The sequence below is a fragment of the Cynocephalus volans genome, chromosome 1 (assembly GCF_027409185.1).
Source record: "Cynocephalus volans isolate mCynVol1 chromosome 1, mCynVol1.pri, whole genome shotgun sequence".
NCBI lineage: Eukaryota > Metazoa > Chordata > Mammalia > Dermoptera > Cynocephalidae > Cynocephalus > Cynocephalus volans.
Genome location: NC_084460.1, coordinates 174,056,763 through 174,128,851, shown reverse-complemented (window position 1 = coordinate 174,128,851; position 72,089 = coordinate 174,056,763). Strand labels below are relative to the sequence as shown.

Here is a 72,089-nt window from a genome sequence, read left to right as displayed (position 1 = left end):
TAGATGAGGAATTTAACTGGCAGAGTTGAAGTTCAAATCAAACATGACTCTTCAACCCAAAGTCATGCTATTCCCAGCACAATAAGCTACCTCATAAGCATGCTGCTTAAAATCCCTAAATAATCAACCCACTCATGTATTTCTTTGGGTGGATTTGATTCAGATGTAGTCCTTCAGGGAAAAACATAATTTTTCTATTATAATCAAACTGTAGATATATATGGGGATTGTCTTTAGTGGATTTAAAGGAGGTAATTAAAGGATAGCATGTGTACTTCAACCAGAGATGCCACTCTTTGGAATTCAGGATGTATTTACGTATTTATTTTTATCCAAGTTATGCAATTGACTATAACATTTACCCTAAATAAAAGCTCACAGCATAGTCATATGCATGTTTTGTAGATTTTTTTTTTCTTTTAAACATGATTTACATTGTTCTTTAAGGATCCAAGATTGACTACATGTACAAAAGTACTTCAAAAAACTCATGAAAAGATTTGTATGTCTTTAAATTCTATTTTTTCCATGATTTTTTTGAAGCACACTAGTATTTATCTCCTCTCCCTTCTCTTCTTAAGAGCACACTGAAATGAGTGACTACCCGATTCACTCTTCTACTTTCCTAGACCACACTTTCTCATGTTCTCCCCTCTCCTCAGACCTCAAAAATCTCCTTCCCTTTCTTTGCTCTCAGCTGACAACCTTGCTTCTACATATTGAGAAAATTGGACTTCCACAAGCTACTGATTTTATCTAAAATTTTGTTTAACTCTATTGGGGGTGTATATAGGGAGAAGATATGGATTTAGGGGTATATGTATAAGAGATTAATCTTTAGCTACTGTGAGAAGTCACTGGGTGATGATAGAAATTGATAAATCAAGAAATAACATTATTAACATACCACCTAGCATTATTGAAGTAAATATCAAAAGAAAGAGCTAAAACACTTGAAAATGCAAGGGTTGCTTCTGAAGAATAGATCTAGTATGTCTGAATGTGCATGGGGATACCATTTTTTAACTCTAAGCCATTTGACATTTTAAAAAATCTAGGTGATACAAAACACAAATGATAAAATTATAAAATTAAAGGCTGAAAGAAAATATATAAAAATTATAATTGCTTTACTACTAAGGTGATATTCTGGGTAATTGCTATGTTTTCCTCAACTTTTGTCAATGTTACATAACTCATACAAATACCAACAAACACTTATGAGGAGCAATTTAATTTGCATTTTATTCTATTTTAGAAAACATTGTAAGTGTTCTCTAAAAGAAATAGCTCAGTAGTGGGGAAATGGAAAAGTACATAAATTTCTGTTTGCATACATTAAATCTTACTATTGTAGCCAGTATAAGAGATTACCCTCTGCTGGTCCCATTATTGGACTCAACACGTGATGAGAGGGGACAGAAATGTTTTCCAGTATTAAGGGAGCTGCCGACTTTATCAGCAAATTTAATATGCCAAAGAAAGTATGTATCAAGGAGGGCTGTCCGTTCTGAAAAGTGGGTGAGCCGAGACAATGAAAGGCCCAGGTTCTTACCTGCAAAGCTAATGACTGGACCTTAGACCATGAAAATTCACCAAGGTGACAAGAATCTCTGAGGTTTTTTGGTAGATAGCAAGCAGACACCAGAAGACGGTCCATTCACACCTCTGAATGATAACCCATGAGAATCGTCAAAAAGAGGTGTCCTTGAGAAGTAAGGACAACTTCAAAGTACAAGAAAATGGCTCGATTTCTGAATCTCTGATTTCGATTTCTGAATCTCTGATTTGAAGTTAATTTCACACTACATACACCTAAGAACCAAAAATAAAGATATTTGCCTTGGGTTGAATGTCCCCCCAAAACTTAGTTTCCACTCTGACAATGTAAAGAGGTTGGGAGATCCTATTATGGTAATTGAAAGGTGGGACCTTGAAGTGGTGATTAGATTGTAAGATTATGCCATATGAATGGATTTATAATGGTGGTCAGGGGAATGGTTCTGAGAGCTTTAGAAGGGGAGCACATGAGAGTCTCCCTCTCTGCTCCACCATTTTCTTCCATGTGAGACCCCTGCATTGCTGTACAGCCACCATCAAAGAAAACCCTCACCAGATGTGTTCCCTGGACTTTGGACTTCCCAGACTCAGAAACTATAAGCAATAAATTTTGTTTTCTTTATAGATCACCCAGTTTCAGATATTTTGTTATAAGCAACAGAAACAGACCAATACAGAAAATTGGTACCAGAGAAGTGGAGTTTTGCTTATAACAAATAAATACTTGAAAATGAGGACGTGGCTTTGGAATGGTGTGTTGAGGAGAGGCTGGAAGAATTTGGTACAGGCTGGGAAAAGCCTAGATGCTGATGAGGAAAGTTTGGAACTTCTTAGAGACTGATTAAATGGTGTCAACCAAAATACTGACAGAAATATGGACTGTAAAGACCATTCTAAAGCAGTGTGAGATGTAAATGGGAAGGAACTTATTGGAAACTGGTGCAAAGGTCATTCTTGCTATGAACAGGCAAGGAATTTGGCTGCATTCTCTTTATGCCCAAAAACATTGTGAAATGTGGAACTTCAAGGTGCTGACCCAGGGTATTTGGCAGACGAAATTTCTAAGCAGCAAAACATTCAGGAAGCCACATGGCTACTTGTACCAGCCTACACTTAGTTATGGCAGCAAAGGCATGACATAAAGCCAGAATTTAAAAGGGAACCAGAGAGTAAAACTTTTGAAAATTTGCAGCTGGCCCTGTGGTAGAGAAGCAGAGAGCATTTTTAGGAGAAAAATTCAATTGGTGCTAAGAAAATTAGTATAAAAGAACAAGATTATAAAGAGAAGGGGAAAAGGGCCCTGAAGGAATTGCAGAAGTCTCTGGGGCCAACCCTTGCATTACAGGCCGATAGACCTAGGGAGACAGAATGGTCTTGGGGAACAGGGCTGAGGCACCCTCCGCAGGCTTGCAGCCGATGGCCACTGCAGGAAGCTGCTTCCAGCACCAACGTCCCAGCTGCTTTGGCTGCTCCAGCTGTGGCTAAATTGGCCCCAGGTATGGGTGGACCTGCAGCTTTGGAATCTACAAGCCAAAAGCCTTGGCAGCGTCCATGGGGTATGAGGTCTGCAGGCTCGCAGGATACCAGAGCTGTGAAGGCTTGGGAGCTTCCACCACAATTTCGAAAGATGTATGAAAAAGCCTGGGGCCCAGGAAGAGATCTGTGGTAGGGGCAGAGTCACCCCAGACAGCCTTTGCTAGAGAAATACTAAGCAGAAAAGTGGGGTCAGAATTGTAACAGAAAAACCCCACCAAGGCCATGCCTAGTGGATCCATGAGAGCAGAACCACCATGGAGACCCCAGAATTGTTGAGCTGCCAGTGTGCAATGACAGCCTGTGAAAGCTGAAGCATGGCCTCAGACCAGGAAAGCCATAGAAGTGGAGCTGCCTTTAGATGTGGGGGCCCAACCCCCACATCAATATGCAGAGGACATTGAACATGTAATAAAGGTACATGAATTGCCAGTTGTAAGATTTGATGCCTGCCCTACTGGATTTCGGAGTCACTTAGGACCTGTTACCCTATTCTTTTGGTCTACTTCCCTTTTGGAGCAGGAATATGTACCCTATGTCCCACCACTGTATCTTAGAAGTAGATAACTTGTTTTGATTTCACAGGTGGGACTTTGAACTTTGGACTTGTGAGTTGAAATAAGTTAAGACTTTGGGACTATAGAGATGAAATGAATTTATATGTATGTGAAAAGGACATGAATTTTGGGGGACCAGGGGCAGAATGCCTTAGGTTAAGTGTCCCACCAAAACTTAGTCCCCATTGTGACAGTATAAAGAGGGTGGGAAATCCTCCTATGGTAATTGAAAGGTGGGGCCTTGAAGAGGTGATTAGATTGTAGGACCATGCTGTAGTGAATGGATAATAATGGTGGTCAGGGGCATGGTTCTGAGGGCTTTAAAAGGACAGCATGTGAGAGTCCCTTTCTCTCTCTGCTCCACCATTTTCTGCCATGTGGGACCCCTGGGTCACTGTCACCACCATCAAGACCCTCACCTGATGTTTACCTGGACTTTGGACTTCCTGGCTTCCAAAACTATAAGCAATAAACCTCATTTTCTTACAAATTACCCAGTTCCATGTATTTTTTATAAGCAACAGAAATGGACTAATACAGTATTTTTCTTTTGAAGACTTTGCCTTCTACTCTATTTTTTTCCTATATCACTAAAAGACAGTTCCTGAATGTACAGCTTATCACTGGGGCTATAAATAAAATAATCCAAGTTGACTTTGGTTTTCCCACAGACATAATGTTGTAATAAGGGATTATTTCCTAATCAATAGCCTTATGCTCAAGTTTTTTTTTTTTCATAAAATTATCACAGCTTCTCAATTAAAATTAATTATTTGCCTTTAAATCATAAACTATACACTGTATAGTAGAAAGGTGTTTACAGTATATGGAAGTTAATATATTTGAGCAATATAATAATTAGACACATAAAGAATACTTAGTCTATTAAAGGTATAACTGATAGAAATACTTTGTGTATAAAAGTGAACAACTAGCAGCTTCCTAAGGAAGGAAGATATTATATAATAAAATGTGAATAGGATTTGGTGTTAGGAAAGTCGGGTTTTAGTTCCAGGTCTGCTACATACCAGTTCTTTAACTTTGCCTAAGAAGTCAGACATCATTTTCAAACTTTATTGTACCTATAAGCAAAGTACTGTTAATAATGTCTTCCTCATAGGTCTCTTGAGGGATTAAATACACTCATCTATCTGAAGTGATTACTATAGTGACTATAACAGTAGGTATTCAATAAATATTTGTTCATTGGTTTTAGTATAAAGTGAATGCACATGTGCAGAGGAGTACACAGCAAAGCTTTATATAATATATCCTGCATTTTTATTATTGATTATTGACAGGGAATGTTTAAGACCATGTCTAAAAGAAACCAGGCAGAGAATGCCATATAGACTATCAGGAAGTCATCTGAAGTCAAGGACCCAGGCCATAGGGTCTTAAGTATCAGTGTATGTCAGAGAGCAGACAGTGCCAATGGTGTAGCTGTGTGTGGCCTCCTGCCTGGGCTCTGAATAATTGGCAGACACTGAGTGTGTGACTCATTATATGTCCAATTGCTGTAAGTGGGGAATGACATGTAGTTAAGACAAGTGCCTCATTGAATGTATTAGAGCATGAGAAAACTCAGGGAAAGAGCGATCTCTTTGATGCAAAGTACAGAGTCCTCAACTCTGGCTTGCAGTACTTTCTAGGAATTTCCTTTTGCCACATATATATCCAGTCACAGCTTCTCTTCTAAACCTCCTCTTTGGAGGAAAGTGGGATCTGGGAACCGGGGCTGTCTATGGCCACTCTATACTAAGGTGCCACCTCCTTTATAAGATTGTGGATTGTGGATTACTCTAAAAAGAAAGAAAGAAGTTTTAGCTTCCTATATAAGTCATAGACTAGAAAGTCCTGTCCTACCTAGACTGTGTTGTGCTGTGAATAAACACTCAAACGTAAATTCAGTTTTCTAAACCAAAACACTATCACTATTCGCAAATCTGTTTCTTTCCCTTCAGCTTGGCCAGGGCAGTTTTCTCTTTTTAACATTAAAGTTAAATCCTGTTTGGATATTGTCACACATTACTTAACAACACTCTGTCACTTTTTTCTTCACTATTAAAGCTTTGCAAGCTCACTAGTTCTCTCTGCTCCTCTAATTGGGCCTGAAACAGCCTTCATTCTTTCTTATGTTGTTTTTCAATTCCAATTTCATTAAAAAGCCTTCTGGGCTCGTTATAACTCCTCTTTCTTTCTTTTCCTTCCTAAACTCCCAGCAATATTAGTCCCCCCCATTTTCTCAATGTGTTTTTCTCATGGTCCAACTGAGATGACAGGTTCTTTGGAAGGAAGATGAAGAGATGGAGTATCATTCTATCAAGGGCACAGGCTATCAACATTATTCATCAGTGACAAGTTGTTAACACTGATTACGTATCAAGGCAGTATCTGTAGGATCTCTCTACTTTAAAGACACTTTTTCCCACTTTCCATACTCTTATCATTGGAAGTGAGCCACGAACTACAAGCCATACTCAAGGAATGGAAGATTAAGTTCCAGCAGAGGAAGTATCAACATATTTATATGGAATTTTGTATGGGAGATTTGCCTTTTTCCTTCTTTTTATCTATTTATTCAACAATGTATTAATCGGTATGGACTCACACATGTTTATGTTATGCTTGTGGTTATAATTCAATATTACTGTATTTACTTTGTCATTCCATCAAAAAAAGAAAATTGTTCAACCTTCAGCCATTGTGAGGTATTGAGAACTCTTTGAGGTTAGCTCCTGTTTAAAAACTCATATTATTATTTTATTATTTTATATATTTTTTTAATTCTTTTTTTTAATCATTATACAATGTGATCGATTTCCATGGCCCTTTCCCCACTCCCCCTCTTCCTTTACACCCCTGGCAACCTCAGTTCTGTTCTCTTCTCTTACAAAGTTCAATGAGTTATTGTGATTGTTGTGTCTTGTTTGTTTGTTTGTTTGTTTATTTATTTATTTATTTATATTCCCTCCCATATATAAGTGAGAACATACAGTATTTCTCTTTCTGTACCTGGCTTATTTCACTTAACATAATTTTCTCTAAGTTCATCCATGTCACTGCAAATGGCAGTATTTCATTCCTTTTTATAGCCGAGTAGTATTCCATTGTGTAGATGTACCACATTTTCCTTATCCACGAGTCCAATGATGGGCATTTCAGCTGGTTCCAACTCTTGGATACTGTAAATAGAACTGCAATAAACATGAAAGTAAAAGTGTCCCTTCAACGTGATGATTTCCATTCCTTTGGGTATATATCCAGCAGCACAATAGCTGGGTCATATGGCAGTTCTATTCGTAGTTGTATGAGGAACCTCCATACCATTTCCCATAATGGCTGCACCATTTTACAGTCCCAGCAACAGCGTAGGAGGGTTCCCCTTTCTCCACGTCCTTGCCAGCATTTGTTGCACTCAGTCATTTTGATAATAGCCAGTCTAACTGGGGTGAAATGACATCTCAGTGTGGTTTTGATTGGTATTTCCTGAATACTGAGTAATGTTGAACATTTTTTCATGTGTCTGTTCGCCATTCTTATATCTTCCTTTGAGAAGAAAAAACACACAAGAGGTGCCATTCTTACTTTTATGTCAAATTTTAAAATATTTATTAATATTTTTTATCATTTTTGCATTCATCATTTTTTCTTATGTTCTATGCTTTCACTCTGTGCAGACCTTCTTTCTTGCTAATTTTCATCCTTTAACAGTTCCAATGTAAGGGCCTGTAGACTGATGGTAAAATTTCTTAGTCTTGGAAGAAAAATTTTTTGACCTTTGTTGTGCCCTCATTCTTGGAAAATAGTATATAGCTAGGTATAAAATTCCAGGATTACAATCATTTTCCTTCAGTACATTAAAGATATTAATCCACTGTTTTTTGTTATGTATTTTGGCTGACAAAAAAATTTGCTAAATATTTATCATTTTGGATTTCCCCCTAAACTAATAATCCGTCTTGTTAGGATGACTCAGTGCAATAAATCTAAATTAACATTATTTTTATTAATTCATTGTGGTACTGAGAGTAAACTTTTGATCCATAAATCCTGAAAAATTATCAAATATTTTGTCTTCATATGTAGATTCTCTAACATTCTCTGCATTTTCTTTGTCTATTATACCCCTCAATTAACCTATACATCTTTTACATGATTTTTTATTTTGTTTCTCTATGAAGAACTCTTGATGAATTCTTCAGTATCTTCTTCCAAATCACAGATTTTCTTCAATTTTATGCAGAGTTTATGAAATCCATTAAAACGGTCTGACATTTGAAAAATATATATATATATTTTATTTCTAACATATCTAATTTGTTCCTTTTCATACTTCCTTTTTAAATTTTACCTTAATGCAGCTTTATAACATATTATTCTATTTAACAAAAGTTTTTTTATTTATCTCTTCAATATCCTCAGAAATTTTATTTAAAATTTTATCAACGTCCTCTGAAATAATATTCATATTTTGACTGTTGATTTTGTTGGCCATATATTTTAGCATTTGACTTCTCTCTGTAATATCATTTGTGTACCTAGATAAGGAATCTTCCTGTATCTTCCCCTATGTTCACCCATCTCTGCTTAGTCATTTGTCACAGCATCTGAAACGCATCATTTCAGTGCTCCTGCCCAAGGAGGCACTGATGATATCACAAACATATTCACTAATCCACTAGGTTTCTTGGTTCAATTTATTGTTTCTGAGCTTGGTCTTATTACTAATGTGGGCCACAGCTTGTTACAAATCATTGTTGCAGATAGCAGTTAGTTGACATTTTCTTAAACCCAGGGATGGGAGTAAGAGGATTTAAGTTCAGGCTTTAAGTAGTAAAGCTGACTCCAGGTCTCTAATTATATATAGTACTTTGTTTTTGCCCTTATTAGCCTGCATAGGCCAAACTCCTAGATGATGCTGCCAGCTTATCACAAAATCCAGAAAGCCCATGACTTTATGCCTTTGAGTTTCTGTTTTTGATCCAAAGAGAGAATGCTTATTTCTCTTTATTTTTCTTTTGTTGTATTTTATCTTATCCATATTCATTTCATATTTGAGCTAGGGAAATAAACATGTGTAACTATAAATTTATAAGTTTATATACTTAGAGGTATAAGTATAAACTTTTTATCTTATAAAAAAATATTTACGGTATATCATAAATGCCTCAGAAAAAGAGTAATTGACGTAGTATTAAGTTCTAGCCTACATTCAGTAGCAGCAGCAATATACAATGGGCATATATACTGGGCTAAGCATTGTAAGAAAGACTCTCCCATTTGCTAGGTTTAAAAATATATAGGAGTAATAACTTATCATAATCTTCTCCCTTTCTGAGCCAACCAAGAAATAGGCCTCAGAACTGGATATGAAGCAAAATATAATTGATAAACCTTAATTGGAGTGGTTTGAACTTGATTCTCAATCCTTCTGACTTCCTTTTTTAGCCCTTTGGAACCTGCTTATAGGAAGAGCAATACATTTAGCAAGCTTGCTACATGAACCTTTAAGCACAAAGGACCAACCGCCTCCTCCAGGCCTCCTTCCCCTCCCGTGCTCAATGATCTTTACCATATTAATTATTCCCAACTGGGAAATGTTGATCAATGTTTGTCTATCTTTCTCTTTCACCAATTAGCTTGATCCACTTATTTTTCCTGAAAGAAGTCAGTAAGAGATGGAAACAAAGCAACAGTGTCCTTCCATTTACTAACATATGTGCAAAATATCTGAAGAGCTTGTGAAAATGCAGATCTGGTAGGTCTGAGGTATGGCCTTAGATTATGCATTTCTAACAATTTTCCAAATCATGCAGATGCTAGTTTTAAGAAACAAGTTCCTAGAGCAGGATTTTTCAAGACCTTTCAGGAGATACCCAAGATCAAAAGCATTTTTATAATACAAAGACATTGTAGTGGAGTTTTCCAAAGGGTACATGACATGTGATGTTAAAACAATTGAATGCAGAAGAAATGAGAATCCAGCTATCTTTGATAAAGAGATTTGCAAAAATATAAAACAATATCACTCATTTCACTAAATTTTTTTGTTTTGAAGAATATAATTATTTTTCATAAAAAACATTACCTACAATAGCATATAATAGGTTTACTATTATTACCAAATGAATTAACAAATACTTATTTTTTTCTGTTCTAATTTCTATTATGTTAAATATCAGTTATATAACTGACACAAAGCAAAGTTTTTTGGCATCTTCAAAAATTTTTAAATGAATAAAAGAGCCTTAAAATATTTAAGATTCACTGCTTTTAGGAGGATAGAAATTTATTTTCACTTGGCAACAAAACACAAAGAAAGAGAAAGCATGCTCTCTTACTCTATGGATAAGTCAAGAAAACATCAAGAATCCACATATTTTAAAATACCATCTTAGCTCAAAGTACTTGTGGACATTTTTGAAGGAAGAAAAAAGAAAAACTTTGGCTATGACTTATGCTCTTTTTAATGGAATGTCAATAAACATTCAGGGAGTTCTTATTCAAGTCCCTTAATGTTGGGAAATGACAGAACAGGAAAACAAGTGAGTCTTAATCCCAAAATATGCTACATTGCCACAAAAGTAGATGAGTCAGTTTCTCCTTGGCTTCCTTAAATCCTCATATTTTCTTATGCATCCCATGGAGGAATATTTAGGAAGGTATTTTCTTCCTATGTAAGCCAATTTTTTCTTCACCTAACATGCTATTTCTTCTCTATGAGTTTCTTAAAGAGAACAAATGTGGGGAAATAACTCACATAATGCATTTGTTGACCTCACATGGGGAAAATATAAAATGTTTCTGGAAGTTTCAAACCAATATTTCTTCTAGGTATGCTTAGTTCAGTTGGCTCCATTTTGCCCTCACCATTTGTAGCTTTGTACAACTGTTTGCACTCCCGACTTTTTCAACCTCATTTTAAAGGAAGCTCACAGAAGTGTTTTTTGAGCATAACAACATGTTTCACATTTTGCAACTTTCTTCAAACATTTATTGATAAGTAAATTCTGCATTGGATGACATACTTGAAGACAGTATCTCATCTACCACCTTTTCTTTCTTGTGGGCAGCATAAGTAAAATTCTTCAACATGGTAAATTTGATCCATTACTGAGTTCTCTCTTTAAAGTACCTATGTTATTTTTTGTCTTGAAAGATAACTATCTTGCACTTATTTATGTTCTCTTCACTTCCACCATCACCAATAATAGTTAACCTCCTTAGGAAGAACATCTCTTTTAAAGAAAAAGAGAGTTGTGGTTTTAGTTTTTGCTTTAATCCCTTTACCATAGTTGCTTGTTATATGATAATGAGTATTAAAATGAAAAAAAACAGACAAACAAAACCCAGATCTAGAAATGCCATGCAAGTGCATAGGTTGACCATAGTTCAAATCACGAATTGCTATGTATCCTGTATCTAAGTTCTTCAGTGGACCACTCAGTGATTGAAAATGTGAATACCATATACGCTAATGTTGAGTCAAATATATTCCATCATGTGGTAGGAAAGATTAGAGTCATTAATTCTTCCCTCAAGCAAAACCAAGCAATACCATATTGTCACCACCTGAGTTCTCTTCTGGACTTGGGTCTCTAGGACACAAAAGCTTCTATTAAACTGAGTTATACATAGTCTTAATGACTTTAAGCTATAATTCTTGCTCATTTTCTTCAACTTAGAACAAGATTAACAAATACAGAACTTTTTTCTTTTGCTTTATCTCTCCACATCTAATCTCTGAAATTATATGACATTGATTTAATTGAAATCAATTAAGCAAATGTTTGTTAAGAGACTATAAATTTTAAAGTTGTGCTAGGTGCTGAAGGAGGCTTGTGTAGATGGGGATGAGGGAGGTAATAGTCCTCATACTCTGCATGAATGATGGCGGTCTAGTATGTGGCATGAGTGACAAAAAGATAAGGATTTAAATGGCTTTAATATTATCAGGGACTATAAACACAAGAGGATATGAGTGGGACAGATATTCTTAAAATTTTAAAATTCTTCTTTAAAGTTCACATAAAAGTTAGAGGTTATGACCATCAGCATACACATCTTTCTATGTATGCTTTTGGGTTTTCTACTTTGTTGTATCAGGCTTTCCTCCAACCTTAGTAACCAGAGTGTCTTAAATAACTTTACTGTCCACAGACTTAGGGATTCTCTTCCAAAAGCTGCTATCAAGACAAAGTCAGAGATAAACTCTGAGCCAAAATTTAAATGAATATGAAAGAGTGAAAACAAAACCCTCAACTGCTGTAGAGAGTAATTAACAATAATGATAATAATGCATTTATTATTCATTTGCTATGTACCAGGTACTTCACACATATTCAACCTCTTAATCTTCACACACACACACACACACACACCCCCAAAAAAAAACAAAGTATGTGTTGCAATTGTCACTCTTTTGCAGATGAGAAACAGGTACACAAAGGGTCTAAGTAACTTTCCCAGGATCACAGTAGTTTCTACAATGGGATATAAACTTCAGCATCTTGGCTTTTTGTTTGGGGGAGGGTGTACTCAACTGTACAGAAAGTTAGCACATAGTAAATTTTCTACTCCCATGCCTCACAGTTTGGTAGAAATATTTTGTTATAATGTCCAGCCTGGCAGTTTGCATTAACTACTAAGAGCCCCAGTGATCAGTATTTTTCCACGCTATTGGGTCAGGCACAGAGATAAGGCAGGGGAGCTAAACACCTCTTCATAGTACAACTTAGATGTCCTTAAGTTCCAATATTTCACAGGTATTTGAAAAAACTCATAAGATTAAACAGGCTTAGAATAAGAGAAGTACAATTGAAGTCTCAGTTTTGATTAATCATAAATATGAAAATTCTGCAATTAGTATATCAACCCAGCTAAAAGGTGTTGACAATTTTGACACAGACCAACATGAGACATGCACAGGTGAATGACAAAGAACAGAATAATAGAAAATACAAAAATAGAATAAGTGTCACACACTTAGTTACTTCAGACTACAATTTTCGAGAATAATTTAAGAGAGAAGCTTGTTAGTTACCATCAGACTAATAACTATACACTATTTTAGCTCAATATATTAATAGTGAGTATTCATTTTAATGCTCTTTGATTCAAAAATATTTAGATTGTCTACCATATGCAAGGCACTGGGCTGGGAGACATAGCATGTCAAGAATAAAAGGGATGTGTTCATCCAGATTCTTTCTGTTTTAGGTCACAGAACCCCTAATTAAACTAGCTTACTCAAAAGTAAGGATTTCACTGACATTGCTGGAATCGAGGGTTTTAATGATATTACCATCTCATCTTTTCTCTATATTATTTTTTCCCTTTTGCTGCCTTACTTACCTCTGCTTGGCTTCATTCTTTGTCTTTTTCCATTTGGTGGCATCTCTAAGATAAAATGGCAATCAGCAGGGACTGGCTGCTCTGTATTCCCAGCTTCTCACTCCCACCCTTACATACAGGAGGAGTCATATGGCTATATCTGCCATATGGACGATATTCCTGCCGATGGACTACAAGTATTCCACTTCTAGAAAGAGGCAAGTGAGGAAGAGCGTGCCTTCTCTACTCTCTCTCCCTTCTACTCCAGCCTTAGGGGCAGCAGGTTACGGATGGGGCAGGATCCTGAATAACTGCATGGAGCAGCATTCTGCTGGCCATAAACCCACAAAGGACAAAGAATAGATGTTATGTGTAGCCACTGAGAATTTAAGGGTATTTGTTACAGCAGTTAGGCTTTCCTTTTTAATACATGGTCCTTAGATCTTCCGATTCCAGATTTAAAAAGTGCATCTGGCTAGCAGTTTGGGCAAATGTCCCAAGTTGGACTCCAAGGGACAGAGTCTTCCCTGAACCAGCTGCTCTGGCCAAATGTAAGGGGCACTCTAATTTACCAGGTTTGGTATCCAGTGTCCAGATCTGTGGGAAAGGGATCAGCTTTATTCAAACACATATACTGGGTTTCACTGAAAATGTGTGTTTTTATTAGAAAAAGGGTGGTAAAGAAAGGCTATGGGCAAATATCAATAAACATCCAAATACATAATTTTTAAAAAATAGTTAACATACATGTTTTGCATATTAACATGTATCTGTTCATGCCTATTTGCCAGTTACTGAGCTAGAAATTGGAGACACAATAGTGACGGAGACAAACACAGTTGCTGTTTTCATACGCATATATTCTAGTGGGAAAGACAGACACAAAGAGAGAGGGAGAAAGAGGAAGAGCACAGAAAGAAGAAAGAGAAGGAGGCTAAAAGTAATTCTGAGTCACTGAGTTATCTTGATCATGCAAAAAGTTTATTTGTGTAGGAGGGATCAAGCCATTAGACTCCTGTCAACAATCAAAAACAAAAATAAGATTTATTATAGAGAGGAGAAAGGGGAAAAAATCTCATGGTCTCAAGACATTGTTTTGCATTTTTTGAAGGGTAAACTGGCTGGAAGCTAGCAGAGACTGTAGTAGGGTTAGCTTGTCTTTTAATCCTCTTACTACCAGTTATTATTGGATTCTCCGAAAATTCTGTGGAGTTTAGCTGTGGGATATACGTGAGAAACTTTGTTTCATACCAACCGGTTTTCCTTTGTTAATACTTCCACCTTTCTTAGGTTTGATCTGCACCATTTTCCTCATTAGAATTTCCTAAAAGAAAGATATCTAATAAGGTAACAGATGAATGAAATAATTACCTTTGTGATTAATGCTTATCAGACATAAGTGTGGGTCTAAGATGCAGAAAAACAGGCTAGAGATTGTATATTAATTGTAAATATGTGTTTAGTAATTCACAACCAACTATTTGCAATTAATTCTTTAAAGTCATGAGTCAGAAGAACTATTTTATTCAACAGTCACCTAAATCATTTGGACCCACACTGACATGGGCCATCAGAGTCCGATAACCTTTGTGGGCAGATCTGGTGAGGACCTCTTAGAGAAGGATTCTGAACATGGGTTTGAATTTTACAGGGGACAGCACCTCAACCTCATTCTTTTCTACCCACCTTCATTCTCAAAAGACTTTATTGCCCCACACTCATGAAAGATGAGGGAATCTTGCTTCATCACTAACATAAACTGGAAAGGGTGTAGATGAACTGGGAGAGGGTCCTGAAATGAGAAAAAGAGAGCAGCAAAAGTGAGAGTCTAGCTCTTGGGAAGAACCACACAGGAAACCAAGAACAAAGGTTATTTTCCTGAACTGTCAATCAGTCAAAGCCCACTTCCTTCTCCTCTTCCTGCTGCCTCAAAGTTCACCTGTTCATATTTTCAGAAGTCACAGGTGGCAATCTTGTTGGAACCCTCTGATGCTTCAGCTACTGGTGAAAGGGGAGTTTCCAACTGGTTGAGGTCTGGCCAGCTGGGAGGAGAAAAATGAGAGAGTTGATGGTGAAGCCCTGTAGGGGGGTTCCTTCCTGGGACTTAGAATCAATCTTCAGGCAGTAAATCAGGGTGCATTGACACTTCCTGTTTCCAACATGATTGGGGGGTTGAGAAGCAGGAGTGCAAGAAGAGTGGCACCCCCTAAGTACCTGAACCCCCACCTAGGATTGTAACCCAGATAACAGCTCTCCCACCTGTCAGTACCTGACTAGGAAAGGTGTGTGTTAGAGAGGTATGTAATAGTCCATGCACCATCATTAATAAATGATACTGTGTATCTCCCCCATTGACCATCTGAGCAACTTGCAGTGGCCCCAACAGCATGGGTGGGAAGTAAGCAGCTGACTAGGCAGCTGCTGTCTCCATTTCCTTACTGGCCAGGGGTGAGTGAGGCAGTCTCCAATTGATGTTTATCAGCTATGCTTTTACTTTATTGACCGCAGTAAGGAGAGATTGAATAGATTTGAGGAAGACTGTGATATTCTGGCACTTGAGCAAGGTGATGTTAAGATGTAAACTTAACTTCAAAAAAATGTAATTATAGGACTAAGAAACAACTACTCCTGCTACTATTATGACTAGAACTACTACTCATTAAGTAATTTGAAATCTTGCTTGAAATTCGCCACCATGAAAGGAAAAAACAAACCTCAAATGTTTCAAATTACTCTCAGCTGGAAATTCCTGATTATCCATGTGTTTCCAGTAAGGTTTGATTTGAGATGATTTCTGGAAAATATAGAGGAAAAAAAAGGACTCGGGTAACTCATAAAAGCAAGTACTATGTGCATAATGGTGTGAGAAAAGCTAAAACAACATTTCACAGCTGGTCAGCATAAAAAATGGCTTGGTTTTACTTTACAGATAACACCTGTATGTCTTAAATAATACATATGTACGTTATTCATTTGAAGACTTTTATATAAAATTTCTGTGTATAAGAAAAATGAAAATCTAGCTTTTCCAAAAATTTATTTTCTATAATATTAAACCTGATCCTAAAGCATATGTGACCCATCACAACAGATAGATTATCATGTGTGTCCTGTAATATCCTAATCAGACAGCAGAGAAAATGGTTTCAGGTTTTATCAGGCATGCAGTTAACATCCCTGAAAAAGTAAACATGTAGGTCTCAAGAAAGTTTTCTGCGTAAGGGAGGGGGACAGTTGGTCTAATCCCCTCTCCTATTACCCAGCTCTGATCAGGACTTTGTCCTCACCCATCAGCATCAGCGCAGCCTAGAGGCGACTTTGAGTTAGAGTGAGTCTGTGTGTGCGGCACATGTGTGCTGGTGTGTGTTATGCATGACATCGTGTGTGTGCACTGGTAAATCAAGATGCATGCCCCGCCACTGTGTGACATTGGAGGAGATGGAGAGAGAGGGAGAGGGCTGGAAAAGGAGAGGAGAAGGACTTCGCAGGTACAGTTTTACCCTCTAAAAACTCAGAACTCACATCCACATTAGATTAGTAAATATGCTCCTTTCCCGACTCCCAAAGTGTTACCTTGGGTTTTGAAGCAAAGTCTTCTCTAAGAACTGAATTTGCAAAGCTTAGTGGTACAGGAAGAAGCAGCTCACCCAGAGTCTTTAAGGTGGCCCAATGCAGTAGTGGAGTGGTTCCTGCTCATAGCATCTGTGCTCCTGCTACAGAAAGAGAGGACATTAAGAGGGCTCACAATACAGCCATGCCTAGGGGAGGGATCTTGATGTGGGGAAGGAAAACACAGAGCTGAGAGACTTATACATGTAGAGATTCTTCTACATGGGAGGTAAGGAGCAGGTGTTTGGCTAGAGGGGAATATTTTACTGTCAGATATTTCCTCACTCTTACCGTTAAAATCAGAGTTGGGCTGTGGGCAGGGTTGTGGGGAGGAAATGACACTTTAGCAAATGGACATTGGAGAAAATACTAATGGATGCACATATCCTATGGAGGGAAGCTGTGCTGGAAATACAGGGCTCAGAGCACCTGCAGGAGCTATGCTCTTGCTTTGTTTTCCCTATATTTGTATTTTCTAGCTTGCATTCCAAGTATGTGCCGGTGCAATTGGCTCCATCTCGAGTGCCTTTAAAGTTCCATGGTGAGTTCCTTTAAAACATTAATCATGGCTTATTCATCTTCACATGCCTCCAAAGAGTCTCACAAAGCACTTCGCAGTGAGCCCTTGTCAGATATCTGTTAAACTGAATAGATTTTAAAAGGTGTTGTAGATTGCGCACCAAATTAGGAATTGGAAGATTTAGGTTTCCAGAGAGTCAGCGGAGTAGAGAGTCTTCTTCCTTTGGGGAAATGTAAAATGATGTATCAATTGTATTTGTGATCCTATCATCTATAAAAGCAGTGGAAAGTTCTCATTAAATACACACAGATAAAGGTGTTACTTAGAACAATAAAATAAGGAAGTAGCAATTAGTCCACCTAAACATGATTGTTAATATATTTTGCCCTTCTGCTTTAAAAACAAATACTTCAGTTACCTTTTATCCAGGGCAAATTAGTTTCCTTGGACTGACATGTTAATTTCTCTGGAACATAGCACATCCTAATCCACTAGGGTAATATTTTTAAATATTAGCAAATGAACGTCCTAAAGAGTTCAAGTTACTTCACAGAATATACACACACACACACACACACACACACACACATATTCAAGGATAAATTTTCTGAATATGTAAGAATTTACTCATATTTATAAGTTCTATTAGTTCCTTTCCTTGTGAATATGTGGCTCTAATAAATATTTAGTACTTGACATTCACATTTTGAACTTTATCTGTTTCTATCATTTTCTTCAATGTATTTCTAAATATTTGAATAATCTGAGCACAAATGTCATGTAATTAAACTTAAAGGCACAAAATTTAGATTCAGGATTCAGTGAGAAGCTCAGCATTTTTGAAAGAGGAGAAAGCTTCATTAAGAAGAAAATCCAGTTACAATTTTCTGAAATACTAAATAAAAACTCTGTGAATGAAAAGAATTGTAATGAATAAATTTAAACCACTGTCACCTAAAATGCCTGTCTATCAAAAGAAGATCCTCTGAGATTAACAAGATAAAATGGTTATATTTACTGAATGAAGGTTATTTTAGAGTTGGTGTTTAATGCCAAATCTTGGACTCATTTTCACTGGAACTGGTAAAAAGTAAAGTTTGCTATCTGTAGGCACTCAGCAGTGACCACTGGCAACAGAATGGTCAGCATAAGGCTGGATAGAGAAGCCTGCTGGAACCTTGACTCTTCTCCTTTACATGCTGACCCATCCAGCTGGTAGTGTTGGTATTGGGCAAATGACCACTGAGAGACTGAGGGGTTGCAGAATTAAAAGGCAGTAGCCTTCAGCAATAGCAACTTCTTCCCAGGTCCTGATGTACTTTCAAATCCATCAGGGGCTGTTGGGTGTTCCTGGGACGCCAATGATCACTTGTGAGAACTGGATGTCAGGATGTTTCCACCGCCTCCCAGATGACTCCACAGTGTGCTTCAGGCAATGGGCCCCACTGTTGGACAGTTCTGAAATTCCCTGCAGAGGTTTATATCTACACTGAACACTTAAAACCAGTCCTAGACTCTCATGGTCTAGAAGCTCCCTGAGAAAGTGATGAACTTGGGGACCAACCGGGCGTCTCTCCCATCCTTGTCATCACTGAAAACGTGCTAATTATACAGGATTCACTTTTCACTGGTGTATTCGTGAATTAGTTTGAAGAATGATTGGGAAGTGTCGCACTCTTGCCCCTACAGTTAGTAGACTTTGTAACCCTTACCAGGTAGTGGTTAGACCTTCATTGAGGTTTTCCTTCTTTTTTCTTAGATTTGGTAATTAGAGGAAACAAAGAGGACAGAGAAAATGAGTAACAGTGACAATGCCACCCTCATACTAATAAACTCCAATCACCCTCCCCCTCCTCCCCCAAGGGTTCTTTTTCTACTCAAAGGAATTTGTGAGAATGATGGTAAGCCAAGGCCTGTGGCCACAAGCGGTCGTTTTAGGAGGGACAAATACAGATATGGGAATTTACTGTTTAAGTATCATTTAAGCATGAAGAAAGAAAGTATGAGTACAAATTTTTTAAACCTTTTGGAGGAAAAAAAAAAAAGAGCATAATTCCCTTTAAGAGTTAACTCTTTTCGGCCCTGCTTTTTTTTTTAAAGCAAAGGAGGTTCCAGTGGGCCAGGATTAGTGACAGATTGTGGGCACTGAGGAAAGGCGCGCTTGAGAGAAGCGGGAGCCCGCCATCCACACACAAAGCCGCGGAGTGGCCAGGCCGCGGGCTGTCCTGCCTGGGGCCACCGCTGTGCTCCCGGCGCAGCGACGCGCCAGGAAGCGCCCGCGGCTCTCTGGCTGCCTGGCAGCTCTGCTGGTGGCCGGCAGGAGTTAGTCACCCGGAGCCCGAACCAGGAGAGCGTCGGAGCGCGAAGAGACTGGGGAGTGGGGAGGGAGGACACCCGGTACCCGGACGGCTGGCAGCAAGCAAAAGGAGCGCGGGGACGAGGGGACGCACTGGAAGCCGGACGCCCGTGCTGGTGCACAGAGGTGCACCGTCTGCCAGGCCCGAGCGCACGGGCAAAGGGGAGAAACTTGCGGCAGGAACTTCCTACCGAGGGCAAGAAAAGCAGGCGAGGAGGAGGCAGGCAGAGACTTCAAATGTCCCAATAACTTTAAAAACACACCAAAACACCCCTTCAGGAGATGAGGTAAGCCGAGGTTAGCCAAGCCCCATTGGTTGTGAAATATCAGACAGACCCGGAGCCGCTGTGGCTTTAAATGAGGCCAAGGAAATCGTCTGTTTTTCTGGCCCCAAATACTTTTTTTCCCCTCGCCCTCGCTCCCTCCCTCGTCGCTCCTTCCAGCTCACCAGGTCTCGGTCCCTTCCTCCTTCCTCGTCTCCCTTTCCTCGATCACCCTCCCTTCCCCATTTGCCCTCCCCTATCTGATTAGGCGCGGACGGGGAAGGGTGGGAGTGGTGGGGGAAGCTCTCCCTTTAAGAGGCAGCGTGCAGTGACGAATTGTTGAAATTGCCATTGCAGGATGGCATGCCGCTATAAATTCATTGTTCCACCTCCTCGCATCTTCACAGCGCTCGCGCTGCTCTCCGCGCTCGCAGCGGCCGACTGGGGATGACGGCGGGCAGGAGGACACCGCAGCCGAAGGGACACGGACGCGCCGCTTCACCGGCTCGCCGCAGGCCGCCCCCTGCCTTTTTGTTTTAATTTTTATGGCTTTCCCCCTTCTCTCTTTCCTTCCTCCTGGTTCCAGAAGAGCCTAGGAAACCCACAAAATAAGAAAGGAAGTGAGCCCGGGAGCTTGGAAACGCCGCAGCTGACGAGTGCGGAGCAGCACGGGGGTGGGAGGGAGGCGGCGCGCACCAGTTGCCGGCCGGGTGCGCGGTACCTGCCTGACTTTTCTTGGTGCAGCGATCGTGTCTGCATTTCAGTTTTTCTCCTTTTCCCATATTTGCTGAATCTCCACCACCCGGCTTTTTTTTTTTTTTTTTTTTTAATTTTCTTCCCCTTCCCCCCGTCCCTTTTCGGAGCACGAATCCAAACATTTTCCAAATCGACAAAGAAAAGTTCGCACGCCGGTACCGCGGCCCTGACAGGCGGGCGCTGCTGCCGGGTCCCCCTCCCTCCGACACTTGACTCAACCTTGCAAGCAAGTGTGTGTGTGTGTGTGTGTGTGTGTGTGTGCGTGCGTGTGCGCGCCCCGATCCCCCGCCCCGGTAACTTCCCTAGCGAATAACAAGTACTCATAAAGTCCCAGTCGCGCAGCCCCTCCCCGCGGGCAGCGCACTATGCTGCTCGGGTGGGCGTCCCTGCTGCTGTGCGCGTTCCGCCTGCCCCTGGCCACGGCCGGCCCCGCCGCGGCACCTGCCCAGGATAAAGCCGGGCAGCCTCGGGCTGCTGCAGCGTCTGTCCAGCCCAACCGGCGGCAGGGGGAGGAGGCGCAGGAGCGAGCCGAGCCGCCCGGCCATCCGCACCCCCTGGCGCCGCAGCGCAGAAGCAGCGGGCTCGTGCAGAACATCGACCAACTCTACTCGGGCGGCGGCAAGGTGGGCTACTTCGTCTACGCGGGCGGCCGGAGGTTCCTCCTGGACCTAGAGCGGGATGGCTCGGTGGGCGACGCTGGCTTCGTGCCCACAGGGGGCGGGCCGAGCGCGCCCCGGCGCCATCGGGGCCATTGCTTCTACCGGGGCACCGTGGACGGCAGCCCCCGCTCCCTGGCTGTCTTTGACCTTTGCGGGGGTCTCGATGGCTTCTTCGCTGTCAAGCACGCGCGCTACACCCTGAAGCCGCTGCTGCGCGGGCCCTGGGCGGAGGCGGAGACCCGGCGCGTGTACGGGGATGGGTCCGCGTGGATCCTGCACGTCTACACCCGCGAGAGCTTCAGCTTCGAGGCCCTGCCGCCGCGCGCCAGCTGCGAGACCCCCGCGTCCCCGTCGGGGCCCCGAGAGCGTCTCCCTGCACACAGCAGCCCGGCCCACCGCGCAGCACTGGCACCGCAGCTCTCGGACCAGTCCGCTCTCTCGCCGGCTGGGGCCCCAGGACCTCAGACGTGGTGGCGGCGGCGGCGCCGCTCTATCTCCCGGGCCCGCCAGGTGGAGCTACTCCTGGTAGCTGACGCGTCCATGGCGCGGATGTACGGCCGGGGTCTGCAGCATTACCTGCTAACCCTGGCCTCCATCGCCAACCGGCTCTACAGCCACGCCAGCATTGAAAACCACATCCGCCTGGCCGTGGTAAAGCTGGTAGTGCTGGGCGATAAGGACAAGAGCCTGGAAGTGAGCAAGAACGCGGCTACCACGCTCAAGAACTTTTGCAAGTGGCAGCACCAGCACAACCAGCTGGGAGATGACCATGAGGAGCACTATGACGCGGCCATCCTGTTTACTCGGGAGGTAGGTCCAGCCCGGGCGGGTGGTCCCAGCCCTGGGATAAAGAGGTAGGTGGAAGGGACAGTCTTGCTGATGGCTTTCCTTCTCCTACAAATCGCCTGCCAGTGGGGATTTTCATAACTGCTTCTTGCAGGAAACCCAGCCAGCCCTGCTCCTGTATTCAGATTAGTCCCCACAGCAATTCCTGCCTTAAATGACTAGACCTGCTTGGGCAGTCAATCAACAATCATCAGTAATGCTGGGTGCCATCCAGTCTGAGATGTTGTGGTATAGGTGCATAAACATGATAAGAAGTCACTAGAATGCTTGGGGAAAGGAACAAAGTTACATGGGAAAAGAAGAAAACAGGATTGCCTGTGGAATCCTGAGTCTTCTACCTTCCTGTGAAACCGGATATATTACTTTGTCTAACCTAATGGAAAGGGTTGGATGGTTGATTTCTTTTAGTCACTTTTATCTGATGATCTTCCTTTGTAAATGTCCATACCTTCTTGCTTGAACTCCTCCTGCAACACAAGCGGAGGGAAGACTTTCCAAAGGACTCCTTTATGAATCTGGCTTCCTACTGAAGTTCTTACATGTCCACTTTGGAATTTCAGTTCTTGGGACGGGAGGAATGTGGGAAGGCCAGGAGGATATAGAAACCCAATCAGCTGAAGAGACAAACTTGTGAGGTCCTTAACAGCTCCTTTGCCTAGTCCGCCTGTGCACCACGGCATTGCCCAAGCAAACTCAGCTGCCCAAAAGGGGTCACATCCAGTTCACGTGTTTGGGCTTTGGATGAATCTGTTTCTGAAACCCTAGTGTAGAAGATCTGGGCAAAGAGTCAAGATGTGAAGAAGGAATGTTTTCCCAGGATTTCCCTCTTTTAAGGAAGATGGTTACAGAAAAGAAAAGAAGTGGATGTTTATAGGCCTAGAGAGTCTGGGAGGAACACAGTATCCATTTATTTTTATTTTGTTTGTCGTTTTTTCGTGACCGGCACTCAGCCAGTGAGTGCACTGGTCATTCTTATATAGGATCCGAACCCGCGGCGGGAGCGTCCCCGCGCTCCCAGCGCAGCACTCTACCGAGTGCGCCACGGGCTCGGCCCCACAGTATCCATTTATATAGTCATTAGACCACCACGTCAGTGTGACAGTCAGACAGAGTCTAGGTTGGTTTGGGGCCTGGCTTTTGCATGGTTCTGAACCTCAGTTTTCACAACTCTGCTCTGATTGGCAGTTTTAAGTTGTGCCTCTCAGATGCCTGGTAAGAATCGACTTTTAAAGCTCATTCTTGTGTTTGAGACCCATCCAGAGCAGATGGAGGATTGCAAACTCTGAAGTATCATGTAAAATCATGGTATGAAATGGAGCAAACGAAACGGGGGTGGGATATTAAATGATGCATTGCAGGAGACTTGGGAATCACACAGCTTCACTACCTAATTCTTCTATTTTTACTGAGGCACCCCTGGTATGAAGGAAAAGCGTTCATAAATTTGGAGTAGAGAAACGCTTGTGGTTCATGGGGTAGACATGAATGTAAACCACATATAAACAAAGACACTGGAGGGTAGCAGTTTAGGGAGAAGTAGGCAGCACACAGTGCTATGCACAATGGAAAATCTTTCTCTTTGTTAAGTGAACTTCTGGAAGCCATCCTTTAATCCCTCTGCACAACATTCATCTTTGAAATGGTAGAACATTTGTTTTGTAGCCTTTCCTATGAAGTGAAGTTCTCCTGTAAAACTATCCCTTTCTTATTAGGTTTCCAAGTCCTTTTTTTTTTTTTTTTTTTTAAAGCAACTTTCCATGTCTGGGTTTCCTTGCATTGCTGCATCACAAGAGACTGCCAAGGAGGCTTTAGGGAGTTTATGGAAGGAGACTCTCTAAAGAAAGAGGAAAAAATACTTTTGTAGGCATACTGCTCCAGAGAGTAGATCATTTTAATATTTGCTTTCATTTTTAAACACAAATGCACATTCCATAATTTTAAAATAAAAATTCATAGAAGGCCCCTGACTCCCTACCTCCTACAGTGTAATTTTCCTAATTGTTTTCCAGAATAAAAGGGAAGTAGTCAGTGATTTGAAATAATCAGTCTGTTGCTTTTTCTAGATTTGTTTTTTGTTTCAGTAAGGAACAATTCCTATTTTCTAAACTCTGAAACTTATCAGCATGTTTTAAATAGATAAAAGCAAGGGAGAAATAAATTAACAGCCTAATTTTAATTAGTGTTATAAAATTGTACATTTTTCAAACTAGTCTACACATGGAAAATATTTTACATGGACCTTCCCTGCCTCCTTCCCAAGCAGAACCATACTTTTAGTAAAGCAAATCTCATTTAGTTTGTGGTTGACCTTCTAATTTTGTGAGAATCAAATATTTGAAAAGCATGTGTATTAAGAATATATGCACCTAATTTAAAAGAGTGCTACTAACTAGGGGGCTGAGAAAAATATTTCCAGACGATTATGTAGCACTCAATTGAGTGTACTTCAAAATGCAAAGTTAATCTCCACCTAATACTTCAGAAAGTGAAAAACAAAACAGCTGGAGGAGAGATGACCTGAGCTCTGCTATCTCATGGAAATCAGATATCCTAAGGCCTAAGGGAAAACTTCCATGGCTGTTTCTTTTTCAGTGATAAATACCCAGATTTGGCACCAGGATTCAACTTTTACAACTCTGTTTTGAATGGAAGAAGTATGTTGCTTAGCAGCCAGACGCCAAGCCATCAGATCCATGTTTTGATGGGCTCTGACTCCTGTTCAAATTTTGTGTCCAGATGTCATCTCCTAAACTGCTTGTTTTTCAGGCACGAAACAAATGTGTGAGGATATGTTTTCCACCGCTGTTTACTAGACGAGGCCACTTAGACATTTTGTCTGGGAGTCAGCAGAATAGTGCTAGTAATTCATCTATCAAACTAGCACATTCACTGTCAATACTGTACCCCAGCACCGCACTCCAGAGCTGTTCTAATTAGAGAAACTTAGCACCAGTCAATTGTCTGGCATAGAAGTCATTTTCATTCTGGAATGGCACTTATGCTGGAATTCACACCACTTCTGCCATCAAATGATAGAAATCCGACCTCCCCAGGCTTTTTAATTTTCTTGCCAGAATCTCTTCATTGTTCCTGTCTTCCTCTTTATTTTAAAATAATTCTTTGAAATCAAACTCTTAAACCCATTTTGTAGACCATTTACTCATATTTAGAAACAAAAGCTTACCTGCTTGATAACAAAATTGGAAATTGTTTAACATCTCCCACCCCTCTACAACACCAATTAAAGCCCTATCCTTTCATGGATTAAAAGCATTGGATTGAAATTGAACCAGCTAAGAGCCTGCAATGTAAAAAGGTTCACTCACTTTCATTAATTATCAGTGTGCCAGTTAATAGGCTATTGTCTCAGCTAAAAACTTTCTTCTATATTCTTCTGCTTTACCATGCTAGGGCTGCGCCCTTACAGACAGCGAGCGTTTCTCCTCTACCTTCTGGCTCCTTGTTAGGTTCTGACAATAGGGGGCACTAGAGGGAGACCAGCAGCTTCAAAGAGGGGGAGGGATGTACTTTTTCTCATTGGCTTGCTCGCTGGACCGACTAATTCAGTCACATATTTGAGTTCAGACCTCATTCCTTGAACCTTCATCAAGGAGTCATAACCTATAGGTCAATCCTAATTAAGAAAAGGCTAAATAACTCGGAAATGGAGGACTGGTAGCTGATTAAGCAGCTCTAGTTGATACCTTTAAAATAAATTGTGAGGAATATTCTGGAAAATCTAAAGAATATTAAAGACAATATACCACAACATATAGGACCTACTGCATTGTTGTATTTCTTACATTGGCAATGCCTGTGTACACCTCCTATGTGTGAGACAATTATCTGAAGGTAGCAAGATGGAAAATACTTGGTCCCTGCCCACCCACAGAGAGGAAGCAGATACATGCATAGTCACTCTAATATTAGAAAAAATTCTGATAAATGCTTAACTGTGCTATAAACAAAGTCTGTGAAAGGAAAGGGGAGGAAACAATTAATTCTAGCTATTGAATTTGTCCTTGAATTTGTCCTTGAAGGATGGATAGATTTGATTTGGATTGAACCAGCTGTCACTGAGCAGTTTTTATGTATTATCCATGGCCATAAACCATTTTATAATTAATCCTTTCGACATTCTGCAACTACTGTATCATTATTTTAATTTGACAGATAAGGACATTCATGTGAAGAGAAACAGAACTAATCTTCTTAGAGTAACAGCTGACAAATGGCAGAGGGAGAAGATTATCCTGTCTAGTGCTCTCTAAACCAAAAATATTATAACTAATTTATTCCAACACTCAATATGTTCCTTAAAGGCAGAGAGGGATTCAGAGGTTTATAAATTGGCCCCTTTCCTAAGAATCCATTCCTGGAAACAGACAAGGAAATGGATAATTGCCAGAGCATGATGACTTTTAGGATACATGTGATCATAACATATCATGGAAGCACATAAGAATGTTGCAGAACCCAGAGTAGGAGTTAGCCAGACCTATAAGGAAGAGATAGACATTGCAGACACATCAAACCATCATGTGCAAAGGCCCTGTGACAGCATGGTAATTCTGTGAAATGTATGAGGTTAGCTGCGATAAAACAGGTACTATGAGAGTGGAATGATGATAGATTAGTTTGTAGAAGATAATACCCACCAGCTTATAGTAGAAACTGCATACCATGTTTATTAGTCTGCTTGGGCTATCATAACAAAATACCATAGAATGGGTGATTTAAACAGCAGAAATTTATTTTCTCACAGTTCCATAGGCTGGAAGTCCAATATCAAGTTTCCAGTAGATTTGGTTTTGGGCTCTCTTCCTAGCTTGTAGGTGGCCACCTTCTTGCTTTGTGCTCACATGCTCTTTTCTGGTGTCAGTGTAGAGAGAGAGAGAGAGCACTCTCTAGTGTCACTTCTAAGGACATTAACTATTGGATCAGGGCCGCACCCTAATGACCTTGGTTAACCTTATTTATATCCTTTTAGGTCTTATCTTCAAATACAGTCACATTGGGATCAGGGCTTCGACTTACAAATTTTGAGAGGGTACAAGTCAATTCGTAACACCATGCTAAAAAGTCTAAATTATAAATAAAATGAAATGAGAATCAACGGAAAGAACATTAGTGGGAAAACAGCAGTGACCAGAAGTGTGTCCTGGAATGACCCTGTGGCTAAGCCACTGGACTGGATCCTGGGGAAGCCCTTGCAGTCTATTTCAGTAATCTTCAAGAGAAGTCTCGAGGTGGTCTAAACTAAAGTAGTGGCATTAGGAAGTGAGAGGCATGGATCAAGTCAGGAAATGTTAAAAAGAGGCAGATGTGAGTAAATTAATCCTTTCTAGCACAGGAATATCTCGGGCTAAGGTTTGGGGCCAATGTGTTTCTGAGATGTGCAAGAAATAGTGACCAGGACGGAGCACAAGGGTGTGGTGGAGGCAAGCAGGAAGACTGGGCTTGCACTGTGCACATTTTGAATGCGAGGCTAAGGTTAGTGTGGAAGAGTGGAGGAATCTTAGGAGATTTGTGCTCTTAGAAGGTAACTGACCACAGCATGTCATTAGGGAAGTTACAGGAGGCAAAGGGACCAGTTAGAAGTCTCAGGTCCAGGCAGAAAAGAATAATTGAAAGAACAAAAAATAGAGGACAAGTACTGCACCTTAACAGTGACTGATTACATATGCCAAGTAAGAGAGAGGCAAGTTAACGATGTCACCAGGTTTCTTATCCAGCATTTCCATTTTCTTGTTTTCTGGAATATCTTTGGCAGTGCATTTTGTACATTATTATGCCTCCAAATTATCGTTTTACCAAACATACCATAGAGATGAAAACCATGCTGTTCTTTATTTGCTGCAAAAAAGAAATTTGCTTGACCAAGTGCAGACTGTGAATGAAAATGATAATATTAACATCAAGGATAACATATGTGATGATTTAACAATACCATGATGAAGTAAGTTCAGGAATTGGGGTGTTTAGATATAGTTTTGAATTTCAGCTTCACTATGCTCGAGCTTGAGACTTTGGACACTTAATTCCCCTGAGCTTTTATTTCTTCATGTATAAGTTGGAGTGTTTTCAGTTAATACGAACACATGGACAGCTGGAACAAGCCCTGGATATCACCTGGCCCAAACTTTTTAAGTTAATGATGAACTTTGTCTCGAAGCATATCAATGATTTACACAATGTTTCTTAATAGCATTAGGATGCAAAAGTAATCTACCTGACTCTCTCTCTCTCATCAACTTCTGTTCCCATTCTCCAAAATGACTCTTCTGAGCATCTACTCCCCTCAATTTCCAACTTGCTCCAGCCCTTCTTCCCTCACTTCTCACCTTACATTTATTAGACAAATTTCATATCTTGGAACGCTGGGCCACGCTCTCCTTCCAGCGTCCCCTGCTAACCCTCCACCCAACAAATCCTGTACTCCAGCCGCAACAAACTTCTTGCCATTCCCAAAACAGGCCCAGCCTTTTACCATCTCATGACATTTCACAGTCTTTCCTTGTTAGAGTACCCTTCCTCTAGACTATCAGATCCATCACCTCCTATGAAATGCCTTTATTGATTCCCTCAAGAAGAGTTCATCTATTCCTCTTCTGTACTCCCTCAACAATCTGTTCATAATAGAATGGTTTTCTATCCTCTTGATGTATCTGTTTTGCTCCCTAGATCACAATGTTTCTTAAGAGCCAAGGTCAGATCTTATTTCATTTATTTACCACAGTGCACTTAGCACAGTGTCTGGCAGATTGTAGGCACACAAAAACCTGGGTCTTTTGGCCCCTAATTCAGCTGGGATCTGTATGTTTGGTATCACCTAGTTGTGTCTAGAGGCATGGATAGAGATTGTATAACATGGGTCATTGTAATGGTTGGCCTAACAGTCCCAATTAATATAGTCTCTACCGAAGTCCAAAATCAAGACCCATAATATTGGGGATTGCTATATAGGTAGCCAGAAAGGCAAATGCCACCTCAGGAATAAGATTGGCAGAACAAATGTGCGTGGGTGTGTGTAAGTGTGTGTGTGTGTGTGTGTGTATGTGTGTGCGCACACGCGCATAATTCTTATGACTAAAATATGTACCAAATCTGATTAACTTTTCTATTACTAACCTCTCTTGACTAAGAATTGTGTAGACAGGTGGGTAAACATCTCAAGCCTAGTTAAACCCTCTTTTGTGCCCTTCCTTTGAACTCCACACTTGCCCTTACCAGAAGGTAATATCTATAGAAACAGAAGTTGCTGTTATCTAACTCCTGTATAAGGTGTTCTTCCTTAATTTTAGCTGCTTTTGCTGCAGTTGTGATAATATTTACCCTTCTCAGTATCTGTGTTTCTTCTATCTCCTCCCCTCAGCATATTTATGTTGCATGGGAGACGTACCTGTCAGTCAAGGCAAGATATCCTACAGCTCCCATGATTTGATTCACTTTGCACATGCATATCTGCTTGGTTCGTTTTCCCCACCCAGTACTGACCACTGTGATTTTCCAAGTCACGCTATCTTCTGGGCATCTGCTTTTCAAAACAGCATACTTTGATGCCTCCCTGTCTCCCACCCGCTCCCCGAGAATAGTCTCAGTTACTATTAGTAATTTCACATTCCATGATAAATTACGAGCCTTCCCATATCCATAGTCTTTTGAAAGGTTACACCTGGTGAATGGTCATAGTGTCAGTGAGCTTTCTGTCAAAGCTTTGTTGGTCTTGCAAACCATCTTCAATATATTTTTGAGTTAGATATAACATCTCAGTCTTGTATCCTGGCCAACACCACACCACAAGATCAACAGTTAAATCTATGCATGCTCTTCCAATCCTTACATTTCACTAATTCTTCTATTGCATTACTCTTCACACCATGGTGATGGGATATTGATCCTGCATAAAAAGAGCTACCTTTAATATAACAAATACTTAATTGACTTTCAGATCCACACTGAACCAGCAGAAAAGCTCTTGTCAGTACTTTTAATTAATTTACCACTTACATGGATCTTATATGTGATATTTTTTCAGTATCTCCTGCCTCCAGATCTAGGTTTTAGTGTGTGTGTGTGTGTGTGTGTGTGTGTGTGTGTGTGTGTGTGTGTGTGTGTGTGTGCGCGCACTCGCGCGTGCGTGTACATGTGCATGTGCATGCTATTGCCCCAATAGCATCCTTACCCCTACTCTGAATCTTTAAAAATTTTATAAACTTCAAGTAGGTTTGTACCTATAAATGTTGTTAAAAAATCACCACCAGAAAATAGACATGAATGAGATATACTGTATACTTAATAAATGTATATACGAGTTGGTTTTAAAACCCTTAGATGAACGAACGTTGGATCACAAAGAAATTCAGATATTCATTGTCAATTTTCAGGGTGAAACCATAACTGCACTAACAAGGTTTGAAATTGAGTGAGTGATATGGAGAGGTTGCCTGCTTACATGATTATAATTACAGAAATATATAGAAATATATAGTAAGGCTATGTAGTCAAAGAGGTTTAATCAGTACGGTTAAATAAGTGCTTCTGATCATAATTTGTAACATACACACATTTCCATGGCAAAGGGACAAATGCATTTAATGCAATTCAAGGATGATGAGGAGGGTGATGGCTTCTAACGAGCAATTGATTAGCAGTAAACAGAGAAATTAAGAATCTAGTTTAAACTCCATTTAGAACAGGAGGGCCGTTTTCCTTTGCTGTGGCTCCTCATCCAAGCTTATTAATGAAGTAAGAAGAAGGAAAAACCTAATTCTTGGATTATATTATTTGAAGATAATGAACCCCAAATTGTGAAGATAAACATAAATCTTGGTTAAAAAATAAATATATGCAGAAATAACCTAAAGTGACAAGCAACTCACTTAAGTTATGACCTGAGTCTTTGATTCTAGAACTACTAAAATGATTGGGAGGTAATAAGGATTGAAAAATGTATTGTACTATACTATTATCTAGAAGACTGATTATTATGCAAAAGTGTATTCCAATTTCAATTTTAAAAACTACTAATTTTTTCTCAACAGCTGTAATTTGGGATCCCATGGGATGACATTTGAGGATACACAGGAAACTTTGTAAGGTTATTGTTGGTTTGGTGACTTGATTTGCCAAGGCTACTTGGGCAACATTTACAGTATCTGAAGCTACAATAACATGGTAGCCGCTCTGTAATTCATTACAGCTGCGAACACGTAATATACAGAACACAATAAGGACCTGAAAATGTGCCAAAGAGAATAGGGTATATCTTTTAAACACTCTTCACCTTGGTTTGGATTTTTATGTAGCACAACAGAAAAGTCTTAGAAGAGTGTGTAGACATTGAGTATGTAGAATTGGTTATGTATTCATGCTATCTTGCACTGGTTGCCTGAAGGCTGTTGAGGTCCTTATAGCATGTGGTATATTAAAGGTGTATGAGGACTACAGTGCGTCTGAATGTGTGTCACAATTCAAACCAATTAAGCAAATGTTTGTTGAGTTCCTACACATAATTTGGATACTGTGGTAGGTGGGCATGCAAAGATGATTTCTGTAATAGAAACAACACTTATTTCAACTAGCAAACAGTCGTCTTTCATAGTAAATAATGTTTTTTAAAACCATTTTCTTCAGCAGTTATTAACTTATGGCTCACTAGAAATACTACCTTACATTTTGGATATAAGTGGACATACAATTAATTCATTTTCATTGAAAACCATAGTCAAGCTCAAGAAATTCTGATGTTCACTAATACTCAAATAGTATTTAAAGGGAAAGTTTATCATTTCAAATCCATCATGTCAAAAATTGTGGCTTATATTTTCTCTTTATATATTAGATCTTAAAAGCCTTGTTGATGGCCCTTTCATCTAAATCGGTAATATTTAACCTTTTGAGAATCTCTTAAAAGCTATTCAAGTTCTCATCAGAAAAATGCATATGCTCACACACATACACACAATATATTACATATATTTTCTGAGGATTGTTCAGATTGAGAAATACTATGTTAAATGCTATTAGTAAGAGTGCATTTCTGAAGATGCAACCTATAAAATTACCATTCATTTTGGAAATTAAGAGATGATCTTTCAAAGAATTATATTTATGGATTAAAATTTAGTTTCCTATCCAAATTACTGATAAGTATGTATTTTGTCACAAAGGTGTGGCTGTAGTTTGCCCCTGTGATGGAAAAAAAATAGTTAGGCCAGGCTTCTGATAAATTTAGCATGAATTTAAGTCAGAAGATTAGGGCTTTCCTAAGCATGACCATATGTGGAGGTGATCCTTTGACATATATGCATTACAGCTTTGTTATGTAGTCATACTGTCTTGCACTGGTTGCCTGAAGGCTGTTGAGGTCCTGATAGTATGTAGCATATTTGGGGCTGTTATTATTGCAATGGACAAGCTACAATTCTAAGACATCTTTTCAAATGTAATTGAGTTCCTCCATTATCCTTCTGTGCTTCTCCATCTCAGGTCTCAGAATAGCTCAGAAGAGTCCCTGCCTTCAGTTTTCTTTGGAACAGTTCCAGAGCTGAACAGGTGATAGCATAAACATATCCCAGTCTTGCCATTTTGGGTAAGCAAGCAAGCAGCTCTACATGGTGGCTCCTCCTGGATGTAAATTGATTTTAATGATTTCTTTCTTTCTCCTGGACAGGATTTATGTGGGCATCATTCATGTGACACCCTGGGAATGGCAGACGTTGGGACCATATGTTCTCCGGAGCGCAGCTGTGCTGTGATTGAAGATGATGGTCTCCATGCAGCTTTCACTGTGGCTCACGAAATTGGTATGCAACGCCTTTTTTCTTCCCTTGCCAAATCAAACACTTGTAACAGCTGCAACAGGAACCCAAATACTTGGCAATTAATTCCAGATTTCTCCTGGTTCAGATGTACCGTTGGGGATTAAATTTGTTTATATTTGTACTTTGAGGGTTAACTAATACTGGAGAGGGAAGGCAAAGTCAGGAACATAGTAGATGTTTCCTTGTGACAGTGTCATTGACAAGTTTTAAAAGAAATTCACTACTGCTACTGTCTTCTTACTGTCTTTTTAAACATCCCTAAATGACTCCTAGAAAAAATTTGTCACAGTTGGCTATGGAATGCAGAGATGTTCCTCTTACATGTTACTCAAGATGGTAATGACTCATCCAGGGCTAATCAGTTTGCACAGAAATTTAACATGTTTTACTCCATTGTAAGTGACAATTGTAGGCTTGTGTCAAAGGTAATCAATAGCTTGTGGTAAATATTCCCATCTCATTCTTAACCGTAAGGCAAATGAAACCAAGCTTGACACTCAACAGGGCTTGCTTTAAAATGTCACTTACCTGATTTGTTTGTTATTATAAGAAACACATCTAAATTCTACAGCTATGAATATAGGACTGAGTTAATTGTTTAAAATATGTCCCTACAGTAAGGAATATGTGCTTCTTAATTGTTGACCCAGGTTACTAGGTGTATGAAAAATTGGCTTAGCATTTAGGAATAGCTGTTAGGATTAGCCACATCTGGACCCAATTCTTGCTAAAATACTTTCTACCTGTGTCACCTTGGTCTAATTACTTAAACTCTCTATTCTTCAGTTTTCATATCTGAAATATATGCATGATAGTACCTATTTCATGGAGCTGTTTTAGGGACCACATTGGGTAGGGTATACATCGTAGGTGTTATTTATATCCATGTGTACTTCTGTTTTGCTTTTTAGTTAAACAGTTCATTTACTTTTTAAAAATATGTATCACCTCTTAGAATCACCTTTTTGGAAGCAAAATGTGCTTTGATAATTTATACTTGGGTTTTTTTGCTATATTTTTATTAAATAGATTTAGGTGGGTATTTTTTAAGCTATAACCATACTTTTCCAATTGAAATTAAAACTTTTTTGCATTCCTTGTAGGCGGAGAGTATTTTCACAAGGTGTCTATTTCTAACTGCTGTTTTCTTTGGGTAGTTAAAATAACTTCCAATCAAAGGTATGATTGCATAAATCAGAGCATTATAGCAGTAAGATAGAATTCCATAGTTAAAGTTCCATTCACAAGTATTAATCATGATATCAATGTTCCTGACACTCTTCTTACCATCTAAGAAAAATAACATAAACATAAAGTCTCAGCTCTGTCTCTGTGTCCTCTGTTGTATCTCAAGTGAGTGATTCTGACACTTTGAGTCTCCATTTCTTCCCTGTAAGGTGGACCAATACTGAAGCCTGGCTTTCTCGTGTGCTCACTAAAGGAGCTGCTATGCCTGAAAGACTTTTTTAAATACATGCCATTTGAGCTTCAGGATAGGGATTATGTCTGCACTTGTCTCTCACTCATGCCTGTTAAACTAACTGATAAAAATACAGTCTAGTATAGAAACTTTATCAGTATATATGACATATCTATGTATGTGCATGAGTGAGTAAGTAGGAGAAAGAAACATGAGAGCTGCTCAAGACAGCATCCCAACATTAGTCCAAATACTCAAGAGGACTATAATTAAACAGAGGAGATTTTAAAAGTATGCCGGTAATTAATCACCATCACTCAAAGTGAGAGAAGTCTCATAAGGTTCTAAATCCCTGGGAAGGCAGAGAGGCTGGTTCATTTCAGACTGGGTGGAGAAATGATGGGGATAAGCAGCAGGGTTGGATTTGGGCATTGTACATCCACAGGATTAGGAGCTCTAAATCCTGACCTTCAAAAGAAGAAATTATACATTCCTTGAAGGAAGGGAAGTGTCTTTTCTCTCCTGCTTTCCTGTAGTGATCTGTTTTCACACATTGACAACATCTGAGAGGTTTCCATGTAAGAGAAAACCTGTGGCAATAAATGCAGCTTCATCGGGATTGCTTTGATTTTCCAGGCAACTAAGCTGGGATGAAGAGCTTTGCAGTGTCACCTTTCCCAGCTCTCCTGAATCCTAAACTAAGTAAGGGCGTTGGGTTACACAGGCAGGTGCAGCAGTCTGAGAGGTAGGAAGCCAGATGCTGAGAAGAACAAACGTTATATTAAAACTATACACACACACACACACACACACACACACACACACACACACACACACACACACTATATATATAGTGTATAGTGTGTGTATATATATATATATATATACTATAAGTATTAATGTATATACTATATATATACACAATAAGAACTTTTTTTAATAGTATGAGAATACTGGGCATAGTTATACAAGAAAACAATGTAGGAGAGATGTAGGCTTCTATATGCAAAATCAAACCTGAATCTTTGATATATGATTCCGCCCTGTGTCCCCTCTAATTTCCTGGTTGCATCATCTCTGTATACTTCTTTAGAATTCTCTATAATTCATTCTCAAACCAAACACTGCCCACGTAATTTCTTTTATTTTCTTGTACTGCATATGGCCTAATCTGATATATCAACCTGATCAGTATGATTTGAGCATAATGTATTGCAACACAGGTATTGGTATTGATACTAAACTCTGTACCTCACAGATATGTATAATCAACTATGTTTCCATAAATAAATAAATAAAAGGAAAAAAGATCTTGAGGTAGGGAATATAGATTTAATTCCCCTTTCATAATGGAATCTGGCTTTCATTCACTTTTTCTAATTACTTTATTATTTAATTTTGCCTTTTGTCTGAATATCATGAACATGTGTTATAAAGTATGAGCCTTAAACATTTAGAAAAGGTAACCTTACAGAAGGTTTCCTAATCATCTGTGTATTAGTACAGTCTTGCCTCTATAGCCAGTGTAATCTTGGGTAATGAAGCTCATTGATATGTTTCCAGTTCTTTATTTATAATTTGTTTCATGAGGCTATCAGCCAAAGCTAACTATGCTCTAGATTCTAATTCTGCTGTATTTTTTCATGCAATCTCCTTCTTTCCCTTTTAGCAGACATTTGGTACTCTTCAGATTTGGAAGTTACGTATATGGTCTAACTATGGCGATGAAAGTGATATTTTGAAACCTCAGTTTTCCAGAGTGTTTTGAATTTTTTTGAGCCTTATTCCAAAATGTGCAATTTGCTTCATGCAAACAGATGGTGTAAATGTGTTACTGTGCTGCAAACATAAGCTGAGAGAAAATTTCCAGGGTGCTCCCATAATTTTTCTACTTTATTTCTTCTATAAGCAGTAAAAGGATATATTTGATTGAGAATAACACTTTCATTAACTGACTTATAGGTTCCCATAGGAGTGCCCAACTATTTCCTTTTTCTAAACATAGCAGTTTAAAAATACAAAGTCAAATGGCAGAATTTCATTCTTTTTTTACGGCTAAGTAGTGTTCCATTGTGTATATGAACCACAATTTCCTTATCCAGTCATCTGTCAATGGACACTTTGGTTGGTTCCATAGTTTGGCTATTGCAATGAACATGGGAGTACAGGTATGACATAATGATTTCCATTCCTTTGGATATACGCCCAGCAGTGGGATTGCTGGATCATATTGTAGTTCTATCTATAGTTGTTTGAGGAACCTCTATATGTTTTCCATAAAAGCTGTTCTAATTTACAATCTCACCAACAGTGTAGAAGAATTCCCCTTTCCCCACATCCTCTCCAGCTTTTGTTGTTTTCAGTCTTTTTAATAATGGCCAGTCTAACTGGGGTAAGATGACATCTCAATGTGGTTTTGATTTGCATTTCTCTGAACACTAGTGATGCTGAGCATTTTTTCATGTACCTGTTGGCCATTTGTATGTCTTCCTTTGAAAAATGTCTACTCATCTCCTTTGCCCATTTTTTAATTGGATTATTTGTTTTTCATTTGAGTTCTTTGTATATTCTGGATATTAATACTTTGTTGGATGTATAGTTTCTGCCATTGTAGCAACATGGATGAGTCTGGAGAAAATTTTGTTAAGTGGAATAAGCCAGATAAGGGAAGAGAAATACCACATGTTCTCACTCATAAGTGGGTGCTAGGAAGGAAGGAAGGAAGGAAGGGAGGGAGGGAGGGACGGAGGGAGGGAGGGACGGAGGGAGGGAGGGGAGGAATGACCACAACAATACATTGAATTTTCAGTAGAGAACAAACCTTAGGACACTAGAAATGGGGGAAGGGAGGGAGGGGATTTGGGGGGTGATTGGTCAGGTAAAGGGCATAAAGAAAAATCATGATCTGTAATAATGAATATGCTAATAATAAATAATAAAAGTTTTAAAAATAATAAAAATACAAAGTCAAGTACATTTTATGTACAAACAAATTGAATCAAAATTTCCTCTTTTCTTTGACCTGCTCCACCTGAAAAATTTTCTTCATTGAAATTAACACGTAAGATAGATGCAAAGCTGAAGTCCCTTTCTTGTCATATTTCTATCCATGGTGTTAAATTACTTAAAATTAAAATGACATGGGTTAAATGAACAATTCTGAAAAGTTACTTATTTCTTGTATCCCATAATAACTGGAATGCTTCCCTTTTTCTGCTAATTTTTTTGGAAAAAGAGCTGTGTTTTGTAGGCACATAGTAAAGTGATGCCAATCCAGGCTTCTGGAAGAGAGATGTTGATTAGTATATGTAGACTCTGCATAGGCAGTAATAAACTGCCTTCCCCCTTGCTATGTTATGAGCGTGTAAATATTGACTAAATTGTTAGGACATTTCAGAAAGTTGCTTCAAGCTGTCAAAAACATAGTCCCCATCCATGTGCCTTGAGTGGAGGCAAGAGTGTGTTTACAAGCCATTTTAAAATCCAAATGTGAACTGCAGAAAGTTTTCAAGTGACTGTACATTTACATTTTGAGTTTATATTTTTAACTTGTTGAACTTTTATTATCGACTTGTAATAATAAAGGTTTCACCTGCTGCACACATGGTTCTTAAAAACAATAATTTTTATTGATGTTGGGCCAGCTTCTAATATGCTGGGGGGAACAATCTGATTTTATTTAGACTAATGAAATCCATAATTTGCAAACATGCCGAAGCTTTGCTTGATGGTAGTTAATTATAAAATGTGCTAAGTGAATCTCTACATTATGAAAGATTCCAATGTGCTTCCTAAGCTAAAATCAGGCAACTTAAAAAGTCAAGATCAAATATTGAGCCGAGACATAGGAAGTAGTGGAGACACAACAGCATGGCTGCATGTGTTTTGCTGTGGTTAGAAGGTGTTCTCTGGTTGTGCTGCTCTGCATGTGACTGCACCCACAGATGATTAGATTAAATGAGGTCATGTTTTGAAAACCTGCAAAGACCCTTGAAACATCATAGACCAAAGTCAAGTGCACAGAATCAGATGTCCAGACTGGTTGTGAGAAGCAAAGTGAGAAGGAAGGTTAGGATTAAACTTCATATTTACACCCAAATCCATCACTTTAATCAACACAAACTGAGCAATTATTCTGTCCACTTTGGAGCAATGCATCTTTCATGGCCCCAAAATGAAAGTTGGGAATAGATCTTTGCTAATGTCTAGCAGCATTGAGAGATTTAGTGTTTGTCGGTTCAGTTTATTTGGTTTTTAAATCTAATCCCAATTTGTGTTTCTCTAGGGGAAGCCTATAGATTATTAGGTGAGGAAACCAGCAAGTTGAAGGTGGCATAAAAAGTAAATATATCACACATTTAACTGTCTAATTTTTCCACCTCTTATGATTAGGAAATTTCCCCTTCCCTCCGAAATCAAGAGTATCTGGTTATATGAAAATTTATTAAAACCACTGGAGACTAGAACACCCTTAAGTAAAAGTATAACAAACCCAGAATATCAGTGAGGACAGTAAAGTTAGCTAGCAGTCACTGGTCCTTTGATATATGTCAAGCATGTATTGTAAGCACTTTGCATATTCTATATCATTTAATCCTGACAAAGTGCCATGAGGTAAGGACTATTAATGGGTCATCCAAGAGGTGAAAACAGACACACAGAGAAATTTCTAAACCTGTCTAAAGTCAACAACTAATATACTGCTAGGTTAATATTTGAACCCAATTCCTCTGGCTCCACAGCCCAAGATTTTAGACAATATTCAATTTGAAGGATATAATTCCACATTTTATTTAAAAGGATATTGGCACAGCTCGTTATAAGGTGGAAAACATTAACTTTTATTCCTTCCAAACTATATAATTGACACCACATTTACCATTTATGTTTAATGTTTTGAAATGGGAGTTTGAGAGTTTTATCACTTCTTTACATGTATTTGTGTTTGAATAGACATGTGTGATCCAATCTTTGGAGCTCATGGTTCCCTTCTTCAGTGATCCTAGATTCTGATCTCATGTGAGCTGTTGACTCACTCTTCAACCCTTGGCAAGAACTTCTTGCACCTCCATAATCCCAGCTGGAAAATTAGGTAAAATAAAAACATGACCTCATTAAGAAACAGAGGCTGCATCCGAGCAGTGCTTTCCCAGGTAAACACATTACAGAGCCCCTCGTGACCTTTCATTAGGATGTGGTACTGTGTCCCCTTGACCATTGGTCAGTTTAAGATCAGGAGACAAGAGCTTGAAATTCTTTTCAATTTGCAGACCAAAGTTTAGAAAAACAACCAATTTCCTTCCTGAGGTTAGTGTTATAAGTCAGCCTTAGTTATACAATAATACCTGAGTTGAATAAGCTGAACCAACAGTTTCTTCTAAAGTCATGTCTTTAACCGGCTGTACGTTATCACAGATGTTCTTACACTAGATTCACTTGTGAACTTAAGGAGGCAAGATGCTCTTTAAGTCGGTACTGGGTGTTTCAAAAATGAAATTTATTTAATGAAATGTCACCATTTTGCCAATTAAAAAAAAGAGGGTTAGGGTACTAGAAAAATTATCAGTGAGAACGTCCTCACTACTAAGTGGTAGCTAAAAATAAAATAAAGAAAAAAGAAAAGAAAGAAAAAAAGGAAGGAAGAAAGAAAGAAAAAGAGAAAGAAAAAGGAAAAAACAATCACAATAATTCATTGCACTTTCAGAATGAGAGAACAGAACTGGGGTTACTAGAAGTGGGAAACAGAGGGAGCGGGGAGAGAGGTCAGGAAGAAATTGGTTAATGGACACAAAGAATATTAAGTATTGTAATGATGAATAAGCTAATTATCCTGATTTAACCATCACATATTGTACACAAGTATTGATAGTCAACTCTGTATTCCACAAATAAGTATAATCAATTAAGTTTCAATAAGTAAATGAAAAGAAAAAAGAACAATCCCCATACAGCCAGCCATCAAAAATTAATTAATTAATTAACAAGAAAAAAATTCTGACACACTATAAGCTGAATTTTTAAATCAAAGTTATTAAAAAAAAAGAAATATTATCCGGTGAATATCGTTTACTATTCTGAGCGAACACTGTAACTGAGTCTCCTGACCCTATAGACTGTGTTTTGAGTATTTACCATTAAATTCATTTCCTTAGCACAATTCAGATAAACTCCTTCCTGATAATACTTTGTGTGATGGACACTCATTAGCAGGACTGTGCTACTTATAACATGATTTAAAATCTATTAAGAATAGATCACTGTTTTCTTCAAGCACTTAAAATTTACACTGTGACTTTTACTAACAATTTCAAACAGCAAAATACAATTCTGATGTGTGCATCCCTTAGAAAAATACTTGTGGATTAGACAATTGCATTATTCTCTAAATTTCACTCTGGTTTCTGTTTTTCCCCGTTCTTTTTTTTTTCTTTATCTCATTTGGTATATAAATACAGATGTCATTAACAAGGGTATCCACTACGCAAGTATGTTTGCTCCTTAATTGCCTCAGGATTTTAGGTAAGAAGTTTCCAATTATATCACCAAGAATTAAGGATTCACTAAAAAAAGTAGTAAACAAAATTTCTCAAGCAAACTGCTTTTCAATCTCTTACATGTCTACTGATTACAAATATTTCCAAATATAAACACTAATTCTTCCCTAAAACAAGACTTTAGGACCTCTGCTTTCAATCCTGATTGTGAATTGCTGCTCCTAAATCTCTTGCTAGGAGTTTTTACATCCTGTTTTACTGAGGGAGCTTGATCAAACTTCCTAAAATCTCTTCTTTTACCCTTCAAAATTGCTTTGAACTCTCCTTACCCTTCTCTTTCTACACTGTGACTCCCAAGAAAGAAATATTTCTTCTTCTTCCTAAGGGTGAGAATTGGCTTTCTATGTGGGTTTCTGGACTCTGTCCCCCTGCCTCCTCCAAGACCTCACTCTTTGACTAACTCTTGCTCTGTATTGCTCTAAAAGCCCATCATAAAATACAATTTGATGTAAACAAGGAATTGCTTTAGGCATTGTAAACATTTTCTCCAACATTTCTTTATATTCTTCACATGCTATTTTACTCTCTGGGACACATATGTCTAAATCCCATCTGCTACTGACGCTTGTTGCAGAAATTCTTAATCTCCAGTCCCCGCCGTTCATTTTAAACATCTCTGTGGATGATTCATGGACAAACTCTCTGAAAAAGTATATGTATGAAAAGCTAAAAACTGCCCTAGGTAATCAAGATAAATTCCAATTCCCTTTCACAGCCCTCACCTGAAACACACAGTTATCAGCTGAGACATGTTTTAAATTTCTAGGTTTCAGATTTTCTCTTTTAATAAGCTTTCAGTATCGTAGTGTGTTGTCTCTAATGTGAGCAGGTCTTTAAAATAGCCTATGCTTTTGTATGGACCTTGCCATTCCACGGTTCAATGATATCAGCAAATTTCAGATTGATGTTAGATGTCTGAGCATAACTGATTGGGTGCTCACATTTGAAATTACCACTCATTTTTCTGTTCAGAGCCTTTAGTATGTGTGTCACATCTTTCCTGAAGAGCATCCAAACGTCTCTTACATTGATCTTCCCTTTCAACTCTCGTCCAGCCCCTGAAAGGAAGTCACATGGGTTTCTCACTGTGCCCTGGTTCCAGCTCCTCTGCTACTAGCTGCCTGTTTCTTTAGGTACTTAATAAACGTTCTTCGCATTGCCCATACCTCTCTCAGCCAGCTGACAGACTTTTCCCATGGAGGAAAGAATGTTCATTTGCCCTCAGAAGAGTCGGTCTCTTTCAATTGAACCTCAGGCAGTTAGTTGCTGCCTGACTTTTTGGAGATCTTACAAAATTCACATCTCCTTTTAGCTCTTTCTGAGGTGGAACTAAGATTTGTTCATGCTCAGAATGGCAATCTTTTCTGATAGAATTTCTTATATACATCTACAGTGGCAAGTTATACTGATAAATCAGTAAATTTGAGGAGCATAAAATTTACAATATTATGCCAAATATCATGCCAAAAGATTCATAAAATTATCCCCAAATATTTAAAAGGTAAATTGCCATTGCTTATGTAATCAAAATCTTTAAAATTATATGCCTCACCTTGCTGCATGAAAGAAAAAAATTGAGATACTCTCCTAAGCTCCTCAAAGGGAATTTAGTATTTGCCATATGGCCTATATTTTAAATCAGAATTTTAAAATCTACCCTCTAAATGAACTAGAAATTCCTTGATGCAATAATACAAATGCATATGGAAAGTGCTATTTATACAGATTTAGAGGAAAAGACTACTGGCCCATTAAACAAATATGAATATCTCATGAAATAGAATGCAAAATTCACTTTTTTAAAAAGGTAAAAGCTGAATTCAAATAAATATCATGTTGCAAAGGTCACTTTGAGCCACTTTTTCTCCCTCGCTTTTATGCCAGAGGGAAAACACGAGTGTGAAATTTTCACACAAATCCCACAGTGTTCGCTGATAAATCTTCCACTTTGGAAAAGTTCAAAAAGCACAGACTGCATTCTCAACAAGTGTTTGATGTACTAAGTAACTTTAAGCAGTTTTTAATAGGTCATGAATGAAAGATTCTGTTTTTCTATGAGCTGTGAGTTCCCTGAAAACCTCAACATACCACTTAAAAATTGGATGAGATCCTGATAATCTTCCTTTGCAAGTTACTTGGGAACATACTTTATAGACTGAGTCACATTCATGCTACTGACCAAATCAAATGTGAGTGGTAGTGGGAGGGTTTCCCAGAGAAAACTTGCTAGTCTAGTAAATACTATTGAAATAAATAACATAAAATGTGAAGACTTGGAAGGTCACCGAGCCCTAGTCACTTAATTTCAGCCACAACAGCAGTCATTGCTCAGTGAACAATTTTGTTACTAGGTGTTGTTGATTTAACAAGTTGGCCAAAAGTAGTTGGAATGCGGCATGAAAGATTTCATCTCTGTTGGATTTTACTGGTGCACACTGAACTCTTTAGATAAAATGCCCAAAGTTCCTGCATTTGGCATTCAGGAACCCAAGGAAAATGCAGTAATCAATTTGCTGTAGTTTTTTCTACATTCTTTTAAGTGGTCTGTGTATGATTCCAGAAAGCTTTGCTAAAAATCCTACTAGGATGATTTGATGTCTACTTTTTTAGAGTTTCTACAAACTGCTGCCCCAGATTTTTTTTTTTTTTTTTTTTTTTTTTGTCATTTTTTCGTGACCGGCACTCAGCCAGTGAGTGCACCGGTCATTCCTATATAGGATCCCAACCCGCGGGGGGAGCGTCGCCGCGCTCCCAGCGCAGCACTCTACCGAGTGCGCCACAGGCTCGGCCCCTGCCCCAGATTTTTTTAACAGCATTTTAGATTTATTGTAGAACACCATTTTATCCTTAGACTGTGAAAATGATCTTATGTAATAAAAAGCAATTAATTCAGATTATAAGAATGTGATTATGATTATAAGAATGTGATTATGCACTCTGTGAAATAATATTTAGCTTGGTAGAATGGAAACAGCATATGTGGGGATTGCAGAGAATGTGGTTGAGAGGCTTAAGCACAAATACCAACTGGCTGAGTGGTTTTGAACAATCAGTTACCTTTCCAGTGTTTGTCCTCTCTTCAAGCTCTAACACTCCATGATGGGCAACTTGGTACTTTAAGAATTCTTAAATGTAGATAAGCGTTTTTTCAAAATCAGCTATTTGTTTGTGAGAATAGTAGACATTCACAACTCCTAAATAGTTAAACAAAAGGGTGAAGCAATATTACGTGTGCATGAAACCAAAAAGTTACAAATTTCACTTCTCTTTTTTCTCTTTTATAGCTACCTATTTACCTGACCAAGTAAATGGAAGTTAACAACATTCAAAAACTGTCTATTAAGTGTTTGCAACTCGCATGGCATTAAGTTAAATACAGAAGTTTCAACAGTAAATGGGGGGAGGTGCGTTTTGATCTCACGGGGCTTAAGGTTGATCAGAGAAGGCATATTAGACAATCAAATTAATATGTGGTGAGGGCTATGACATAATCCCACAGTGTCCTCACAAATTCTAGATTTTGTTTCTACATGTCACTGAGCATATGTGGTCCAGATGAATTATGGGAACATCCACTCCTTAGTTTAATTTTTCAGTTTTCATCTAAATGTTCACCAAATGTAATTGCTCCACTAACCACAAGCAGCTTTTATTTTCCTGTGGGTCCAGACTTTGTCTGAGTGAGAAGAAGGCAGCTAAAATGAATTCATCTACAACTGGGGGGAGAAATCAAGTGCTATGAAAATTGTCATGAAAACACAGAAATACAAAATCAGCTATTATTTGCCTTCCTCCCTTCTCTGCCTTAGGACATCTTCTTGGCCTCTCCCATGACGATTCCAAATTCTGCGAAGAAAATTTTGGTTCCACAGAAGATAAGCGCTTAATGTCTTCCATCCTAACCAGCATTGATGCATCCAAGCCCTGGTCCAAATGCACTTCAGCCACCATCACAGAATTCCTGGACGATGGCCATGGTACGTATCACTCAGGATGATCTAGGCTCAGAAGCAAAACTTGGGATTCTTAGGAGTTTTACTTCATTTTATTCTCATAAAGTTCATCTTGTCTTCTAAGACAACGGTTGTTTAGATAGTGTCAGAAAAAGGAACAAGGAAATTGATTGCCTGTTGGTGTGTCATACCAACGTCCTTGGTGGTATTATAGCTATGGTATTTTTGCTTTTGAGTTGGAAAGTTCAAAAGAGAGGCAGTGTGGGAGACCACACAGAATGCTTAGCTAGTGCCCTGAAAGCCTGGCTTTTATTTCCTCTTTTACCACTAACTTCCTGTGAGAACTTTGGCAGACATCTTGGTTTCCCTGCTATTAATATGCCTCAGAATTATTTCTTACATGCCTATTATAGGGGTGTGGTTAAGGTGTAGGTGACAATTCTACCCAATTCTCTTTATGGCAACATAAACCAGGAAAGGAAGCTCTTTAGATGTGCACTGACTGGCAAAATTTGGTTTCATCCCGACAGCAGATTCTCCTGAAAGGGGAGTAAAATCTGCAGAACAGAAATTGAAAGCAATCTGCATGATGGGAAAACACTTTAAGAACTTCAAAAGAAAATCTTTGGCTTTATCCTTTAGATACAGCTCAAGAACATTAAGCATACTTTATTACATTCCAAAAGACTAGGATTAGTGATTAGAGAAAAATACTGAGGAAGTCATAATTTTAGAAATAATAAATTCTGACCCCTAAGTAATCTTTAAAACAAGCTGTTACAAATTGCCTAGCATTCTTTATTACTTTGATATCATAGAAACACAGGAGGATAGACGCATTAGAGTTGGAAGAGATCTTCAGAGATCTGCAGTTCAAGTTTCTCATCTTACAGAAATGGACATATTCTCATTTCTTTCTTCTGTTCTCATAGTTTTTTTCTAAAACTGATAGTTAAATGGATGTGATCATCATAATTTTCCACAAAATTATCTCATGATATGTGGTTCAAAGTTGAATAAAGAGAATCTGTGATAACTGTCTTTTTCTCAGTCCCACAAGATTATGACTTAATATTTTCATCATTTCTTAGTGTGTTGGCCATCTTGAACTTTGTCTACATCATGTCAAAGCAATTGACAGGTTCAATTCATTTCAGATGAAAAGGAATTCAGTTACACAGTTCTTTTATATCATGTAGCCAGAATCTGTTTATTAAGTTATTTTCAATACATTAGTGATAAACTGGTAAGGCTTCTGCTTCTTGCAACTATTTTAATTCCTTGTGCCTAAAAGTAATTTAGGTGCAGTTTGGTTTAAAATTTCTTTCATTGCAGAATAAATATTCTTTGCTCGTTGAAAGGACATCACAATATCGTAAAAGACTTATAAACAATACTAAGAATGTATTAGGCTTTTCCTTTAGACTAATAATAGAATGGTAACTTTAGTTTTAGTTTAGTGTACAGTACTGATTATATGTGGATAATGTCCTAAAATGAATGTTTAATTATCTTCCTATCCACATTGATTAAGCCAATATCTATTAAGTCCCTCCTGGATGGAATCTTAAGTCTCCACTTTTAATATTGCTTTTGCTGTTTCATTTTTTTTTCAGGTTTTCTGAAAATGAAATAACATTAATATTTTATTTCAAGATCACACATTACACATTCCAAAAGGTTGAACTAAACCTTGAATTACTAAATGAATGGATTTAGTTGCTAAGGCAGCAAATACTTATGGCTAAAGTGGGAACAAATTTTTTTTCCTGTACAAGTATTAGGTCAGCTAATTACAATGCTGTGCAGAATTTTGTTCCTTACTGCCGTCATTTTGGAATGATTCATTTATTTCATATTTATGGAATTTATGATCTTACTTTCTGTGCAGTAAATATGCTTTCACCATTGCCTTTTTTTAAACATTATTTCTATTGTTAAAGGAGTCCATGCTCTGATTTTTTAAATTTTACAACAAATTTATGCATTTTTTACATTTGTGCTTCTATTCCAAAGAAGTCATGATAGAGAACTAAGAACATAATTTTAGTAGAAATAGATGTTATTCATTTGCATTGATAAATATTTATCTGAATTTCCCATATGTATATTAAATAAATAAATTCAATTACCAAAATTCTGTGGACAGAAAATGCTCATATTTTACCTATTTATTAATTTATTTCATCCAATTTGGACTCTCTTGCTTTTGAATAGGCTGCTTTGGTTAGGCAGTTTTTGTTTTAACCAAAAAAAAAAAATTCTGTTTTATCAGTAGCCTATAATGTTTAATTTCAGAATAATGGAAAACAATGAAAGACAGCTTGGCACAATAGCAAAGCTTACTTATGTCTCATTTTATTTCAAAATAGTATACACAGATACAGAGTTGAAACAGCAGTACTCTCTGCAGCACTTTTACCTAAATGTAAATTCAAATAGTTTAATAACTTACATTGTGACCAAAAAACTGATGTAAGTCAATTTAAGTGAAAGCATGGCCATAGGAACTGGTAAACCTGACTTTGAGATGACTGAGGTTTTGACATTTCAACTTCAGAGCCTAGGAGAGAACCAAGAAAAAAGTTAAAGCCCAAGATGATAGAAAAACAAACAAATGCCATCTTTGGTAGAAGACTAAACTGATATCACAAAACCATATCATAAAGCCTTTCCACTTTACTCATAGGGAGCTACTCAGTCTTCCACTCAGAACCCATTGATTCAGGTTTTATAGTTCTACTATTTCCTCTGTTCTAATTTTCTCCACCAGTCACAATATTATGCAATAAAATAAAGTCGTGGGGGGTGTGTAGGGAGCTGACTTCAGACAGGTAAACTGACAGCAAGAAGTCATATCATTTTACAATAAGGGAGAAGCCAGAAAAGCTGTAAAATGCAGTCCTAAAACATAACTGGCATAGTTGTCTGGTACCATTTTCCAAAAGGTCAAAAATCCTATTACAACATGTGATTCCTAAAGGTTCCTCTGTATTTCACCATGATGCAATAATCAATAGACAGAAAAAATTATTTTCAGTTATTTAAGAAGGTTAAATTGTGACACTAATATAAAGGCTGCAAAGTAATTGCTATTTTTAAGCAGGTATTCTCACAAAATTTATACAATTTTTCAATGGTACCTTATCTGGAAATTCCATTTATGTATAATGTCTTATCCCTCCCCCTCCCACCTCCAGCAATGCTGGAGAAATGAGGTCGTAGAGTAAAATTCATTTCAAAGCATTTGACTTATTTTTTAAATTATTAGCCTTAAGTAACTGGGCATTTTTAGCACTCGCCCACTGCCAAATTTAAATTCATTAGTAATGAGTGTTTCCTGATTTAGTTCCAACAAGAAATATGCAGCAATTTGATTATGGTCGAAAACTCGGTGTGCACACTCTAACGTAACTGTGTCTGCAGATTTGTGATTCAGAAAAGGAGAAGCCACGTCTCTGGGATTCCCTCCCCCCCAGCCCCCGACCAAGATACTTTATAGACATTCTGCAGTGTTTATAGAAGTTAGCTCTAGGCAGGCCTGGCTGGGAGTATGATCCTCGAAAATAAAGGTAAGCACTGGCAGAGAATTTGTGCAGTGAAAACAGGTTATTGAATTTCCTTTCTCAAATGCTCAATAACCTTGAGGCCAAAAAAGATAGCTGTGTCTTCTGTATCCCTAAGTCCACAGTGCCAGGTCATGAGGAAGCCCACCACCTTAGTAGATACAGCTCAGGAACATCCACGATGCAGGTTGCTAAGGAAAATCTGCAGACCATTTTGAAAAATTAGCATATAGCATATTTAAAGAGATAAGTTTACAGAGACTTAACACAGAACTTTGGACATAAAATGGTGTTGAAAAACCAGTTCTCTCTATCTTTAGTTAAGTGCAATCTGTAAAGCCAGCCATAAGAGTTTCACATCCAGTTTTTAAGGTAGTATTAATAAAATTCATAGCCTATTATGGTTGTATTTTGATTTTCACAATAAATACTTGTATGGTCTTTAAAAGAGTGTGAAAATAAAACATGTTTTAAGGCCATGGTGGCCTACATTTTTTAAAAGCTTTGCTTTATCCTTTATCACAGAGAACTTTTAATCCAATTTTCTTGCCATTGCATTAGTGCACCTAATGCCTCCAACAGCTTCACAAACAGACCCCCTTGAATTCCTTTTGGTCAACAATTGTCTGTTTCTTTGTCAATGCTCTTTTTTGTTTATCTGTCACTAGGCCCAAAATGACTCATCAAAGAGCAAACAAGTGCATCAATTTCTCTTTTAATGTCAGACATTCAAGTAAAGACCTAAAAGAAGAAGTGCAGGGTCAGGGAGATGAGGATAGAAAGCAGAAGGGGAGAGAAGGCAGTATTGACAGGCTCCTTTGGATGCTTCATTAGGAATATTAATTGATTTCTCCTAGGCCATGGATATTCGGCCCAATGATTAATTTCAGGCCTGAGTATTGAAAAGGAAGAGAAGGCTGAAATACCGACAGTGCTAGAAATAGGGAGGAAAAATAAAAGTATAAAGAACAATAACATTCTCAGTATTAGAATTTGTTGCTACATCAATTTCTGTTTACCCTGAAATATAGTTTGTTGATTTCATATTTTATGTTGAATTATGTCCTTTTGCAATAAAAAAAGGGTACAGATATCTCTACCAGATGGCAGCCTCTACCGAATGCCAGGGAACACAACAACAAAAATTAATATAAAAATAATATTTAAAAATTAATATTAAAATAAAAAACACATTAATCTAATTTCCACTAATTATTAATATCAAAGACAAATAGTGCTAGAAGTCAGATGTATAAAACCAGAAACTTTTCTGTCCCATTTTCTGAACGCATAGCGCACCTTCCGTCACCCATTAGTGGGCTTGTATGGCAATTGAGAGGCTTCTAGCTTTTTTTATCTGTTCATCTCACATCACTGCATTTTATTTTTTAATTTTTTTGCCTTATTTTGAGCATCTAACTTAACATGGGTGATAAAGACCATATGCAATATATACACATTGGTCCTGATTTCTTTCATAAGCTATCCATCTGTAGACACAAAATGTTAAAACAAAAGCAAGGAAAGAAGGAAGGAAAAGAGGAAGGGAGGAGGGAGGAAAGAAGCAAGTTGGCAATGTGGGAAAAAGGACAAACAGACAAAATGTTGGCAGCGAAGCCCAGACAGAATTTCAAACCCTATGGGGCAGGTTCATTTATTTTATTTTGTAGATAAGGAAACTGAGGAACATAAAAGGTAGTTCACTTACCCAAGGTCACGTAGCTATTAAGGTGTGTGTTCAGTGCCTGATCTCTTCATCACAAGCCAGCCTGCCTCTGTTTAGCGTGGGGATGGCTGTCTTATGTTGTCGCTGTGTATGTGAAGTAGATGTGAAGAAGTGGTTGAGACTAAAAGAAAAAACAGATTAAGAAAATGTCAGGGTGTAGTTTGGATGCCCTTAGAGGTCAATATAAATGATACTGAAAGATTGATCCGTTTCCTTTTTCACCCCACCCCAAATTGTATACATCTTTTACAATGGCAAATATATATCAATCCACTATTACTTAGATTTAAAATTGTTTATACCGTGAGATTCAAGATCAGATTTTATGTTAATTTTTGTTGTTGTTCCCTGGCATTTGGTAGACTCCGCCATCTGGCAGAGATAATCTGTACCATTTTCAGTGCAGAAGGATATAATTCAACATAAAGAAAATGAAATTGATAAACTATCTCAGGGTAAACCAAAACTGATGCAGCAACAAATCCTAATACTGACAATATTGGAGTAATAAATTAATGGCAATTCTGAAATAAATCATTTTATTTTAAGCATGAAAAGGTCATTTTCACATTCATGGCCTCTAACGGGAAAATATAGTGCTGATGTACCTTATGTTTAGTAGCAAAGCAAATATGTTACTCATTTTTAAAAATTATACTGCTGGATGAAACTCTGTGAAGAGATGTCACATCTCAAAGTCTCCTTGCTGTAAGCTGACTTCGAACTGTTTGCATTATACATTTCTTTTCACTCATCATCTACTAGTGAGGGAGAGTGGGTTTCTGCATATCCACAGTCAGGTGCATTATTTTGGCTGTAGATAAATGAGGTAAACCCATGCCATGTGCACTTCCTAGCTAATATTTAGTTACCCAGTCTTACGGTCTGTGCTTTTTAGTAAAATAAAAAGTTTCTTAAAACAGCACTTTTGAAGAATTGGAAAGCATTCGTGCTGACTCAGAGATTTGTTGATAGTCCTCTAACATCAGCAATCTGGTGAGCAGTCCCTGGTTTACACAGCACTCCTTTATATATCTTGCAATGAAGATAACGTTTTCCATGGAGTTCTGAAGTGCCCAATCTTAGTGTGTCTTGTAAACAAAGCACCGTGAGACTTTACGTCATTCTCTCCTATTGACTTGATGTTGATGTGTTTCTTTTAACTTGATGTTTTTTCTCCAAAGTTCTCTTTGGCTGAATACTTGTTTTTAATGCTTTTTCTGGCTTGCCTTCAGAAGCTTTACCTCTTCAAACGTTCTGGCTCAGAAATGAAATAGGAACTTTGCTCTTTATTCATTTTCATATAATGCCTCCATCGCAGATTGACAAATTCTAAGGTATTGCTTTGAAGAAAAGTTAATGTGGTTGTACAAACATTTGTATTATACTTGAAATATGCTGAATATTTTATTTCTCAGTGTAAAGTAAGAATCTGAACATGATTTTTCTGTTGAATAAAAGAATAACTCTAATACATGTAAATTGTTGTTAAATTCATTGGGCATAGAACCAATTATCGTTGTTTCTTATTTTTCTGGTCACCTTTCATATTTCTCTTAGCTAATTTGACTTTTACAGTGACATGGTGAGAAGAAAAACATATCACAGATTTAGAAAATAAATTAGGGAGAGGTTAACTAACTAACGTGGCCAAGAGTACTCGGCCATTTAGTGTTACACCAGGATTAGACTTTAGACCAGGCACAATATCCACTGTTTAAGGGATCCTTACACATGTCTGCCCTTCAGTGATACTACAAACAGCCATCCACATGCTAAACAGAGACAGTCGGGCTTGTGATGAAGAGATCAGGCACTGAACACAAAACCTTAGTAGCTACATGACCTTGGGTACGTGAGCTATCTTTTATATTCCTCGGTTTCTTTATCTGCAAAATAAATAAAATAAATGAATCTGCCTCATAGGGTTCGTGTGAGAATTAAATATGCTAATACATGTAAAGAATTGAGCATAGTGTAAGTGTGTAACAAATATTTGTTATTATTTTTATTGCTGCTATAGTCAGTATAAGTCCTAAAATTACATAAACAAAAAAACACAGAAACTGATGGGCAATATGCATGTATGCATATATGACAAGAGAAAATTAATGATGTTTGATCACTGGACAGGGATTCTGGGGAATCATTTCAGCTTCTGAGTTTGCATTGTCCACATGCCAGGGTCCCTCGATTCCTATCTTACTCCTGTTTGCCTGTGCAATGTGACACCAGCTTGGTTTGAGCACACTCACTCCAAGTACCCAAAATACGAATTTCATTAAATAACAGACACAAAGGGAAGAAAAAAGAAAAGAGTATAAAAAGTGGTCTAGTCCTAAATTATCAAAGATTGTTTCTTTTCTTCTCCCACCACTCCTTTGTTCTCTGAATCTTCAGATCTTTTAATTAACATTTTGATCATTTCTGGGAGAAATATTTTATTTACTCTACCTCCTTCACTTTATTAGAAGACTTTGACAGGTAGATCTGGGTCATTTTTCAATATTCCCAATACCTAGTTTGTTTTCTAGAATATTGTAGGTGCTGTGCAAATGCTTGTTGAGTGAGTGCAAGAATGAAAGGTATCACCTTGGTTTTTATTTATGGAATTAGTGTCAAGGTGATATGTGATAGGCGCATGAGGAAGAGGTAAGTTGACCTTGGTTTTTATTTATGGAATTAGTGTCAAGGTGATATGTGATAGGCGCATGAGGAAGAGGTAAGTTGGAAATGGAGAATGAGGTATAGATGGACTGCCAGGGACAAACTCTGTTTCTCAGAGCTGTAGAGTAAATGCTTTCTCATTATCATTGTTATTATTAAGTCTCCTAACTGGTTTCCTCTGTGTGCATCCTAATTTCTTTTGCTGCCTCAGCACAATGGCTATTTTCTCAAGTAATTACAAAACAATCTTATTTAATCATACCACTGCCAGCAATACCTCCATTGTTATAGAAACTCCAGAGCACATCACCCACTGAAAATCTTGGAGCGTGTTGCTGAGTCTAAGGTGGGGCCCAGCCTTGTCCCTTGCAGAGTCCTTTCTCCAGGGCATCCCACTGCGGCATTGTGGATGCACCATGTTTCCATACCAGCTGGCGTGTTTCATTTTTAGATCTGCAATCTTAGTGGTTTAAAACCTAAACACAGGACAGTGGTCAATCTCGTTTGTTCTTGTAGGCAACTGTTTGCTGGACCTACCACGAAAGCAGATCTTGGGCCCTGAAGAACTCCCAGGACAGACCTATGATGCCACTCAACAGTGCAACCTGACTTTCGGACCCGAGTACTCTGTGTGTCCTGGCATGGACGTCTGTGCTCGCCTGTGGTGTGCCGTGGTGCGCCAAGGCCAGATGGTGTGTCTGACCAAGAAGCTTCCTGCTGTGGAAGGGACACCTTGTGGGAAGGGGAGGATCTGCCTGCAGGGCAAGTGTGTGGACAAAACCAAGAAAAAGTATTATTCGGTAAGTGATTATTTTCATTACCCAATGCCTGGAGACCCAAGATGTGAAGGGCATTCCTGTGACGTGTGTGGACACTGTCATCAGAAGCCTTTATCTCCTAGTTAAAATATTTTTCCTTTAGAGATCTATTTACAGCCACCCACAGCAGCCATATTCAGTGTATTAGTTCGTTGCTGTTTTTCACAACAGAATACCTTACACTAGGTAATTTATAAAGAAATGAAATTTATTTCTTACAGTTTTGGAGGCTGGGAAGTCCAGAGCCTAGGGGACAGATCTGGTGAGGGCCTTCTCCTTGGTGGGGTGACTCTCTATTAGCAATGTGAGTTATCACATGGAAAGAATGGACTGAGCAAGAGAGTAACCTCCTCACTTATCCTCCTTATAAAGCCATCAGAACCATGCCCATTACTCTATGAACAGATCAATTCATTCATGAGGGCACAATCCTCACCTCATAAAAGTCCCACCTTTCAAATACCATTATTGAATTTCCCACCCTCTTCACACTGTCACAATGGCGGTCAAGCTTCAGTGAGTTTTAGGGGGACATTCAATCCATAGCACTCAGTAATCAAATATGGAGAAAATCCAGATAATAGGGATTTCTTCACAGGTTAGAAGCTCTAACAAATAAACACAGAACCCAGATTCTGTCTAGTTGAGACCCCAGGTAGGATGCTGCAAATCACTTTTTGGAAACTCACTTTCAAGCTTCCCTTGCTAAAATTATCAGAATAGATTTACTTAAATTCACTAAGGAAATAATAGCAGAGCTGACACTTTTAGTCCTTATACATATTTGGTGAGCTCCAAAATGGTCATTTTTTTCCCCCTGAAAGCAAGTTATTCTGATTTTAGGTGCTAAAGTCACCATGGCTGCTCCAGGGAAACACATCTGCTGCCATGTGATGTGGCAATTGCCCCCTTAATTTTCAAAGCCTGAGCAATGTGTGTGTTTCACTGTCACAAGATTTGCATAGTCTCTAAAGGAGTGTTGCTGTGTTGCTGTATGCTCACCGCTTCTGTCTTTCCAGGCTGTCACCCAACATTGCATTACAGATACCTTGACAAGGGCAACCCCAGGCAGCTCTTCACACATTCCCTCAGCAAAGCAGTTTATAATACTCTTGCTTTTGGAGCCTCCTAGTTTTCTCCTGCGATATTTCCAGAGGAATAAAACTAGGGTGTCATAAAAGGGTTCTTCATTCCCTGTGGAGTTTGTGTACACGTATGACGTGGGTGCACTTCAGTCTCTTTTGCATCTAATTAGGAATTAAGCCAAATTCAGATCAAATACATTTACGTACATAGCAGAAAGTCTGTCACAGACAAGATGTGTGATGTTGACAAAGAAACAGCAGAATTTCAGTGCTAAAGAGGGAGAAAGAGATGCAAACACAATCAAATCATGCCTGGCATGATGCAAAACTTTCAGCACTATACATTTCCTTAAAGATCCAGGATCAGAGAGGACAAAAAGTTAACATGAGTCAGTGGTTTTTAACAGATATGTGTAGTATCAGAAGGTATAATTTTAAATGGCCCAGAAAAAGGAGGTAATCTTTGCAGTGTGCTCAGTACTTAGAGTGGTGTTTTGAGATCTTCTAGTGCTGGGAGGGCCTGAAAAAATGAATTGCTTAGAATTGGAAATGTGTTGCAATTACATGACCATGTTAAATTCATTGGGAATTTAACTGTACTTGTGATGAAGTTTCCATTGTTTCATTAAATGTACATGATTTCCAAATGTACATTTGGAATGTCTTTTTCCTATCTGAGTTAAAATATCTTCTATTTTCTGTTTCAGACATCAAGCCATGGCAACTGGGGGTCCTGGGGGTCCTGGGGCCAGTGTTCTCGCTCATGTGGGGGAGGAGTACAGTTTGCCTATCGCCACTGCAATAACCCTGCCCCCAGAAACAATGGCCGCTACTGCACAGGGAAGAGAGCCATCTACCGTTCCTGCAGTGTCATGCCCTGCCCCCCCAATGGTACGCTGCTCCCAAGTGTCAGCCACCACCAGTGCCATGTGTAGCTTCTATTCTAGCAGTAATAAATAGGGGAGGCTGGAGAAATGGCATTAATCTAGTACTGCACACGGTTCCACCAATGTGCAAATCTATAACAAATAACATGAGTGATTTTTAAATTATTATTATGAATTATAGTTAGCGTATTCAGGGTGTTGGAAGAAAATAATAGCTTTCAACTCTATGAATAGATAAAATTCGTTAACACTGGTGTGTAAAGAGAATCTGCAAGACAAAACAGCATCTTTTTTTAATTCCTTATTTAAGTGCACAAGAACATATCTAAGTTTCAGAACAGATAAAGTAATAATTTAACATGTTTGTTGCCTAGGTAAATCTTTTCGTCATGAGCAGTGCGAGGCCAAAAATGGCTATCAGTCTGATGCTAAAGGAGTCAAAACCTTCGTGGAGTGGGTTCCCAAATATGCAGGTGTTCTGCCAGGGGACGTGTGCAAACTGACGTGCAGAGCCAAGGGCACCGGCTACTATGTGGTGTTTTCTCCAAAGGTAACTGCACACAGGCTGCCCAGAAAGAGGAGGCATCCTTGGTGGAAATTATTTGGTAGAATGAAGCCTGGAGATGCCAAATATAAACAGTCATTTCTTTGCAGGTGGTTAGATTTGGGAGGGTTTTTATTTTCACCTCTATAATTTCTATATTTTCAAACTTTATACAATGAATGAAAATTATTTTATAAACAGAACAAGTAAATGTTTTAAAGGCTATTTTTGAGAAGTGTAACTCACTGTCAAGGAGGGCGAAGTGTGACCTTAACTTCAAAATAGTCATGAAAACAACTAGTATTTCCTAACCACATTTGTCAAAAGGACGGTAAAGCAGGAAAACTTTCTATTTTTCTATCATTTATTTAAAAATTCCTCTGATGAGTCACGAAGATAGGTTTCAGGATCTCTGACCCAGACTTTTGAGTAAGTCTTGCACAACCCCTGGTATGAATCTCTGTCCCTCTAGTAATATATAACATGAATGTGTGTGTTATACCTTACTTTTCACAGATGAGCATTTTCTAGATATACTGCAGTTTTATTTCTTATAGTCAGTGTTATGCAGCAATTTGCAAATACTCTTTATCTAATTTGCAAATAGATAATATATTTAAAACCACCTCTGAAACTGGCCTTTGGATATTTATAATATGTTATTGAAAAATAAGCTAATGTTCAACTTATATAATTTTTAAAATATATCTTTTGATTACAAAATAATACATTTTTATTTTTTAAATTTTACAGAGAAATAAAAAGAAACACATCACCTGGAAATACTACTACCATCTAGAGAGCTATTAAACTGTTGAAGTATATTCTAGTTCAGTTTACACTCACATACATTCACTCACATACTTATACATATATGAAAAGAGAGTTTAGTGTATACACAAATATAGAATATGTATGTTTATTTTTATATATGAGTATATATATATATTCATACATGTTACAAGTATTTATATATACTGACATGCATGAGCCACAAACTGTTCATGTACATACTATTTTATAACTAGCTTTTTAACTATGTGCTAGTTCCTTTATTCAAAATATATGTAGTCTCTTCCAGTAAGTACTTTCTTCTGACTTCCCCAGACTCCTTTTTCTACACTAATCTGTTTGTCTGTATCTATTTCAGCGTCTGATAATTCAGCACATAACAGGGAATGCTCTCCAACCATGACATGATTTTCAATGTCAAGTTTAGATTTTCAAATGTGTGACTATAACAACAATTATGCAACAAAAAAGGATCTTTACATTTTCAAGGCTGCTCGCATTCAGCTCTTTACACATGCAATAGCCCCAAACACTGAGTGAACAGGTCATTTCTATCAATGTAAAAAGCAAAGATTAGAAAAAGGAATGTGCTAAGTATACACAAACAGAGATGAGTACCTTAGTTCTCCTAACACATTCAGAATTAAGCTCAATGTAGAGAGTGCATAACCTAGATTTCTCCCAGACCTTCCTTCTGCCAATATATCAAGGATTTTTCAGTCAGATGTTCCTGGAAACTGTGTTGGTGGTGGTGGGGTTTTTTTTGTTGTTTTTTTTTTTTTTTTTTAGAGGAGTGGGTTGCTTGTTCATTTTTCAATGTACTATCTATTTCAATTCAACACAAAGATCACAAATTAGAATTTAGTAGTTTACTAAAGGAACCAAATACCTATGCACCAGTATTTCCCACTACTGATGTGCTTGTCATGACACAGGTGACTGATGGGACTGAATGCAGGCCATACAGTAATTCTGTCTGTGTCCGGGGGAAGTGTGTACGAACTGGCTGTGATGGCATCATTGGTTCCAAGCTGCAGTATGACAAGTGTGGAGTGTGCGGAGGAGACAACTCCAGTTGTACAAAGATTATTGGAACCTTCAATAAAAAAAGGTAATATGATAGAACCCTTCCAGCATAAGCTACCTGTAGAAGGTCTGACATGGCCCTGGTAACACATTCTAAATTATGAGAACACAAGGAGAGGAGATGAATCAAGCTCTGGGTGCTCAGTGGAAACTCAGGGCGCCTCTAGAAGCAGATAAACTGTGATGACCATGGGGGTCAAGGTCCTGCAGAGTCAGAAAACTGAAAAGAAAAAAATGGGTGACATTCCACGTTAGTGCTATCTTGCAGATCTATTATTCCTGAGACATAATTTATGAAAGGATGGCTGGTTTCTATCATAGCTATTTTTTTTTTCAACAATACAAATTCTCATTAGGCTGTGTTTTTCTAAGAAACCACATCTCCTTGAAAAAGGTAAGTTAATTGCAGGGTTGTCGGCAACAAATCCTTTTTATAGTGAATTATCCTGGCTTATATCTACTCTATAAAGAAATGTATACAGCAGTGTCTGTCTCCTGCTTCCTCTCATGGTGCTAGATTACACTTTTGTTTTAAATACTTAAGTTTATAAAGTAGCACCTTCTGGCATAAAATATTATGCTAGCAGATAGAATGGCTGTTGGCTAAAGAGTTTGAAGGAATACAGGATTGTTTGTCCTCTTCACAAACCACTCTTATGTGGAGTGGTATTGGTTGAGGGTACCTATATTCCTGATGTAGGGGCTGTGTTATCTTTAACTTGAGAGTAATATGAAAACCAAATTAACAATAAAGATTTATTTAAAATATTAAGTATCACATAAAAAACTGGAAAGTACGTCTGATATGATTTAAAAATGTATGACTGAGGAATTTATTCTGAGTTAAAATATGCATTACTAATCCTATTTGCTAATGAAATAATAATTGTTCACCTAATTGTGTTGGGCCATCTGTGTCAAAAATTCTGCATGTCCAATTACATCCTGCATTTTTATACATTTCAAAGATGCAAGACACCTTAGAGATGATCGGTCCAATCTTTTGTTTTACAAATGACCTAACTGGGACTCTGAAAGATTAGGACTTACCCAATTCTACATGTTTGATGAATGCTAGAATAGAGCAGAGGCTATAACTTAAGTCATAGGATGCACAGGCTCTTTTGTACCAAAAAAAAAAAAACGAGGAAAAAAAGAAATTCAATTATTTTAAAATAATACCCTATATACTATATGCTATGTATTCTTTCTACATAAAGTTATAAACCACTTTTCAAATGCTAAATTTCACATTTTAAAGTTCTTGTATGGACAACTATTATCTGTACATTTGCTATCATGTAAAAAGATAAAGAAACTTGTGATAGCAGTAAGTGGTGTTCAATCTAAACCACTTGTAAATTGGTTTGACCAATTAGAGGATTCAAATGACCTGTTCGAGTATCCCAAATAAATTGCCTTGGCCTCGTGTGATTTACAAAAAAGAAAATTGTTGATCTTGGTGCTGGATATTTGCAATCAAGCTCTGGCTCAATAATTCACAAGCCATGTGATCTTGGAAGTGTCACCTAATTTCTTTACCATGAGATTTCTCAAAAGTAGCATGGAAATAATAGTAATTATCTTGCAATGAAAACTGTTCTGAGGATTAAATAAGATTATGCATATTAAAATACCTTATCCAGTTTAAGCCTATTCACAAACGGGACACTGACCTTAACTCACTCCTCCCTCAATTTTCCCCATCTCAGTAAATGGCAACTCAATCCTCCTCCTGCTTAAACCCAAAACTTTGGAGTCATCTTTCACTTTTCATTTTCTCTCATGCCCTCCATTTATCCATCAGCAGATCACATCAGCTCTGTTTGCATCATATATCAGAAGCTGGTGGCCCCTCACCACCATCACTGCCACTACCACTCCAACCTAAGTGATCATCAGATCTTGCCTGGACCGTCACAGCAGTCTTCCCACTTGTCTCCTGACCCCTTGCCCATCACAGTCTCCTCTTCATCAAACAAGGAGAGCCATCACTTTTTTACCTAAATCAGAGCATGGCATTTCTGGGCTCAACACCCTCCAGTGGTTTCCATCCTACTTAGAGTCAATGTCCAACACTATTTTGTAACCTATGAAGCCCCCATTCTGCTCTGTGTCTCGTCAACACGGTCCCCTCCTCTTTCTCAGCTCCAACCACACTGAACTCACTAACACTCCTCAAACGTGGCAACAGGCAAGTGTGTGCAGTTTCCTCTGCCTGGAATACTTTTCCCCAATTTAGCAGTGCTCCCTTCAGAATTTTTTTAGGTCTCTGTCAAATGTCACCTCCCCATATGGTGGCTATCCTAAATGAATAAGAGGCCCTCTCCCCCGACCTCACCATTATCTCTATCTTATTACCCTGCTTTGTTTCTTCATAGCTCTTACCAATTGATATTACATATTTTGTTTGTGGGGAGTGGTGGGTGCCTGACTGCCCCCACTAAAATGTCCCTTCCATGTCAGCATGCTTAATATTTAGGAATGAATATATTTCTTCATGACAGGCTCTGTTCTTGGTACTGTGCAGACAGCCCTGAACAAAACAAGACTCCCTTTCCCTGTCAGCCGTACTTGAAAATAGTCATAAGAAAACAACTTCATTTACCTGTGGTAGTCAAGGAAACTGGTTAATGTCCATATTTTAGTGTATGAATCAGTTGCCCTATAATCTTTAACCTTGAGTAAGAGTTAGAAATCAGACAATTCACTTTCATACACATTAATCAAACTGCACAAGCAATAGTGCTTCTATTTAAATAACTAGGAAAGTAAAACATATGGGTTCTTTATTATGAAATTACTGATAAAGGCAAAGATTTTGGCAAAAGATGACTTCTCACGGGTATAGTTTCTTGGTGAATTAGCATTTCTGTCCTACTGTTTGCCATAGGCTTATGGATATTAGAGATATTTATGCCTTTGCTCATTCTCCTGAGCACGTGATGGATCTTTAGAGATTTATCTTATTAGTCACCTACAATAAAGCCTTATTCAACCTATCATAATGTCTCATAGACACTAAGCATTCAAGAAAATTTGCTAAAACATTAAAAATGCATTTTTAAAAATTTTTATGATAGTAGTATCATTTCTGTATTAGTCCATTTCTGTTGCTTATAACAAAATACACAGAACTTGGTGTTTTATAGAGAAAACAAAAATTATTGCTTACGTTTTTAATCCATTCACTATAGTATGGTCTTACAATCCAATCACCTATTCAAGGCCCCACCTTTCAATTTCCATAATAGGATTTCCCACCTTCAACAGGTACAGTGAGGATTAAGCTTCAGTAACTTTGGGGGTGGCGGGGGCATCCAGCAATTATCCAGATACCAAGTTTTATGTTCCATTTCATGTCCTACCCCATGAAATCCAGAGTTCTAGTAGAGATAGAAGCAGAGCCTCTACTCTGTCACAAGTTCAGCAAATAATTAAACCCATGTTCCCAAACTAGTCTGCACATTACAACAATGTGAGGAGCTTCAAAAGTACTGCTGCCTATGCCCCACCCTGAAAGATGGGGATTTAATTGTTTTGGGGTGTAGCATAGGCTTTGGAATTTTTTAAAGATCTCCAGGGATTCTGATGTGCAAACAAGTTTGAGAGACATTAAAGATTTCTGTGAGATTAATTGAGAGCAGATTTTTGTCAGTTTGTGTTTACATATATTCCATTTTGTGCCAGAAAGAACATAAAGTAGCTTTGTAAAGATGATAGAATTTGATAAGGATGGTGTCTTTCTCTGTCTTCTGCTGCCTGAACAAAATACCACAGACTAAGTAATTTATAAAGAAAAGAAATTTATTTGGCTACCGTTCTGGAGGCTGGAAAGTCCAAGATCAAGGAGAGGCGTCTTGGTCAGGGCCTTCTTGCTGAGTCATTCCATAGCAGAAGAGCAAAGAGAGAGTGTGAGGGAACAAGAGGGGGCCACATACTCACTTGCAAACGCAGTCTTACAATTAACCCACTCCCATGATAATGACATTAATCCATTCATGAAGGAAAAACCCACATGACCTAATCACCTCTTAACAGATCAGCCTCTCGATACCATCACAATGGCAATTAAGTTTCAGCAAGAGTTTTGGAGTAGCTATTTAAGCCATAGCAGATGGTGATGGTCATACAAATCTTTGATTAGAGTTAGAATAAATTTTTAAAGTAAAGGTAGGTTACAAGCATTATCCTAATTTTAAGCATCTCAATAAAAATGTATATAATATGATAGTCTAACTGCAATTTTATTTTGTCATAAGAAAATTAATTTTTAAAGCCAATTTCAAACTAATCTTTTAAATATGTTAAAACTTTGTGTTAAGATAAGGAAAAACGTTTGAAGAATTTCTATTTGTTTATCCATTTAAGTACTTACTTATTTTCTCTCTTTGTCCCACACTCTCCCCCACTTTCTCTCTCTTCCTCTCTCCCCTGTGGATATTCCTGTCTCCAGCAAGGGTTACACTGACGTTGTGAGGATCCCCGAAGGGGCAACCCACATAAAAGTCCGACAGTTCAAAGCCAAAGACCAGACTAGATTCACTGCCTACTTAGCCCTGAAAAGGAAAAATGGTGAGTACCTTATCAATGGAAAGTACATGATCTCCACATCAGAGACTATCATTGACATCAACGGAACCGTCATGAACTACAGTGGTTGGAGCCACAGGGATGACTTTCTGCACGGGATGGGCTACTCGGCCACAAAGGAAATTCTAATAGTGCAGATTCTTGCAACAGACCCAACTAAAGCATTAGATGTTCGTTACAGTTTTTTTGTTCCCAAGAAGTCCACTCAGAAAGCAAACTCTGTCACCAGCCATGGCAGCAACAAAGTGGGATCCCACACTTCACAGCTGCAGTGGGTGACAGGCCCATGGCTGGCCTGTTCCAGGACCTGTGACATGGGCTGGCACACCAGGACCGTGCAGTGCCAGGACGGAAACCGGAAGTTAGCGAAAGGATGTCTTCTCTCTCAGAGGCCTTCTGCATTTAAGCAATGTTTGCTAAAGAAGTGTTAGCCTGTGGTTATGGTCTTCTGCACAAAGATAACTGGAAGATTCATCACTGAGACAGTCACGGTGAACAAAAGGTCATGCATAGGTGTCATTCTCAACAAGAGTCGAATTATGGGCAGAATCTGCTCTCTGCGACCAAAAGATGTGCACTGCTTCACATGACAATGGTGACCTTGGAATACAGAAAAACTTGGGAGTTATTGAACATCCCCTGGACCTACAAGAATGAAAAGAAACACAGATGAATGTAGAATCAGGGGACATTTGAAGATAACATACAGTCTCCCACTTGTCACCTACCTCTTACAGAATGTCTTTAAAGACATCATAATCATTTTCACCCATGATACACAGTAGCTTATTTTTACTGTTTGTAAATACATCCTCCCTTGGTATGTCACTTTATATCACTTGGTTCTATTAAAATATACATATATATATATATATATTTCTATAAAAAAAGTGTTTGACCAAAGTAGGTCTGCAGCTATTTCAACTCCTCCCAGTTTCCAGAAAGAGCTGCGGATGTTTTACTGGAAATTAAGAATTTGCTGCTGTTTTAATAAGATTTAGTATATTTTCTGACTACAGGAGATAAAATTTTAGTCAAAAACCATTTTGACAGCAAGCATCTTCTGAGAAATTCTGCAAAGAAAAAGGATCTCAGTGTATGTAGTCATTTAAATCATACACGGGTCTATTTACATAAACCTTTGACTGCCTGTATTTTTTTCAGGCAGCCAGCCAAATTAATGCATAATTAAGATGTAGAAAGTTTGCGTGTGTGTACATGATCAGTACTTGAGTCTAAAAATTAGAATCCTCGTCTTGGAATTTAAAAGAAAAAAAGCACATATTTCACCATGTTCTTAGTTTATATTTTCACAACTGCTTTCTCTTTCTGTGGCTCTCATCTGATATTTCACAATGTGTAATATGCATACAAAACACACAGCAAAGAGTCTTCTATCATATCCAACACTTTCAACTCTGTTATACCTCTTACAACAAGCCTTTAAAATGTGTTTGCTTTTGCTTGTTTGTTGTTTTGTTCAAAGTTTCCCTACAATGTTTTGTTTTCTCGTTGACTTAGTTTAATAGGAATAGCAAAGATCATTTGGTAGTTAGCCACATCTAGAAGTGGTTATCATCATTAATGTGGTTAATGCAGAAAGAAAAGTGGTTAATATTAATAAGACTGTTTCCACACCATAGGCAATAATTCCTTAAAGTTTTTTTTTAATACAGGCATATTCCTACTGTACTAAAGATTTTTCCTGATTGGAAAGCATTTGGCTGTACCAGTAAGTGAGTACAGTAAGTGTGAGTGATGAAATGTGTTGATTTTCAGGAAGTTATTGCTTTTATTTCCACAGCCTGTCTAGGTAGGTTGTCAGTTTTAGTAGTTAGACATTGAAAATTTTTTATAATCACAGACATAAAAATCTATTTTTAGATGTAAACTTCATCCCCCCACTCCAACTTATGGCTCAGAAAATCAAAGGTGTTTTTATTTCATTGGGATTTTTTTTCTTTGTGAAGCACCATAAAGCCAATTGTTTTTTATAAAACTTTATAATAATCATACCAAACGTGCCTATTTTTAAAGATGTGCATATAAGGATGTTAGAGAACCATTGTTTGAGTTCTATTAAGCTCATGAGAGTTTATTTTTATTATGAGATATTTTTAATATAAAAGAATTCTGTAATTGATCTCACTATATCACATTCATTTCAGCGGGCCAGGAAAATGGATGTGTCGCTGTTTTGAGTATTTTCTTAAGAAATTATTTTGTCAAACAAAAAATTGTTTTATAAAACCTATAATCATCCTTTGGCTTTCATACTGAGTTTGCTTTAGACATGGTAATTTTTTCTTAATAAATTATCAGTTCTGGAAATGAGGCCTATACAAGACTGATAACCTATATTTGATGGAGATCACTAGATAACAAGAAAAGGGAAAAAAACTAGTCAAATAGGTAAAATTAAATTAAATTAAAAATCACACCAACTAGTTGGCTGTGCAAAGAGAACTAATATAAAGGCCAATGTTACTTTTTCTAATTTTTAGAATAATTTTAATCAAGTAACTCAAATGTGGCAAAATTTATTTTTATCTTTTGTGCATACATTCCCAACAACATTAAAAGATAATTGAAGAATAAACATGGTTGTCTCCTACTCTGCTTTTCTATTCTGTATTCATAGGTTTTTAATATAATTTATCAGTGATTTATTTTCCCCAAATAATAAAGTTTTACACATCTCATTGAAACAATCCTAAAGAGCTTAGAACAAATAAACCACTATTCCATGCTTTAAGAAGTTTTCTCTACATTTTTCTTATGAGTATCACTAGGCTGACTGAAGAATGTATGTCTAAACTCCTGAGAAAAGTGATATAAACTGTAAACTGAAATTCAGAGAATAAGAGTTTAGTATACAAAAAGAACGACAAGCAAAGGGAAAATCCTCTATAACTCAATCTAATTCAGTCTACTTTGACTTTGTACTATGTCTTTCACTTTTCCATAGTTGCATCTTGAATTTTTTAAAAAATTGGGGATTCAGGATGTTAGAGTCTACTTTCTCAACAACAACAACAAAAAAAAGAACTTTGTCTGAAAATGCTCAGGTTCATGAGAATCTAATCTCACTTATATAACTAAGCACTCTGAATAAGTTGCATTCTGTACAAAGGGAGCCCAGAAGAAAATATAGCATTTATTTCTACTAGAACAAAAAGGTCAAATTAGGCCCTGCCTTATTGTTTAGAAGTATATGTGGGCCAAGCCCGTGGCGCACTCGGGAGAGTGCAGCGCTGGGAGCGCGGCGACGCTCCCGCCGCGGGTTCGGATCCTATATAGGAATGGCCGGTGCACTCACTGGCTGAGTGCCGGTCACGACAAAGACAAAAAAAAAAAAAAGAAAGAAAAAAAAAAAAAAAAAAAAAAAAAAAGAAGTATATGGGCATTATTATAATTTATTCAACAAACAACTTCCTTTGCCTTCCTGTGGAAACAGTTTTATCCTGTTAAACTAAGAATTAAGGGATGAATCACAAAAAAAAAGTTGCAGCACTGAAAAAAAATAATTTATTGTTTTTGCAACTGGTATGTGAACTTGTGTGATAAAATTATTTATTCTTATTTAACAAAAATATGTGCAAATTCTTCTATATTTAAAATGTTTTGCTGTTGTCCTACTTTTTAATTTATGCTTCATGTTTGTGTATAAAGCACACTTTGTGAGTTTTCATAATATACAGCACTGGTTGCTTTTGTATTTTTTTACAGAAAGCTTTCTGTGTGAAACAGGTGTATGTGTATATATTCCTCATATATCTTTATTATGATACTATCAGTTTTCTTTCTAAGGAAATTTTTAATTTACTCTTTCATAACTAGTAGTGCTCAGTACTTGTAACTATGTTAATAGGTCTTTTACATTCCATTGACACTAATTTTTCCAGTTAAGAAAAACCTTTATTCAATTAAACAAAGTGCAAGTTTTAAACTAGGGTATATAGATAACCTAGAAGTTTCCCATAGAAGCTACGACACAATCAAGAATCAGGTCCATTCACTTCACTGATAAACTTGGACATGAAAGTTGTGCACACACAACCTCTGAGTTAAAACCATAATAAAACCAAATATTGTCTTTTGCTGCTTTAGACACAATCCCTAAAATTAATATATCTAGTCTCTAGTGTTGGTAGGATTCTATAGATGAGCACAAACAAATTAAATTTGTATTATTCAGATGCTAGTATCATAACTGTTATGAATATGGGGTATGCATTGATAGAATGTGACTTTTTACTACTACTGTCGAATCCCCTGGAGTGATGGTAGGACTTGGGATAGGCAAAGACACCTCTGATAACATCAGCTTGCCTCGGACTATGATTTCACAGTCTGATCCCAGCAATATGGCAAAACACCCTTGGCCTCACAGCAAAATTGACTGGGTCAGTCTCTGGTTCTGATGTTTCCCCACTGACTCCTTCCTTGTTAACAAGGTCATTGTGATGATTTAGGTGAGGACGTCAGGAAGACTCAGAAGAACAGGGCTTGCACTATGATTTAGAGTTCACTGTCCATAAAATAAGATTGAACTTAATGACAACCAAATTTTGCTGGTAGTCTATGGCTAAGTGTGAATTTCATTAGCGTGATTGGTGAATATTGCTAATCTCTTTATAATTTAACTTGGGGCTATAAATACCTTACTTTAACATTCAGAAGTTACAAAATAAATGAAATAACCATGAATACAGAAATGGTTAGCTAAGGCTAACACAACTAAATTTAAGGTACTTTATTATTTAGACACACAGAAAAGGAACTTGTATGTTTTCATTATTATTTTTCTCATTTGCCAACAAATTATTGTTTTAGATTATCAAACAGGTAGATCAACTTAACTGACTAGCTCACTGAAAAAAACAATCTTCCTAATAGTCCTCTGTTAGCATGAACTACAGAAACAACTTATCAAGTTATATCATTGTGAAACATATCAGCCTATAATGCATAATTGTGTTCTATTCAATTAAGGTATGGGAACATATTGAAATAGGAAACCATGCATTAGTCGGCCAAAAGAGGGGAATGTAGATGGTGTTCAGATCAGCAAAGCATTCCGTCTGGTAAATGCCTGTCCGGTGCCATAATTCTCAGTGCACGTTTTGTGGGAAAAATAAAGGAATATATTGTTAGAAGATGTTGGTTTGAAAGAGAATAAACTTTAACATACACATTAGCTAACCAATTAATTGTACCCTACTAATATATTAGCACTTTAGCAATAATTTTGCTGTCTCTGGTTCTAATGTCAGGGCTCTACAAACTAGTTCATGTAGAGTATATAGGTCAAATGAAAAAATAAATAACAGTCCATTATTCTATAAGGCACTGCCACATCAGAGAGACCCAAAGGTTAACACTGTGAGGAAAACTGTGATTTGTAAATAAAACGTAGCATCTTTTTTTTTTTTTTTTCATTTTCCTTCAGCACATCCAGGGAACAATTGTGTTTGTCATCAAGGTGCTAACATCTTCAGTAATCAACTGTCAATCAACTGTGGTATTTCTAAACTACTATTTTTTTCTACATGATTTTACAATTTGCAAGAAAGAACTCTAAACTTTTTTTTTTTTTTTTCAAGGCTGGGCACAACTTGATACTCAAAGTTTGGGGGGAAAGCACATGTAAATAGTGATAATGACCAACAGTGGTCAGTGACATAAACTATGTGTACATCTAAAACAGTTTAAGGCGGCACCGAAACTTGAAGAGCTTCAGGCTGGAGAAGATGAGTCATGTTTCAGCATTTACTAAACCTTCAGCATTCCGTGTAAACTTTTGTGTATATTTGGCCTGACTTAAATCTTTGCAATCTTTTGTTTCCATAGTAAACACTTGGTAACCATATCGCATCCTTTTCTCTAACAACTCACATGTATTAGAAACATTCCTACCTGCACTGAGAGTACACTTAGAGTAGAAGATCATACTGTGTGTGACTTTGTAGGCTAGACTTTTGATTAAGAAATATATAGTCTCTGAATGTCATTTTTATGTTACACGCTCAGTGAGCATGACATAAACATTGTTGGCTCATCTTGCTACAATTAGGAATTGACAAACACTGCTTACATTTTAGTATGACCTATTAGTCGGAGGAAATCATGCAAATTCTTTGTAAATAGACCTGGCAGATGACTCAATAGATTGCAGAAGTATGTTCCGTTTGATGTAAGTAGTGGCACACATGTTTGATTTCTATGTTATAGTGCATTATTAAAGTCATTAAACCTAAGTAGGGATAACAGATTTTTCAATCTGGAAACCTGCTTTCGTGGTAGTGGAAAATATTGAAGCTTTACATACTGTATATAAGATGTAAAACGTAAGCTGCTTACTACCCTCAATTTCCCAGAAGCGCTGGCATATAATGCAGTTGAAAAACCAAAAATCTTGGAAAACTAAGATGAGTGTTGTTTCAAATGTCTCTTCAGCTTTGTCAAACTTCCAATCTAAATCAACTGTTTAAAGCATTACTGTGTCTCGTAGCCTGCATTCCACAACAGCTCTGTTATTCAGGTAAACTACTTGAACTGAGCCGTTTGGGACCTATACTGTAATAGATTTCGTTGAGGAACAATATTCTATTTTGTAAAGCATTTCCCTGTGTGTAACTTTAAACTGTAAAATTAAACATTGGTTTTTGTGGTCTCAGTGGGCATAATAAATATAAATTGTATATTAGGTTAAAGTATGTACTGCATATAATATGTTTTAGAGCTGGAAACTATTGTCCATTTATTTTTAATTTTCTCATAACAGTGGTAGAATCAAGTCAGTTCTCAAAGAAGCCCTAGGCTCTCTATAATTTCTATCATACCTCATCCATTTGGCATAAACAATTAACACTTTTCCTATCTTAGTTAAAGCACTATGGAATTATCTTCTCAAGTTCTTCTAACCAGACTATGACCCCCTTAAAGTCTGCCTAGTACTGAAATTCTGGTGTTAAATTACAAACAGCATCCAACATAATCTACTGCTCCATTTTTATTTTTTAGATATAAACTTATTCCAGATACAAAATTAAAGAATCAAAACAATAACTAAGGCATAGAAATTTTAAAAATTGAAATTCACTAGAAAAAGTCTGTTTATCTACTAACAAATTTATAGCATTGTTTCTTAAGAACATTAATTTATTTTAAACCTGAAATAATTACTAGTTACTGTACATTATAAACATTGAATTTCCCTCTCATATCACACAATATTTTAGAATCATGATAATATAAATTTTCTCCTTAGTAGAATGCATACTTTTTAAAGAAATTAAAAACACCTAAACTTTTAAAAAGATAGTATAAAAACTTAGCCATCATAATAAGGGCTGAGATTTGCTGAACATCTCATTGGATCAGGGCCTATAATAAGCATCTCACAAACTTCCTACCATGTGTTTCTCTCCATGACCCTTTTGAGATTGGTCTTTAATATTGTAGATTACAGTCACAATAGGATAACCATTACTGGTTTATCTGACTTTCACCAAGTGCCAGGCACTGTTTAAGCACCTTAGATATTTGTTATTAATTTTTGGCTTCTTTAAGCACTGAGAGTCTTACATCTTTATGGACTATAAGTCTAAGGGAGGGATTTCAGGGTAGAAAGAGGAGTGTTTGAGATTGTTAAAAAATGAGAGGAAGTGTTGAGAAACCCTCATGTGTAGGCTCCCTGAGTAAAAGCAAGAGCAGTCCTAAAATTCCAATGAAAATAGCAAGGGAGCCGTGGAGAACCGGGCCAGCAGCAAGGAAGGAGTCAAGGGCTTAGAGTGACACAAAGCACTGTCGTTTAAGAAGAAAGGAGAGAGAATTTAATTTAGAAAACTAGTAAATTTTCTGGTAAAAGTAAAAACACTTCAGTATCTAACCTTAAAAACTCCTTTCTAGCTAACAAGAGCTGGCTCAGACAAGGTTGGAGGCGTAAAAATCATCCTGAAGGTAACTAGTAGAATGAACAAAGGAGATGGTTAGAAATGGAACTATAGATGTCTGTGAAGTCCAAATCATCTTTAATTCCTTGACTATGTTGTGTCTTTCTTGATGTATTATTGAGTATTCAATTAAACTCACATTTTTCCACAGAAAAAATGACAGTGTCTTTATGTAGACACAGGTGAGGGGGTATATGGAATGGCCCCGTCTTTCCTATTCCCTTCCATGTGTACCACATATATAAAGAGAGTTGAATCCCAGAATGATTAATCATCTGGGGAAGCTCCCAGGGATGGAGGAAGATAAGAAACAGATCCAAGACCTCACTCTAGCATGCATTCATAAAATTTTTAGTAATACACATTTTTCTTTCCACTTCTAAGATGCCTAAAGTGCTTTATCGGGGTTTGCCTTGAATTGGAATTATAGACCTCTGTTGTTAGTGGTGGTGTCATTATTTATTATTAAAAATAGCTAAATCTTGGAAAGAAAGAAAGTATATTTCTTAATCATTTGTAAGTAGACTCAGTCCAAAAACAGTGGCTAAACTAGTTTTAGATGAAAAAAGTGTTCTTCATCTACAAAACTGCTGAGAACCATCTTCCAAATATGTCTGGTACCTACTAGACATTGTAAAGAATTTCCCTAGATTGTTTCTTTACTCTCAATCTCCTTTCCTATTCCTCTGCCTGTTCAAAAATGTTTTCTCTTGCTCCTTGGATCTTAGTTGTATTTTTTAGTTCCAAGATGGGTGCCCAGAGTTTAGAGCTGAATAGGATCAGGGAGAAGATACAGAAGACACAAGAGCCTGTACAGGCAGAATCCTGAAGAAGCACCTGAAGCTATGACCAGCCGTGGGTATGTCAGAAAGAACATTTATATATGAGAACAAGCAATAGATGTCCTTTCCTTCAAGGCTGTGCTAAGACCAGCCAGTTCTTAGCTCCTCCACTGCTCCCACCCATGTTGAAGCCACCAACCTTTTCCACCCTGAAAACAGTAAACGTGTCTTAATGGGGCTTTCTGCTTCCTTCAGCAGCCAGACTAACCATGGGTATAAGTCAGATCATTTAACTTCTCTGCTAAAAAATCCTCCAACACCCTCCTATCTCACTCAAAGTGAAAAAACAATGTCCCTTCAGTGGCCTTCAAGCCCCACGAGATCTGGTCCCACCTTTCTCTCTGATTTCCTCTCCTATTTCCTCCCCTTTGGCTCACTGCTCTAACACCTTTAACTCCCTGCTACTTCTCCCTGTTTCAGGCATGAACCCTGTCCAGAATTCTTTGCCTAGAACACTCTTCTCCAGATATACCCTAGCTTCCTCCCTTCCTCCAAGTCTCTGCTTAAATGTTATCTCTCAGAGAGGCCAGCCCTCACCACCCTAAATCAAACAGACATATTCCTCCTTTGGTTTTCTTCACAGCACTTATCACCACTTGAAATTTCATTATATGCTTATTTGTACATGTCTGTTATCCCTATTATATACACAGATGTATAAACGTACATACTTTGAGTGCACAGTTTTGTTTTGTTTTTTCACTGTTGTATCATCAGCTCCTAGGAAGGTCTCTGGCATATAATAAATGCTCAGTAAACACTTGTTGAGTATATGAG

The 72,089-nt window shown here is 38.0% G+C and overlaps 1 protein-coding gene across 1 annotated transcript; it reads left to right on the top strand.

The window, feature by feature from the left end:
* The first annotated feature begins 20,559 nt into the window (after nt 1–20,559).
* ADAMTS5 (ADAM metallopeptidase with thrombospondin type 1 motif 5) lies at nt 20,560–65,067 on the top strand. The gene is made up of 8 exons (XM_063099163.1): nt 20,560–21,959; nt 32,671–32,803; nt 44,605–44,772; nt 53,224–53,507; nt 55,318–55,501; nt 55,872–56,047; nt 57,769–57,944; nt 62,376–65,067. The coding sequence occupies exons 1-8, from the start codon at nt 20,856–20,858 to the stop codon at nt 62,941–62,943; spliced, it is 2,793 nt and encodes a 930-aa protein (XP_062955233.1). The 5' UTR covers nt 20,560–20,855; the 3' UTR covers nt 62,944–65,067.
* Nucleotides 65,068–72,089: the final 7,022 nt, after the last annotated feature.

Coding starts and splice junctions, on each gene's coding strand:
- ADAMTS5 (XM_063099163.1), top strand. CDS start 20,856: ATGCTGCTCGGGTGGGCGTCCCTGCTGCTGTGCGCGTTCCGCCTGCCC. Junction 32,804..44,604: donor CACTGTGGCTCACGAAATTG/GTATGCAACGCC, acceptor TCTCTGCCTTAG/GACATCTTCTTGGCCTCTCC. Junction 56,048..57,768: donor ATGTGGTGTTTTCTCCAAAG/GTAACTGCACAC, acceptor GTCATGACACAG/GTGACTGATGGGACTGAATG.